The sequence below is a fragment of the Macrotis lagotis genome, chromosome 4 (genome assembly GCF_037893015.1).
Source record: "Macrotis lagotis isolate mMagLag1 chromosome 4, bilby.v1.9.chrom.fasta, whole genome shotgun sequence".
NCBI lineage: Eukaryota > Metazoa > Chordata > Mammalia > Peramelemorphia > Peramelidae > Macrotis > Macrotis lagotis.
In genome coordinates this window covers 23661016-23718153 of record NC_133661.1, presented here as the reverse complement: position 1 = coordinate 23718153, position 57138 = coordinate 23661016, and the positions used below count along the sequence as shown (strand labels likewise).

Genomic DNA, 57138 nt, shown 5'->3' with positions numbered 1-57138 from the left:
GTGTGGTTAATTCTACCTCTCTTCATTGATGTCCTCACTGTGAGGCAGATGATGAACTCTGTCTCTTTCTGATACCTTTACTCTTGAGGAGGGTTGATTTCTGGGTCCACTTCACCATATGATCCCCAGGAGACTTTCAGATATAAGGGGTTCCTTGCTCCATCCCTCCTTGGATTCACACAAAATGTGTCAAAGAAATCAGGTCATCATCATCATCATCATCATCATCATCATCATCATCACAACAACAACACTAATAATAATAGCTAGCATGAATACAATACTTTATAGTTGCCGAGGTCTTTACAAATATCTTAGCTCATCTTCATAACAATCCTGGGAAGCAAATGCTATTATTACCAATATTTTACAGACGAGAAAACTGAAGTAGACAGAGATTAGGTGACTTGCTCAGGATCACAAAGCTAGTAAATGTGGGATCAGGTTTAAACTCAGGTCTTGGTTCTCTTCAAATTCAACACTTTATTGATGATGCCACCTAGCTGCCTTATCTAAGAGGAGACCAAAGAGAAGAGGGAAGAACATTCAGAGAGAGAAATGACTATTTTTCTCCTATACATCAATCCATGATCCTTACTATGCTGCCCAGGTATAAGTGAGATCCTTGATGATCAGAGATGGCTGAATTGTAAAGGGGAAAGCAGAACTTGGGGTCCTATTCAGTGATTCATAAGATGGTAGGCTCCCCAAGATGGAAATGAAAGTGACTTGCCTAAAGTCACACAGCTAGTAAGCATCTGAAACTATTTTTGAACTTGTTTAGGCCTTTCCACTGCATCCCCCAGTTGCCATGAAATAGCATGACTAAGAGGCAGAGGTTAGGGCTAGGAACCAGGAACCAGGAACCATCTGCAAAGAGATAATAGATGAACTCTTGTAGTTAGTGAATGCAAATCTGAACATTGTAGTGATATTGTCTAACTTTGGTCTGGAAGATGAGTTAGGAGGATGTTCCTTTCTCTCCTCCTTTCAAAAGTGGGAGACTGGATATGCAATACTATATTTCCTGGCAGACATGATTGATGAAGTTTTAAAAATTTTGTGGCAGTCCTTTTTTTTTCTTTCCTTTTTATTCTCTATATAATAAAGAATCACTGGGGGGGGTAGTGGAAGGGAAAGTGTGTATTTAGATATTTAGGTGTAAAAATAGTCATCAATATGCTTTTTTTTAGGTCTTTGCAAGGCAAATGGGGTTAAGTGGCTTGCCCAAGGCCACGCCGCTAGGTAATTATTAAGTGTCTGAGGTTGGATTTGAACTCAGGTCCTTCTGACTCCAGGGCTGGTTCTCTATCCACTGCGCCACCTAGCTGCCTCATCAATATACATTTTTAAGAGTTAAGGGTTTCTGACATGATTGTGATGACCTCACCCCTGCCTTCTTCCTTGATCAAGGATGAGCAGCTATAGATAGCCCTTGAGAAACCACAGTCAGTGGGCCAGTAACTGTTCTAGACAGGCTGATCTCCAGTTGTTTGTTTAAACTCTAAAAAGTTCACTCTGTTTCTTAGGCAGATGTTTTTCAGGAAATGAAGATGTCCATTTACATGGAGATTCATCCTCTCTCCACCCTGACCCCAGTGCACTGCTAATAACCACAGAAGTTGACCATGTCCTGGTTCCAGTCAGAGCCTCAGGAATCTTTCAGAGCAACAACTTTTCTGGGACTTCAAAAGTTATTTTAGCATGTTTGCTTTTTTCCCTTTTTAAAGAAAATTTCACTCAGAATGCAGATCATATTCCAGTCTTGGTCACATCCTGGATGTGACATGAGGTTGGTCTCTCCGGAAGCATCACTATGGACATGGGACCACGGCCAGTTTCCTGGCTTTCCTAGGATCCCGTGAGTGAACAAAGGCAGCATTAGCAGGACGAGCTTTAGGGCTGATGACCGTTATTCCAGTTTATTATAGAAGTTCATGGGAGAACTTCCTGCTTTACATTAGGGGTTTAAAGGAAGAGACAAATATTGGAGGAGGAAACATTAATATCAAAATATCTTTGTCCCTGGTGCCAGTTGGGAGTGAGGAGGATGCTTCATTACATCTTCTGGTATTTCAGGTAGGGACCACTCCCCTCAAACTGAGATAACCTGTTCTGCCACCCCTAGTTTTCTATAATGGTGGCATCCCTTCATGTCCATTCTTCCTATTGCCTTACTTCATCATTATGTCCAGGGTAAATTCATATGAGGAGGATGGATACCTAGGGACTAGCCTACCCTGTTAGATATGTATAAGTATTTTCCTTTCCTGCTTCTCCTCTCCCAGCCCCGTCCTCACTTCCTTTCACCTCCTCTTCTCCCCTTCTCTTTTCTCCTTCTCCTCCCCTCTTCACCCTTTCCCTTCCCTTCCCTTCTCTTCCCTTCCCTTCTCTTCTCTTCTCTTCTCTTCTCTTCTCTTCTCTTCTCTTCTCTTCTCTTCTCTTCTCTTCTCTTCTCTTCTCTTCTCTTCTCTGTTTAGATTCATATTTTGGTGCCATTTGCCAGAGAATGATCAAAACTGACAGACATTTTATTTCTAAGATGAGTCCTCATTCCCATGATTGGGCAGGTCATGTAAACCAAACTAGGCTGGGGCTGTATTCCCTTTCCATTCTATGCTATTCTCCTTCCTTTTGTTCTCACCCTAGCTTTATTCAGGCAGATAGTACCAATCTGGTGCCTAGGGCTTCCTTTAGTCCCAGTATCTTCTTCCCTTTGCCTTTATCCAACAAAATTTACCTCATCTTGGCCTCTCTAACCCTGTTGTCTACTTATGAATTGATAAATTATTCCTATCAAAGATGATGGCAAAATTTAATTGTGAAATCAGGATTAATAACTAATAGTGGGGGTGGCTAGGTGGCGCAGTGAATAGAGCACTGGTCTTGGAGTCAGGAATACCTGGGTTCAAATCTGACCTCAGACACTTAATAATTACCTAGCCGTGTGGTCTTGGGCAATTGCCTTGAAAAATCTAAAAAAAAATAACTAATAGTGGGTTTTGTGACACCATGAGACCCAAGTAGGGGAGGTCTACACAGGTAATTTCCCCAATTACACCTTATGGGAGCTCTCTAATCATCCTTTCAAACAATTTTATACAAAAACATATTTCAAAGTTCTCAAAGAGACAGATATTTAGAGAAACTTCATCCGCGCCCCCCAATGAGAGCTGTCCAGAAATGGATAGAAAACCTTGGAGGGGTAATAGGTTCTCCCTAATTAGGGTATGTTAACTACAATAATTACTGACATTTATGTGGTTGTAGCCCTTCAGGTTTTCAGAGCACTGCGTTTATTTCATTGCAACCTCATCTCTTACAGGAATTTTGGTTTCTTTCCCTTTATTATTTGGGACTGGGGACCAATTGATGTTATTCAACTATTTCATTTGTGTCTGACTCTTCATAACTCCATTGGGTTGGGTTTTCGTTTGATTTATTTTTTTTGGCAAAGATCCTAGAATAGTTTGCCATTTCCTTCTCCAGCTCATTTTTACAAATGAGGAAACTGAGACAAACAGGGTTAAGGGACTTGCCTAAGATCTGTGTCTGAAGTGAAATTCAAGTGAAATAGATGATCTCTTATGGCACTCTGCTAAGGAGACTGGGCTCAGAAAGATTTCAGAAACACTTGCCCATAGTCTTCGTTAATCCATGTGACAAGATTCAAACCCAGGTTTCTCTTCCTTCCAAGTCCAGCCACTCTCTCTAAGGCTTCCCAGGTTGTAATAATAATAATAATAAATAATAATAGCAAATTATCATATGTTGACAAACATATCAAGTTGATAAAGCACTTGAGTAACTTCTCATTTCATTCTCACAATTTTGGGGAGTGAGGTGCTGTCTTTATCTCCTTTTTACAAATGAAGAAACTGAGGTAGACAAAGGTTCAGTAACTTGTAATAATTGTGAAGCTTGATCTTCTCTTGCTCTGACTCCAAGCCCAGCATTCTATCCACTGTTGTACCTGGGTTTTTGGTTTGATGTGTGTTTGACTAGATAGTCTTGCTAGGCACTATTGGACTTTTGTCTTTTTGTTCTCAGTGTCTGACATTAGTACAGTGCTGAATAAATCCTCTGAGAAGGATGGATTGAATGAATGGCCTCTGAGATCCTGACTCTGTCACTCATTACTTGTGGGGCTATGGTAAGTCCCTTAATCTATCTGAACCTCAATTTCCTCATCTGTTACATGAATAGATTGAACTTGGGGAGCTCCAAGGTCTTATCCAGCAACCTGCCTTCTATGATCCTACTGTTCAGTCCTGAGATCTTACAGTTCCATGAGCATGAGCTTTCCATGGCCATTTAGGAAACAATATCTTCCCAATCTGTGACTACCATGTTTCTTGAATGGACAAGACGCTCAGGGCTGAGAAATGAAGAGTGGAGGGGTGCTGCTTGTCTACCAAGTCACCATCCTCCCCAGATCCCCAGCTTCCTCCCCCGCCACCTCCCAGCCATCCCTCAATACTAGGCCAATCTATTGTGCTACAAGAAGCTTCACCATTATGGTAAACAATGCCCAGGACTTGCTGGGTTGCTTGGTGAAAGTAGCTGTCTACTCCATTTTAGAGCACTATTTAAAACAGTCAAGCTAATAGAGATGGAGAAGCAGAGAGAGAGAGAAGTCTGTAGGAGAAGCAGCTTTGAATGAAGTCGTCTTCCAGCTCAGAGCGTCCGCTTAGACCAACAAGGTCTTGCCATTCCCTGTCTCCATCTTCCATCTTCATCTTCCCTTATCCCAGAAATCTAATCAGGTCTAGTCCAATCCCTCTCTTTGACCGAGGAGTAAAGTGGATAGAATGGAAGCTTCGTGAGAGGCGGGATGACTTTGATCCCCAGCATCTAGGATCGTGTTTGACAGGACAAAGGATTTTAGACTGGACCTATGGTTTCACTGATAGAGAATTCCCAAGTAAGAAAATTCAGATCAGCATCTTCTCTGAAACTTAGAGTTTGAGTATTCCCTAAAGTATTGAGAAATTAAATAACTTGTCCAGGGTCACACAGCTAAGTAAGTGACTGAAGTTGGATTTGAACCCAGATCCTCCCAACTCCAGGGCCAGTTTTATTTGCACTATGACATTCCTTAGCTGCCCCTGCTGTATCTCTTACAGACTAACTCTCAAATCTTGGAAGAGTTACCATTCTTTGACTCTGTCAATTTTTGTCTCCTCTTGGATTCTCTCTTCTCTCTAGGTTTTTGTAACCCATCCTCTCTTCCTTCCTGTGTGACTGAGCTTTCTCAGAAGGATCTCCAACCAAATCACACTCAATAAATATGGGTGTCCCCAAAAATCATTGTCCTGACCCTCTTCTTCCTTGAGACTTTTTTTGCTTGGTGATCCCATGGTGTTTTTGCCTTTCTTTGGAACCCAGCATTTAGCTCAGTAGTAAACACTTGAGGGCTCTACAGTGATGGAGGAGATGTTATCCAAAAGATAAAATCTCAGCTCTCTGAAGGTACAATGAGAGACCCTATTATCTTCTAAATATTATCTTAATGTCTTAGACAAACTTTGGCCAAGTAACAGCTCCAAAGTCTCTGAGAAGTTTGAAAAGGTTAAAGGCAATGGTCAAAAAAGGAAATGATGGAAAGAGAATATTCCTTAGTTCCTATTGAATCCCCATCTTATAAATGTGACTTCATTTTCATAGCTTCATAGATGTAGAATTGAATAGGATCTCAGAGATCTAGCCCACAGCCTTTCATATTTCAGAGACAGAAACTGAGTCCCAGAGAAAGGATGTGGCTCCCCATTGTTGTGTAAAAGGAGTTGTTTTTTCCTCAGGATTTATTGCCTTTATTTCTGTTTATTCTTTACTCAGGACATATTAAGACCCTCTGTCCCCATATCCTAGGGTTTCCTTTGTTGTAATCAGAAGAATCCTAGACTTAGAATCAGAATGTCTGGGTCCAGGCAGGGCTCTGCCCCTTCTAGCTATGGGACTTTGTCTTAGCTCCAATCTAACCCTCCATTTTTTTCATCTGTAAATTGTGGGCAATGTCTTACCCTATGTACTTCATAGGGTTTTTGTGGCAGCCAAAAGGTATGATGTTTAAAAAACCCTTTGAAAACTATAAAATGCTACAGAAAGTACAGTTAGGTAGTACTCATGGAGTCAGGAGGATCTGAGTTCAAATTCAATCTCAGATACTTAACAGTTACCTAGCTGTGTAACCATGGGCAAGTCACTTAATCCTATTGCCTTGCAAAGGCCAATAAAATAAAACACAACAGAAACATAAGTTGGTATTGAAATGATGCTATCAGATCATAGTAATATTAACCCCTGCACCCCTGTAAATTGGTAGTGCCAGGAGGGACCTTGACTATTATCTTACCCAACCTTTTGATTTGATCAAGAATAAAACAGAGCAGAAGAGAAGAGACCAGCAGGAGCTACAGTGGAGAAAATGACTCTGAGCAAATGACATCATCAACCCAGCCGAGCACAGAGATGGTAGCATCCATGACAGAGATGTCCTAGCCCTCTGAAGATGAGCTGCCCTCCCTATACAAGCGCCAACTTTTCATGATCCTTATATTGTGCCCTTTCCCAGTTAGGTGCCCTTCTTGAGATATTTTCTTAGTTTTGGTGTCCCATTAGATTTTCATTGCTCTAAAGGCTAGGAAGCAAACTCTCAGCCAGCAGGTGTTGTGGCTCTGATTCATCCAACTTGCTCTTTGCTAACCAAGAATTCTTTTATTTTTGCTGTTGTGAGCCCAGTAATGGTTTCCAGTCATCCTCTTCACTTACCTTTCAATATCACCTTTCCCTGCCCCAAATTATCTTGGACTTCTCTATGAATATCAGAAATAAGGAAATATTGCCTTTTGTAATTGGCTGAACAGTATAAGATTTGTAAAATGGGATAGTTAATGTGACCCTTGAAAATGTTCAGTGAAACAAATCTCTTGGCAAAAGTCATGAGCTGGTTTAACTTTTGATTAGAAAGACAAGGAAATCACACTTATGAAAAGAACCCCAAAGTCTAAGGAGTTCTCCAAAAGTTAATGGTGATGAAATGGACTTTTGCCGACAGACTCCATATCCTCGATCATATTTCTCTTTCCTTTGGCATCAGATAGAAGGAGACCTAATCAATGGCACTTTTGTCTAACTCAGGTCAGTCCCCATTGTCCAGGCAGCAGTAATAATTTGTGATTAGCAAAATCAATGACTATGGGGAGAATCATCAAAAATATCCATTATTCTGCCAATGATACATAGATCTAAAAATACTGCCAATTACCTCTCCTAGAACACTCACAATGAACATGAAATGAGCAGATCCAACTTGACTGAAATGGGGTTAATAGGGTTTACTTGGACAAAAAAAAAAAGAATTGGAAGGCCATGGGACCTGAGAGAGAAACATTTTCAAGTCATTGGCCCCAAAAAAGTTGACAATGATTAAAAATGAGCTTGGCAGCTTGCCATATGCAATGCGGTAACTCTTTCAGGCAGCCTAATGAATGATCATTCACTGGGACAAAAAGGAAAAATTAAGATCAAAGAAGGAGTAATCAGTTCTGTAATTTTAACAAATGAGGCTTCTGGGTTACCAAAAGTGTTTCTGTCCAAATGGGCCTTGTAGAAACTAAACTGAAGTGTAGACCAGTCTCTCAATATCTCTCTGTTTAACAAGGACTTGGCAATAACCAACAGGGTCATGAACAGTCTTGGAGTCTATGAGCTATATAGGGAGAGCAAGTGATAAACCATCTGACAAACATTGCGTTAACATCTACTGTGTACAAGGGGTGGCATTAAGTTTCATGGAACTGAAGAAAAATCCAACTTGGTGCCTTCCCTGAGGGAGCTTCCCTTTGAGATAACCAATAATGGTGTTGAGATACAAACAATAAACAAGTTGTATGTATCAGGTAGATTATTGGGTCTGGGGAAAGTGTAGAAAGGTCTAAAGGGATGAATTAGGAATCGGGGGTCAAGGTCATCCAAGGTGCAAACTATCTACCTGAACCAGGAAGCACTAAAGCAATAGGTAATAGTAATAATAATAGCAAGCCTATGTGTGTTTTATATAACTATTTATCGGATAGCCACACTTGGGAATTAGGAAGAACTGAGTTCACATCCAGTCTCAGATAATTATTAGGTGTGTGATCCTGGGCAAATCACTTAAGCCTGCTTACCTCAATTACCTCATCTGTAAAATGAGCTGGAGAAGGAAATGGCCAACCATTCTAGTGTCTTTGCCAAGAAAAACCTGACGGAATCATGGAGACTGAAATGAGTGAGTAACAACAGCAACAACCATCAAAAATAATATGTTTATACACACACACACACACACACACACACACACACACACACACACAAATAGAAGTATATATACTTACTGTGGGCCAAACACTATCTCTTTATAATTACACTTTATCATTACTATCTTATTTGCTTCTCACAATAACCTTGGGGGGTGCTATTATCATCCTCATTTTACAGATGAGGAAATTGAGACAAAGAAAGGTCAAGTGACTTGTCCAGGATTACACTAGTAAGTGCCTGAGACTGGATGTGAACTCAGGTCTTTTTGACTCTAGACTTGGCATTCTATCCATTGAGGCACCTACCAGTATCCCTTCATCTTTAAGGCTTTTGTCGCCAACTTTCCTTCCCTACCATGGAATTCATTGGTAACCAACAAACCAAAATGAATGAAATCCTCTTCTCTTTTGAAACTTTCCCTGGTCGCTTGACTCATGGTGATGCGTCCCATCATGATCATGCTTCGATGATAAACTACTGGCTGTAGCAGAATGATAGACAGATGCAAGACTTTCTTTTCCTTCAGGAGATAATAAGACCAAAGAGCAGGAAGGGATTTCAGAGATCTCTGAGCCCAAGTCCTTCACTTTCCAGGTGAGAAAGCTCAAACCTGGACAGATGGAGTGACCTGCCCAGAGTCGTTGAGGTAGAGTCTATCTTGGCACAGCTGGGAACTTAGCTGTCACTGACTCTAAACTCATTGTTTCCAGTGAGCCACATGTCTCTTGCTGAATGAGTTGAGGGTAGTTCTAATACCTGATAAAACCAGGAAATGAAACTGATGATTCAAAACATCATGCCATGGACCGGCGAGCACCCACGGTGGGTGAATTCAGCTAATTTTACTTTTCTTAAAATTCGTTTCTTCCTTTTGGTTGGAAAGTCACTCAATGAACATAACAAGCACCTATTAATTACCAGACACTGTGGTAAGCGTGGGGATGGGGGCGGGTAGTGGTAGTGGTGAAATACAAGAAATAAAAAAAAGGCAAAAATCCAGTCCCTACCCTCAAGGAACTTAACAATCTAATTGAGAAAAAAAAACACATACAAAGAAACTGAGGAAGCAGGGGGAGGAGGAGGGGAGGAAGTAAATGCATTAATAATAAGAGTGTTTATGTAGCAATTTAAAGTTTTTGAAGCACTTTACAAATACTATCTCATTTTATCCACTCAACCCTGAGAGGTAAGTACTGGTATGGTTCCTTTTTAACAAAAAAGGAAACTGAGATACAGAGGATTTAAATGTCTTCATTGCACTCCATCAAGCTAATTCCAAAATAGAAAATCATGAACTATAGTTTTTAGAGATAGAAGGAAACATAAGAACTGCTTGGTCTCTCTTTCTATTAGTTTCTGTCTCTGTCTCTCTCTGTCTCTGTCTATCTGGATCTTTCTCTCTCTCTCTCTCTCTCTCTCTCTCTCTCTCTCTCTCTCTCTCTCTCTCTCTCCCTTCTCTCTGATAAACTCTCTCTCTCTCTCTCTCTATATATATATATATATATATATATGTGTGTGTGTGTGTGTGTGTGTGTGTGTGTGTGTGTGTGTGTGTGTGTATGTATATTTCTGAGTCTCTATATCTCTGTGTCTGTGTCTCCCTGTTTCTCCTGACTCTGTCTCTCTGTTTGTGTATCTGTTTCTGTCTGTCTTTCTCTCTGTCTTTCCTCTCTGTCCCACAGCAAATCACAGACTATCTCTTAAGAAATAAAGGGATTTTAACATCTTGATGGAAGTAGAACCTACACTGTTGACATCATGGGTCTACTTAAAGTTTCAAAGTTTCAGTTTCTGTCTGTCTCTTTCTGTCTGTCTCAGGGGGCTTCAAGCAGGGAGGCACTGCTGTGCTTTGGGGCCACTTGCACACCAAGATGAACAAGAGGCAGGGCATCATTTAGGGCTTGAAAGATGGGTATGGATTGTGTAAACAGAGAGGAGGCATAAGGTATAGGGAAAGGCTAATGGGGTTGGGGAGGGGCACAGTTTGGTGGAGGGCTCAGAGATATTCTGGGCCTGCTATGATCTGAAGACAGTGAGCAGACTCTCCCAGCATTTTAGTACCATCTCCTGCCAATGCCACCATTTCTGTGGTTCCCAACCTGTGAGTAGCAGACTACCAGAAGAGCACGGTGTGATTCTGTGGGCTCCCCACATCCATCTGCACCCCACAGCAGGACTTCTGATCTGAATTTAGCTTGAAAAATATATGCAGTGTGAGTCTATCAAAAATAAGCAAACATACTGTGAGTGCTGTACTCAGAGTAAATAATTTGTCTCATATACTCCTCTGTGACTTTTTAATAATGTATGTAGAGAATGCAGTGATGGATTAAAGGTGTTTGTTGACCAATGGTATTGAATGGACTTGAGCTCTTTGCCAATTATGTTTTTTGTTTTTGCAAGGCAATGGGGTTAAGTGGCTTGCCCAAGGCCACACAGCTAGAGAATTATTAAGTCTCTGAGGCCAAATTTGAACTCAGGTCCTCCTGACTCTAGGGCCAGTGCTCTATCCACTGCGCCACCTAGCCATCCCCAGTCATCACTTTCTTAAGTCTAAATAAGAGGTATTAAACTCTGATAGAAATGGGAAGGTCACTAAATCATATAGATAAATCCTTTCAGGTTATATATAGACTTTAAAAAAGCACAAATTAATATCTGTTATGCTGTATTCTTATACAATTACGTTTTGAGCTAGCCTGGTCCTCACTGAGGAGTGTTGTGGATTGCAGGCTGAGTGCTGGCCATTTCTAGACAATTAACAAACAATAAATCAAGTCCAGATTTATGACATTTGCCAATTTCTGAGGTATAAATGCTTTTGTTAAAAATATAACAATCTGTTTGAGTCAATAGGTGCTGTCTTCAGCATCTCCTCTTTTCCTTAAGGAGGAAATGAATTAATTATAAATTTTTAAATATTTTATATGTTTTTATATTTTTATATATATATGTATATATACATATATAATATATATATTATATAAATATATATATACATATATATATATATATATATATATATATATATATATATATATATATAATAGGGACACCATTAATCAATGAGATGTTGACGTTCACAATGGAATTGACAAAGTAATGGTTCCTGGAAAAGGCTAGAATGTTATATCAGGATTTGTGTTGACGGGATCTCCAATCAATCAGTCAATATTAAGCCCCTACTGCAATCATTGTTCTAGTTCCTGGAGGAAAATAGGAACAATTAATCTGTCTTCAAAATCAAAGGAAAGTTCTAAAGGGGATACAGACAAGGTAATTTTGTTATATATGTTAAACTGAATATATATTTAAAGTTATAATATGCAACAAAAATTCACAGCTACTTATACAATCTTTTTTGTTCTTTTTACATTGGAATGTTTGTTTTAGCATCTGTTAAATTCATAATATATTGTTTGAGAACTATAGGAAAGCTGCAAAGCAATCTGGCAGAAATTAGAGTGACACCTTGCTCCACATTCTACAATATACTCTAAATGAATATAAGATCTGAAAATTAAAGATCATATCATAAGAAAATTAAAGAGAATTTATAGCCATATGGAGGGAGACATAATCCTAACCAAAGAAAAGATAAAGGCAATTACAAATGATAAAAGAGTTCATTTTAATTGCATGAAATTGAAAAACTTCAGCACAAAATGAGATATATTCCTCTAGTAAGAAGAAAAGCAGTTGAAAGAAGAAAAAATCTTTATACACTATTTCTCAGATTAGGGTTTAGTATTCAAGGTATATAGAAATCTAACACATATTTGTAGTTAAATACGTGAGTATATATCTAGATAGATGTGTAAATGTGCATTGTGTAGATATGTATATGTGCAAATAGATTCATACATATGTGTATATATGTCTATTGTTCAGTCACATCCAATTCTTTGTGACTGGATGAAAGCAAAACTATATTGTCCATGACTTTTTTGGGGGAAAAGATACCAAAGTGATTTCCCATTTCCTTGTCCAGTGGATAAAGGCACACAGGGGTTAGATTTGAATTCAGGTTTTGCTGACTCTAGGTTCACTGTTCTCTCCTCAGCCTCCTAGCTGCTTCCACATATTTACAACTATGAGACTACCATTATGGTAGACAGCAAGGATAAAAGAAAACAAGACACTGGCAAAGATGACAAGAAATGGAAATAATGAATCAATGTTGAAAGAGTCATGAGAAGATAGGCCCACTAATGAATTACTGGTGGAATTATGAAAATCAGTTACAACCATTTGGAAAGCAACTTGGAATCATACAAAAAAGGTTGCTAAAATGTCTGTACCTTTGACCTAGAGATTCCACTGTTAGGCATTTAAGTTAAGGCATTATTTAAAAATATGTATTTATGTTTATGTTTGTTTATACACACATATATATGTATATGTAAACACATACACACTTGCATTTTTGTGGTACCAAAGAACTGGAAACAAAGTAGGTCACCATCCTTTAAAGAAATGGATAAACAAATGGTGGAATACAAATATAATGGAATATTATTATTCCATAAAAAATAACAAATATGACTAATAGAGAAAAACATGAAAAGAGTTTCATGAACTGATGCAAAGTAAAATAAACAGAGCCAAAAAAATAATATACAAAATGACTTCAATAATGTAAATGGGGGTGGGGAGGAAGAAGAAATATGAAAAGATATCTTCCTTCCCTTCTGGATTGGGATATGGGAGAGTGGGGGAAGAAGAAGGCAGGGCAGGACTTTTGTAGGGGGCTGTAGTAGGAGGTGGGAGGGTGGGAGAAGAAAATGAGGTGACAGGGAGAGTGTTAAAAGAGAGTCTGAGAGAAAATAGAGAGTAAAAGTAAGATGAAGGGAAACTCACAAATAGTAATTATAACTTTGAATATGAAAAGGATGTTTATTGCAGCTCTCTTTGGGGTGGCAAAACCGGGATCCCCTAAACTAGGGGAATAACTGAATAAGTTTTGGTGTATGGTTGTGATGTAATATCATTGTGCCATAAGAAAGGATAAGCACAATGATTTTAGGCATGGAAAAATGCCTGAAATGATGAAGAGCAAAGTAGGCAGAAACAGTAGGACACTGTATATAGTAACAGTACTATTATGTTAAGAAAGACTTTGAGTGACCATCATTTTGACTATTATTAAATACAAATTAAAAATAATAGACATATGAAGAGAGATATTATCTGCATCCAAAAAAAGAACTAATAAATAGAAGTATGTATGGAATAATTTTACATATATACTTATTTGTGTTTAATGGTGGCTATCTCAATGGCAGGGGAAAGAAGGAAGGAAGAAAAAATAAATTTACATAATAATTTTATTTTATATTTGGAGGGAATAGCAACTAGATTTGCTGTTTCTTGTACGATAATTCTTTTTTATTGTATCATGTCATGGAAATGCTTGTTTTGTTTCCTAAATTGAAAATATTTTTTAAATGGAGGGAGTGGGAAATGAATGTAAAACGTTGAAGATATTGTCTGATTTTTTTGATGAATTTCATAATTTTTCAAATTTTTTTCTCTTCTTTTTTCTTCTTAAAAAGATTCTTTCTTAATCGGTGTAGCTTTGGGGAAGGAAAAGAAGAGGTCTAAAAGAAGAAATTTGGGTCTTGTAAAAACAAGAGATCAATGAAATTTTATTTAAAAATAACTACTAACATAAAGCAATATATGTGAGGGGATCAAGTGGGAAATGGAGGTGTCTGAAAGGGTGATAATGCTTTATGAACTGGAGTGGTCAGTGAAAGCTTCTCAGAGGAACGGAGCCTTAAAGTAAAGGAAAATTCAGATGGATTCAAATGAAATCATATATGAAAAGGGTTCAAAAACCTTCATAGTGCTCTATAAACCTTACCTATTATTAGGTAGTATAGATGGGCATAGGGAAGGCATACCAAGCTGGAGCAAAAGCCCAGAGGTTAGAAAGTCTCATGTATTAATGACTATATTTAGAATATTAGTATGGTTTGAGTTGAGGACTAAGAAAGAGGAAATATAAAAGACCAGAAAGGAAATTGTTGGGCGAGTGGGTGGGAGGGATTGAGTTCCAAGCTTAGGATTTTTATTTCTCCTGTAGATGATGTGGGAGCCATTAAATGTATTTGAGCAAAGACTTCATAAAAATGGTGCTGTGGGAAGAGTAATCCATGGGAATAAAGACATTTTTTTGATGGACTGGCGGGTGAAGCCTTGGCAGGTTTGTTTGGTAAGTATCCAGAGAAGTCCTTAGCAAAAGCAACCAATGACACCTCCCTGTCGGATGTCTTCCCTTTGGCTCATCATGCCCTTCTATCTATTCTGGGTTCTCTCATTTACCTCCATGTAAATGGACCATGCATAAGAGATGGAGGAAAGGATGTAGGCATCAAAACCATGTGACCTGGCCTGATTCATATTCGGCTGCTCAATTTGCATCTGTGAAACTTGACAAAAAGATACTTTTTTTAAAGGAGCCTATTAGTCACCCAGGCTAAATTGGGACAGTTTATTTAAAAACACACTTCCCCACCCTAAACTTATACCACCTATCTGTTTTGTGTGAAAGGGCTGATTTGGAAAATCCCCTCTTTGTTTTGCATAATAAATGAAAACATAATGTGCTTGTCTTCAAGGCTACATCTTCTGAATTTCTCAGTGGTGATATTTCACTTTCATGGTTTTGTGTGTGTGTGTGTGTGTGTGTGTGTGTGTGTGTGTGTGTGTGTGTGTGGTGTGTGTGGTGTGTGTGGTGTGTGTGGTTTACTTTACTACTCAAACTCTCAGCTGTTTTCTCTCCCTCGGAATTCCTTCTCTGGAAGGGCTCCTGGGTGGGTTTTGCTATTAGAGTGATTTAGACTGATTAGTGGTCTGGAGTCACTAGGTTCAAAGTCCAGTCTCTTGCTTGTGAGCACAGTGGATTCTTTACTGTTCTGGGCCACAGTCTCTCATCTGCCACTGACTGCTCTTCTCTTGCTTTGTCTTTGAAATGATTTTGGCTTTATTTTGTATCTTTACATATTATATATAAATATATATACATAGGTATATTTATATATGTACTGCATAATGTTTCCATTTTTTTCCTTTTCTTTTTTTCTTAAAAATGACTCTTTGTTATGTGGATTAGCTTCTGGGGAAGAGAAAGAAGAGGCCTAAAAGATTTAGGTCATATATCAACAAGAGCTATCAATGACATTTTATTTTAAAAACAACTACTAACACAATGTATATGTGTGTGTGTGTGTGTGTGTGTGTGTGTGTATATATACATATATATATATATATATATATATATATATATATATATATGTATATCCCTTCCCCCAATAGAGTATAAGATCTTTGAGAACAGGAATGGCTTCATTTTTGTGTCTCTTCAAAGTCAAGTACATGGAAGGCCCTTAAATAAACATTCCAGGAAATTATACCTGAACCAGGATTCCCTAAATGTGGTTCCTGCTGAATGGTCCATTCATATCTTTGGTTCACAAGTACAGTTGTGTGTAGAACAGGAAAGGAAAGTTCAGCCCAAAGTGGGCATGGTTCCAACACTTGGATGAGATTACTGAAGTTCATTCATTATTGATGTCTAGTCCACACACGTCAGGTGGGCAGGTGGGCTTTCAGAAGACTTCCTCTGGAGATGCAAGCCCTCTGGTCTTCCAGGTCTCACAGGTGGGGTTGGTTCTTGGAGGCCTCCCCTGTACCTCTCTACACCTTGCTGGATTCTGCTAGTGCTAGTGCCTCAGAGGGTCATAGGATCAGAAATTTGGACATCTTAGAGATCAGAATCCAATTCTCCTCATTTTATAAATGAAGAAACAGAGGCCTAAGGAAATGAAATCTCATCTCCATAGATTATATCAAAGTAGCATTTGAACCTATGTCTCCTTACTCAGGATGGAGTGCTCTTTCCACTGATCTACCAGACTGCTGATGTCTCACTAGATCCCAGCCCTGCTATTGGCAGCCAGATGGGTCAGTATATCAAGAGATTTCAGTTCAAGTGTGATCCTGGTCAAGTTATTTTACTTCTGTTTGCCTTAATTTCCTCTACTATAAAATAGGGATAATCATAGCACCTCCTCCCAGGGTAGTTGAGAGGATCAATTGAGACAGCATTTGTAAGGTTCTTAGGATTGTTGGCACACAACAGGTGCTTAATAAATGATTATTCTCTTGTACTCTTTCCCCCAGATGATCTTAAATATCCCTTTGGGGTCCAAATTCTCTGGTCCTCTGATACTAAAGAGTGATACAGTACCAGTAGGGCCCAGCAGATGGTAACCACCTATTAAATCCAGAAAAGCTAATTGACTGACAAATGGACCAGGACATGTTGCACATTTGTCTCTTCTCCCTTTCAGATGCAAGAGCTTTGCAAATGGCCATCATCTCATGGTTTGTACTTTTATCAGCAGAGCCCACTTAGTAGATACTTAACACACCTGGGCTGAGTAATTGCGTTGGGAATACAAATACGAAAGCAAAGACAGCCTCTGTCCTCAAGGAACTTACACCTCAATCAAGAAAATACCATAAAGTGATGACCAAAGGAGGGCTAGTGAGTAGAGTCATAATCAGTCAACTAGTCGACTAATTACTGTACAGTAGACATTACGCAAAGAAATGGTAAAAACAGCCCACGTCCTTCAGTTATATTCAATCTAATGGGGGAGATCTCATGTAAATAACTACGAGCAATCTTCACCATTTATGTGATTTTATTAGATACCTTGTTTTCACTTTCGTGTTGGCAACCACAACATTCATAGCTTTGTGGTAGAAAGAAAAATGGAAGTTGCTGCATGTGAGCAAGTTTGTGGAATAGTTGGCATCAATACCAGTGCTTCACGGATCTTGTTCACTGACCATTGGAAAAAGATCTCTGGTCATTCGTTGTATATTTTTATTGCATGTCTTTAAAACTCAAGTTTGTGTTTCAGTTATGCTGCCAAAGCACAGAGCAAGTCCTGATGATGCTGACACCTCACCTGCCTCTGTGTGTTCCCACAGCAACAACTGAAGTCCCAGAAACCCCCTCCCTCAATTTTTAGAAGGCAACCAATATAGAAATATTTATAACATTAGAATATAACACATTCCATCTGACACAGTGGAAGGTTAAAAAATGGTTTTGAGAATTTCATTTGTGCAGCATTTATGATACTGTGGATATCAGGTGTTCTGAAAAGTGAATATTGCCTGAAATCAATTTTTTGTTTGTCTTTTAATTGAGGTAACAGCAAAAAAAGATGACAAAATTATAGGGAATTACTAGTAAGAAAAAATGTTTCACATGTTACTAGTTTTATTTTGTGTCCCACATTTTATGGGTTATTTTATGGTTACTGTGTTAAGACAAGTGCATCTTATTAGAATTAATGTTTTATTATAAAGAATTGTATGTAAAAAAGTATAATTTTCATTAATCTAGTGAAAGATTATAGCTTTTGATGGTCATGAGAACATCCTATTATCTCATAAGTTCAATGTATAAGTTTCTACATTTAAAAAAAATTTTTTTTTTACTTATTTAAGACAACAGGGTTAAGCAACTTGCCCAAGGTCACACAGCTAGGCAATTACTAAGTGTCTGAGGTCAGATTTGAACTCAGGTACTCCTGACTCCAGGGCCAGTGCTCTGTCCACTGCACCACCTAGCTGCCCCCATTTTCACCTTTTTTCTAGGAACATAACCCCCTTGAAAGTTGAGAATTGACTATATATATTCAAGATATGTATACACCCCCACACACACAAGATAAATTGGAGATAAACACAGAGGGAACAGTAAAAAGGGGAAAGACTTGTTATGAGAGTTGGGGTTTCAACTGGACTTAAATGAAACCACAAAACCTAGTAGGCAGAGATGAGGAGCAGAGAGAATTTCAAGCATTAGAATATGATGAATAAAACCCCTTAGAAACAGGTTCCAGATAATCAATAATCAATTAGACTAGCTAATAATCAATAAATTGATGCTCAGTGTGAAGGTGAGTGAACAATTCACAGACTCAAGAAACTCAGTTATGTGGACATTCTTCTCACCCTGAAGCTAAATTCTATTACCAAAGACCCCAAAGAACACTCTGAAAAGTCTTAAATCACCTGTGAACCTTTGGAAATTCCACCCTGATTGGTGAACATTTAAAAGGAAGAAAGTTAAAAATCTTTCGCTCCTGATGAGAATGTGGCTTGATCATGTGCCTCAAAGTATCTGGGCAGTGGGTGCCAATTCCCTCTGGACCTCCTGACTAGTTTTCTCTTTCATGAGTTGGGTTGCCCTTAAACTCAAATAGAGTAAGGACAGAGGACTCCTCTCCCAGGCAAAGGCTCATCCAGACTGAATTCTATTTACTCTCTAAACAAAAATGAGGCTTCCCATTGGGTGGGGTCCAGCCCAACCTAGATAACAAACATGTGCCTTAGAGACTAGAAGTAATCTCAATCACATGCTTCAGAGACTGATTGACCTTTTCAGGAGTTGGATCATAACAGAAATATGAGAAAAGGGTGGATCTCAAATTAATAATTAGTTATTAATATAATTGTATCATATTAATTTTTCCTCAGGGGACAGCCAGTAAAAATGCTTGAAGTCAGAAGATAGAGCTTTGTTCAAAGAGCAGCTAAGAGGTCAGGGTCATAATGCTCACAGGGTTGCAGATTTATCTTTCCCTTCTAAAAGTAGTGACAGAGATGAGGGGATTGATGAGGAGATGGCCTGGGAGTGAAGTGAAACCAGACCTGGTCCTAGCTGGTGAGTATGGCCCACACCGATCAGGACAGAAGGATTATAGACACTGAGCCAAGTCATGAAGATGTATCTGCTATACCTTGGGAGCACAAATCAATGAACACAATCATCAGAACTCATCTATTGCATATGGTGCCTGGCTATGTCTCGAAATAACAAGAAACAGTTCCCAGAATGTATGAAGTTCAAACATGCATTGCCCATAGCTAGAGGAAGATACATAGGTTTTATATCTTCTGGGAAATGATTAACCAAGATCTTACTTGGATATCAGGGCCACATCTCAACATGTTGAGGACTGATTCATCCCTCTCCCCATCTTCCTTTATGGAAAATCTATTTCTGTCCTGATCATCCTTAGGACGAATTGTTCTCAAAACAGGACTCCCTTTCTCTTAGGAGAGTTCCATGACTCCTGATGATGAGATCAAAGGGGTGTCCGTGCCTTTTATACCTGCCCTTGTGGTCATTTTTCTCCTAGTCTCTGATGAAGATAATTTTCCAGAGGTTTTCTGATGTAGGTCGAGAGTGTTTCTCTGGAAACGAGATTAGAATTTAGAAGCAAAGCAAGGGAGATGGAAGAAACAACCAATCTCCAATCATTTATTAGAAGTGCTAATTATGAGCCTGTTATTTCAGCAGATTCTGGAGTTACAAAGATGAGAGAGAGACAGAGTCAGAGAGACAGAGAGAGACAGAAACAGAGACAGACAGAGAGATAGAAACAGAAAGACAGAGAGAGAGAGACAGGCAGAGACAGAGAGAGAGAGAGAGAGAGAGAGAGAGAGAGAGAGAGAGAGAGAGAGAATGCCTTAAGAGCTGTCCCCCTCCTTCATCACCACCACCACCACCATCATGAATTTTTAAGCACCTACTGTGTGTCTTTTACTGAGTTCATTGCTGGGGATACTAACGAAAGAGTAAAGAATAAAACAGTTCCTGTCTTTAGGGTGCTAGCAGTATAATGGAAGAATAACGATGTACACATAAGATATACAGAAGGTTCATGAGAAGGGGGAGAGGGTAGAGAGAGACCTTCGGGCAAAGCTCTGGTCCACCAGTTCCGACTTTTTAAAATTAAAAACAACAGAACAGCTCATGAATCCCACCTCTTTCATGATAAAAGTCATGTTATTAGGCTACAATGATTAAGAAAATAATTTTGCCACCACAAAATGTTCTTAGAGATGTCACTTGGGGTTGGAGTTTAGCACTGAATTTGGAAACAGAAAGGCCTGAGTTCAATTTCTGCCTCAAACACTAGCTCTTTATCACTGAGCAAGGAACAACTTTTTTCTGTCTCACTTTACTCTCCTGTAAAATAGATCTAACAGGGGTGGCTAGGTGGTGTAGTGGATAAAGCACTGGCCTTGGAGTCAGGAGTACCTGGGTTCAAATCCCGTCTCAGACACTTAATAATGACCTAGCTGTGTGGCCTTGGGCAAGCCACTTAACCCCATTTGCCTTGCAAAAACCTAAAAAAAAAAAAAGATCTAACAATAATACCAACCTCAAAGGGCTCTTGTGAGGTCCAAATGACACATTACATGTGCAAACCTTAAAGCACCTAAAACTAAATATAAAAATTTCATATTTATTAAGGAAATGTTAGCTATGACAGTGACAAATAGTAGAAGAGGCTCTCATTTCTGTATACTAAAAAAGTACTGGATTTGAATACATCTGGATTAGGAGACAGTAGCAGAAATGGAAAAGACCTGGAGGCTTGAATGAACCACAAGCTCAATATAACTGCAACCCGGAAAACTAATCAAATCTAAGGTTGCATGAAGGAAGGCAGAGCTCCCAAAACTGAGAAAGTGAGAGTCGTCTGCTGAATTTTGCCCTAATGAAATTGCATCTAGACAAAATTCAGTTCTGAGCATCACATTTTACAAAGACCAGTTATGAAATGTCCAGAATAGGGTTATCATGAAGAATGATCAATCTACAAACAGTTATTGGGTGCCTTCCTATCAAATGAGGCAAAGGATGCAAAACATTTTATAGAAATGTTATTTACAAAGGTGAAAATCCTAGGGTGTGGATGGGTTACATTCTTCATTGATGGAGTCATTATTCCACATGAATGAGATCCACCTGTGCGATGAATGTGATTTCTATAGGACAGAACTTTTTCACAAAGCCTAACCAATAAAAAAAAAAAAAGCTCTTAATTCATGCTCCTGCTCCTGGATCATGTTATCTGTCAGGGCAGAGAGCTTGAGCTAAGCTAAGTTACCCTAAAATGGAAAGGTCAGAGTGGAGTGTTCTGATAAAAGTGATTCAGTGGAGAAGGAAATGGCAAACCACTTGTCTCCTGCAGAACCTGTAAGTGAGTCAAAAAGCAACAGAACCAAAATGAAATAACTGGTTGGTTTAAGATTGGAAAAAGAGTACAACCTGAATATATATTGTCACCTTATTTACTGAATTTATATGGAAAATGCCAGGCAGGATGAAACAATATTCAGATAGCAGTCTGTTGGCAGAAAGTGAAGAAGAATGAAGAAACCTCTTGATAAGGACAAAAAGAGGAAAGTCTGGAAGCTGGCTTGAAGCTTAATATCCAAAAACCTAAGATTCCATCACTTCCTGGCAAATAGAGGAAGGAAAAAGGGAAGTAGTGTCAAATTTCATTTTTTTTAGAAAGATTTTATTTATTTTGAGTTTTACAATTTTCCCCCATTCTTGCTTCCCACCCCCCATCCCCACAGAAGACATTCTATTAGTCTTTACATTGTTTCATTGGTATACATTGATTTCAATTGAATGTGATGACAGAGAAATCATATCCTTAAGGAAGAAAAATAAAGTATGAGATAGCAAAATTATATAATAAGATAATGGGCTTTTTTTCTTAATTTGAAGGTAATAGTCTTTGGTCTTTATTCAAAGTCCAAATTCTTTCTTTCTCTGGATACAGAGGATATTCTCCATTGCAGACAGCCCAAAATTGTCCCTGGTTGTTGCACTGATGGAATGAATGAGTCCATCAAGGTTGATCATCACCCCCATGTTTCTGTTAGGGTGTACAATGTTTTCTGGTTCTGCTCATCTCATTCAGCATCAGTTCATGCAAATCCTTCCAGGCTTCCCTGAATTCCCATCCCTCCTGGTTTCTAATAGAACAATAGTGTGTTCCATGACAAACATATACCACAGTTTGTTAAACCATTCCCCAATTGAAGGACATTCACTTAATTTCCAATTCTTTGCACCAAAAAAAGGGTTTGAGGCATCCCAAATAAGATCGGGGTGAAACAAGGATGCCCATTATTGCCCTTACTATTCAATATTGTATTAGAAATGTCAGCCTCAGCAATAAGAGAAGAAAAAGAAATTGAAGGAATTAGAATAGGGAAGGAAGAGACGAAACTCCCACTCTTTGCAGATGACATGATGGTATACCTAGAGAATCCAAAAAAAATCATCTGAATAATTACTTGAAATAATTAGCAACTTTAGCAAAGTAACAGGATATAAAATAATCCCTCATAAATCCTCAACATTTCTATATATGACTAGCAAGATACAGCAGAAAGAGAAAGAGAAATTCCATTCAAAGTAACCTCAGACAAAATAAAATACCTGGGAGTCTAACTGCCAAGGCAGACTCACAAACTTTTTTGAAAACAATTACAAAACACTTCTCACACAAATAAAATCAGATTTAAATAGCTGGGCAAATCAACTGTTCATGGATAGGTCAAGCTAATATAATAAAAAAGACAAATCTACCAAAACTAAACTACTTATTTAGTGCCCTACCAGTCAAAATTACAAAGAATTACTTTAATGAGTTAGAAAAAGTTGTAAGTAAATTTATATGGAGAAATAAAAAGTCAAGAATTTCCAGGGATTCGATGAAAAAAAGTGCAAAAGAAGGTGGCTTAGCCTTACGTTTTAAAATTATAAAACATCAGTCATCAAAACTGTCTGGTATTGGATAAGAAAGAAGAGTGGTAGATCAGTGGAGTAGACTAGGTGCAATAGCATGAAACAATTATAGTAATCTGCTGTTTGATAAACCCAAAGAGTCCAGTTACTGGGATAAAAACTCTCTCTGACAAAAACTGTTCAGAAAATTGGAAGTTAGAAAATTAGATTAGACCAACACCTCACACTCTATGCCAAGATGAGATTCAAATGGATACAGGATTAAGACATAAAAACAATATTATAAGCAAACTAGAAGATCAAGGAGTAGTTTACCTGTCAGCTCTATGGAAAGGGGAGCAGTTTATGACCAAGGAAGAGATGGAGAACATCATTAAAAACAAACTAGAAAATTTTGATTTCATTAAATTAAAAAAAGCTTTTGCACAGACAAAAACCACTGTAACCAAGATCAAAAGAAATGTAGTTAATTCGGAAACAATTTTTGCAACTAGTATTTCTAACAAAGGACTCATCTCTAAAATATACAGAGAACTGAGTCAAATTTTCAAAAAAACAAGCCATTTCCCAATTGACAAATTGCCAAAGGATATGCAAAGGTAATTTACAGATGAGGAAATCAAAGCAATCCATAGGCATATGAAAAATTTCTCCAGATTATTAGAGAAATGCAAATTAAAGCATCTCTGAGATAACACCTCACACATCTCAGACTGGACAATATGACCAGAAAGGACAATGATCAATGTTGGAAGGGATGTAGGAAATCTGGGACACTAATACATTGCTAGTGGAGCTGAGAACTCATCCAACCTTTCTGGAGATCAATTTGGAATTACACCCAAAGGGCAAAAGAAATGTGCATACCCTTTGATCCAACAATACTACTACTGGGTGTATACCCTGAAGAGATTATGAAAAAAAGGGTAAAAACCTCACTTATACAGATTTCATATTCTTGAGCTCAAAGATTACTATAGGTGGGATTGTAACCATAAAATTAAAAGATAATTTGCCTCTTGGAAGGAAAGCTATAGCAAAATCTGAACAGTATGCTAAAAAAAAACAGATATCATTTTGCTGATAAAAGGTCCTTATAGTCAAAGGTGTGTTTTTTTTCAATAAGCAATATATGAGTGTGTGAATTGGACTATATGGAAGACTAATGCCTCATGATTGATACTTTCAAGCTGTCATTCTGGAGAAGACTTTTGAGAGTCCCTTAGACAGCAAGGAGATCAAATCAGTCAATACTTAAAGAAATTAATTCTGGCTACTCATTGGAAGGAGAATACAGAAACTTAAATACTTTGGCCACATGAGGAGATGGGACTCATTGGAAAAGACCCTGATGTTGGGAAAAGATGGAGGGTAAAATGAAAAGGGGAGAGCAGAGAATAAGATATATTGGCAGTGTTATGGAAATGATGTCTATGAATTTGGACAGATTTCAAGAAATAGTTAAAGAGAGAAGGACCTAGTGTATTATGATCCATGGGGTCATGAAGAATCAGACATGACTGAACAACACCAACCACATCAAACAAATGCTCAAAAATTAACTGATTAATTGACTCTAATATCACAAACTACTTTCTTCACAACCTCGACTAAAACCCTCCTCTGATGCCACCCATGGGCATTAATTAGCACAAGCTTTCTTGGCTGACACATTCCATTTTTGAGTAATATTGAACTGGCATTCCACTCATACCCTCAGATCCTCAAAGACATAGCACAATCTCTGGCAGTTTCTACCAAATTAGAAAGAATTTAGGTATGAACTATATGTCAGTCCTTCAAGAATCAGTCTAGTTAAACTGGGGGGAATTTTATTCTCCAGGTTGACATTGAGAGATTGATTTTTCAGCTGCTCTAATTCTTAATAATTTTACTGCATTGTACAGGGGCTGTAATGTTTGTGTTGGACAGGGAAAAAACTCCCACACTGCCAAATTCATGGATCATACAAGCATTGAATTCAATTTCCTCAAAACAGCTCTATAAGGTAGGTGTTGTGAGACTTATCATTCCCATTTTATAGATAAGGAAGCTAGACTTCAGAGAGGTCAAGGAATTTGCTCAGTCACACAGCTGCAACACTTATCAGAGTACACTAGACCTAGATTTAAGTCCAGTCCTCTTTGTGTTACTGTTTGATTTCTCTCAACCATTCTTGCTTCTGAGCTGGAGAGGTGTTCTCATACTTCCTATTGATGTCCTTGCCCCCCTCAATGCTTCCTTGGAATAAGTCTCTTCCCTATCTCCCATCTTGCTGCCAAATGCTCATAGATCTCTGAGGCCTCAGCCATAATTATAGATGTAGCATGAGGTTTTCAGCTCTTACCTCCTCACCTAGCATGGGAAAACTTATACAAGAAGATGACATGCTGAGGGGTGACTAGGTGGCACAGTGGATAAAGCACTGGCCTTGGAGTCAGGAGTACCTGGGTTCAAATCTGGTCTCAGACACTTAATAATTACCTAGCTGTGTGGCCTTGGGCAAGCCACTTAACCCATTTGCCTGGCAAAAATAAATAAATAAACAAACAAACAAAGAAAAAAGATGACAGGCTTTTTCCATTGCTTTGTTTACCTTCCCAAATAATTCCACAAAAATGAAACTATAATTTGTACTCTTCTCTCTCTCTCTCTCTCTCTCTCTCTCTCTCTGTACCTATACAGAGAAGATTATATATGAAACCTTGTCATTTGACTACATCCATCTTCGTTTTTTTAAAGCATATTGAATTTAATATGAAAGTGTCAACACTGATGTATTTGATTATACCCTTGGGAACTTCCTTTTATTGTCTTCTATGAATTTTTAACAATTCATAAATTCTTTCTTTGTTATAAATCCCTATGAACTCTTTCCCATGTAACAAATGAATGTAGCCAATAAAAACAAATGTACACTCTGGCTAAGGCAGAAGATATATATCTTATTCTGTACAGTTAGACTATTTTATTCATCAGGCTTCTGGAGTCTTAAGTGGTCATTACACGAATCAGAGTTCTGAAGTTTTGTAGACTTGACTTCCTTTACTGAATATTATTTTTCTGTTTTTTTTCTAACTTCATTCTGCATCAGTTCACATAAGTCTTTACAAGTTTCTCTAATTCTGTCCCTATCTGCATTTCTCACTATGCAGTTATATTGTATTCAGTCATTGTTTGAGTTATTTGCTATAATAGTGTGTTGTTAGAAAGTGTTTGATGCATATGAATCCTTGTTCTTTGACATCTTTGAAATATAAGACTAATAGGTCAAAGGATGAAAACGTACATGCACATTTAATAACTTTTACAGCATTGTTCCCAATTGTTTTCCAGAATGATTGGACCCGTTCACTGCTTCACCAACACTGCATTAATGTGACTGTCCTCCCAAAGCCCCTCCAGCATTTATCCTTTTTCATTTTTTTCATCTTTGCCAATGTGGTGGGTATAAGATAGAACTAATATAATTTGTATTTCTATTATCATTTGTGATTTAGATAAAATTTTTTCATATGGTATTGATAACTTGCTTTTCTTTTCTTGAGAATTATCTGTTCTTATCCTTTGATTATCTGTCTACCAGGAACTGGCTCCTGTTCTTCTGTATTTGTATTAATTCCTTATTAATATCAAATAATTTCCTCTATACTTCTATTTATTAAAATATACTTGTCAAAGACTTTCCCCAGATAGCTCTATCCTTTCTAACCTTACCTCTATTGATTTAGCTTGTGGAAAAACTTCTCAATTTACTTAATCAAAACTGTAAATCAAAGTAAAAATTATGCAAAAAAAATCCATTTATCTTTTGCAATAATCTCTACCCCTTGTTTGGTCCAGAACTCTACTTCCCTCCTCCTTTAATTGTTTAAGACACAATGACCTTTTCTCTCTTGAAATCACTTGTAATACTTTGTATATGCATACACCTCAAAGGCAGAGGATGTAGAATTCAAATCAAAAACTGTACCTATTGTTTATGAAACTGGACAGTGGTGGCCTCATTCTCGGTGTCCTGGACTGAAACTGGCCATCCTTCTTCTGAGTAAACCAATGGCCCAGCATTAGGGATGGGATTGAGTTCAGTTCTGTTCTGCCTTTGAGATGTGGTCTTTTGATAGAATTTTACACTGTGAACTATCCTTTCCTCAGGGTACTTTCTTGCCCCTGGATTTTTGTGAACTTTCTCTGAACCTTCCTCCTTTCTATCTGGTCAATCCTTCTCAGTCTCTTTTGTTGATTTATTCTCCTTATCTTATCCCCAACTATGGATTCATTACAAAATTTTTGTCCAGGATCCTTTTTTCCCTCTTTTTATTCATTCTCCTGGAGATTTTTATCAGCTCCCACAGATTCAATTATCATCTCTCTACACATTGGACTCCCAGCTCTTTTATTCAGCCCTAATCTTTCTCCTGAGTTCCAATCCCATATCATCATAGTCTAGTGGGCATTTCCAAACTCAACACATCCAAAACAGAATTAAAATATTGTCCTTTCCTAAGACAAAACTCTCATCCCAATTACACTGTTTCTGTCATGAGTATGATCAGCCTTCCAGTGAGAATAGATATTTATTAAGCACCTTCTATAGGCTGTCTCTTTTGTTTCCTACCATGATCTTAAAGATAGTTGCTATAATATTATCCAGCATTTATAGTTGGGGCATCTGAGGCAGGCAACTGAGGCAGATTCTGTGTGACCCAGACACAGCTAGTAAGTAACTGAAGCTGGATTTGAATTCAGGTCTTTCAGAATCCTGGTTCAGCAGTCTATCTATTACACTATCTAGCTGCCTTCAATACCTTCTGGTCACACAGGTTTGCTAGCTCAGAATCAGCCTCCAGTCTTTCTTCTCAATCCAGATTTCTAAACAGTTGCCCATTCTTATTATATCTGCTTCCATAACGTCTTCCTGGGAGTAGAGCGGGTAACCAAGATGGGCAGAGTAGAGTCAAATGGACTCTCCCAACATTCCCCTCCCAACAACTTAAAAAATCAGATTCTGGAATGGCAGAGCCAACAGAGGTCAGGGTGAGACATTCTTTCAATTCAAGACAATTGAGGAGATTGGCAGGAGAGGTCTGTATCATCAGGGTCGGGGACTCAAAGTGTTCATGCTTGGTCTTCAACACCAAGAGTGGGTCTTGGTGGCAGCCACAGAAGCTTCAGGAGATCTCAGTCCAGAGATGGTAAGGGGGTTAAACAACTAGTCAGAAAGATTCCAGGGGACCCCGAGCTGACTCTGGAACCAGGACTCTATTGCATTAACCAGACTCAGTTCTAGATTAAAGCCAAGAAAATCCCTACTGCTTGCTTGCAGTTGGAGGAGAGTACATCACCGTTCCAGGGTTCTAAGAACTAGCACTTCCAGCTGTAGAAGATTGGGGCGAGTAAAGACCAGAGCACAGACCAGGAGAGCAGTGACCTCATGGATTGCACCATTTTGGAAGTACCCTAAAATTTCAGAGGCCCAGAACTGGCTCTGAAAATAGCAGTGGGAAAAGGTCTGAAGCTTGGGGGTGATTCTCCTCATCCCAACAGAGCCCAACTTTGCTCCTAAAGTAGGAAAAGAATGGGAAAGCATCTTTCTGATGATACTTAGATGGTTACCTCCGAAAGTTCAAGGCAGCTATAGGGTCCCTTCTTGAACAGCAGCCTTTTTGGGGTGACACATCAAGGATGCCCTCATCTTTCTAAAGGCAATTGGGATTTTCTCTTCTTCCCTGCCCATCCTATTCATCTGTGCTGTTCTCTCTAATTACAGACTGACATAGACCAGGCAGAATCCTAGAGAGAATTTTTGGGGTGAGCTGAGAGGCTCGATGCAAAGGGAGAAATATGCTGATGATTCCTCCAGGGTTTGCACAATTATTGAAACAAGAAAGGGAGGGGGTTGGTGCAAAACATCTGGGAGGAGGAAGCAAGTAGACTCAAGAATTTTTTTTTAATTTAAACACTGTCATCCAACAAGGAGCAGAGCACTTCAAAACAGATGTTCCTGGCTGAAATTTTCCAGAGTGGAACAAATGAGAGGAGAGTTATCAAGAAAAGAAGGGAACTGAACTACTGAGGGGAAATTGTAAAAGAAACAATAGACCAGGCTAGCAGGGGGGACACAGGGCTGGGAATGGAAAGACCTAAATCCAGTCCTGAATCAATTGCTTTGAGGAAACTGAGTGGGGCAGTGGAAAGAACATTGACTCTGCAGCCAGAGAGCTTGTGTTCAAATCTTGCTTCTTGCAATTATTGTCAATGCAACTTTGGATGAGTTGCTTAATCTCTATGGGTCCCTGAAGACTCTCAATCCCTTCTAAACCTATGATATTATGAGTCTTCTCTCAAGGTAAGCATTAGGCTAGAAGTAATAGGATGGAGGAGAAAGAGTTCAGGGTGCTGGGTTCAAATCCCAACTCTGGCACTGTCCTTGGGGAACTCACTTTCCATCTCTAAGTTTCAATTTCATCATTTGTAAAATGATCTGGATGACCTCTAAGAACCCTCCCGAATCTAGTCTGACTGGTTCATTTTACCGATGAGAAGAATAAAGACTTGGCTGGAATGTTGCCTCAGTTCTGATGGGGAGTTGGAAGGCACAGGCTTACATTCCAACTCAGTTACTTACTCCCTGTGTGACCCAGGGCAAGACAGTTCACCCAGTCGCCTCTATGTCCTCTTCTGTAAAATGAAGCTGGACTAGGTGCTCCCCCATCTGAGGCCGTTCCATCTCTAGAGAGGTGAGTTCAAGTGAGATTCCCTCTAGATTTGGAATCAGAGTCCTAGAGTCCAAATTTTAATTCTGCCCCTGGGGGGGGGGGGGGACCTTGCCCAGTTACTTCATCTCTCTGGGCCTCAGCTTCCTCCTGTATAAAATAAAAAGATTGGCCTAAATAACTGATAGATAAATCCCTTCCAAACTTAAGTAACTCTGAGTAAAACTATGAATCACTCTCTTTTCTGGGACACTTTCATATGGACCATCCTTTTCTTACAACAGCCCTTGGAAGTGATAGGTAAAGGGTCAAAATCATAGGAAGAGGTCAAAATCTTGTTTTATAGTCTCCACTTCTCTTGTAATATGTTACCCCAAAAGTGACTTGTACGAGAGAAAATTCATGCAAGTGGCAAGATTTTATTCTGCCACCTAGGCCCTGTTCAATTCATCAATACCGGTGTTCTGTGGGAGTTTTGGTTCAGGCCAGTGATTTCACCAATGGAGGGAGTTCCCCCCAGGGAAGAAAGTTCCTTCACCAATCCAGATCAGTAACTGAGAGACAACTTTTAGATTTGGAGAATAGCCCAGGATGTTGAGAGGTTAAGTGATCTGAAGGAGAAAGAATCCAGGTGGTATGTGGTCCAGGCAGGTGAAAGCTGAAACCAGATGCCTGAGTCTGTACTCCGAGGAAGCCTCTCTAGCTACTGAGCCATCCTGCCTCTTTGAAAATTCAAATATTTCCTAATAATAGTAGCTGACCTTTATATGGCTCTGTCTGTACCTTATCTCATTTAAACCTCATAACAGCCCTAAGAGTTAAACCCAGGTACTCCAATTCCAAATCACAGTGCTAAGGGGATGAGGGATACAAAAAGAGGCAAAAGATAGTCCCTGCCTTCAAGGAACTTATGATCTAATGGGGGAATCAAGATGGTGGCAGCATTCAAAGCAAATCTTCCTATCTCCTATGCTACATACCTCAGAAGGGCTAAAGTGATGACAAGACAGGCTAGTCTTGGAGTCTAGCTCCCCCGAGTTCAAATTAAAAAAGCATCAAAACCATGTTGGATCAGCATAAAGTGCTCATCATGCCTCTTGTCCTATCTGCTACTGGTATGGTTCCCAAGACACTTTCAATGAGCTTACAGATGCACAAACTTTAGTTCAACCACAAAAAGCAATTATTTTAAAAAATAACAAAAATCATAAATAGGCAGGATTCAAAATTCAATAAATCTAGAAGCTTTTTAGTGGTGAATTAATTAAATGTCTGTTTAAATATAGCCAGAATGATGTTGTAAATATCCAAATGGTCCTCCTTGCCCTTGGCTTAAAACAATGGCTAACACGTAGATGTTCAATTTATGCATCTTGAAAAATTACTTTATTATTAAAAAGAAATGTACTTTTTTTTCCTCTTTCCTTGCTGAAAAAAATTTCACTTAAGTGAACACTAGATTAAACTATTTTTTTTGCAAGGCAATGGGGTTAAGTAGCTTGTCCAAGGCCACACAGCTAGGTCATTATTAAGTGTCTGTGGCTGGATCTGAACTCAGATCCTCCAGGGCTGGTGCTCTATCCACTGCGTCACCTAGCCGCCCCTTAGATTAAACTATTAAAGAGTTTGTTTTTCCATTTTCATTTCAAAACTCAGTTTTTGACTCTATACTACCAGACATCCAACCAAAGTTGTTTTCTGATGTTAAAACGTCATTTTAGAAGATGCTAGTTAATTAAATCAGTATTTATTTTTTGACACATTTAAAGAAAATAAGGAAATGTGATTAATCTGGCATGCCTTGTTCTTAGTGATTTATTGGCATTCAACAATCAATGCTTCCTTTTTTAAACACCCCACAAATAATGAATGCAATACTGTTTACCTGCTTGTCATTTGGATAATCCATCATAATATTTGTCACTTTGAAAATCAGGATGACATATACCCATTAACCAGTTCTATGATGTTTCTATCATTCTCCATTCACTCAAGACCAGAATTCAAGAATCACACTTATAGGTTAATTCATTCAGTATTCTGAGACATGACCTACATGGCTAGTAATTCTACTTTCTCTGCCATCTAGTAACAATGCCTGATCTGCTCTCACATAGTGAATCTATTATCTTCCTTTGACATCTCTTGACCTCACCATAGGTGTTGATTTTTTTATTTTTTTAAGAGACATTATTGAAGTCTTTAGCATTTTTGGTAAGTTTTAGATCCATATAGACTTTCACTTTAATCTTACACATCTGAGTCATCCTTGGTTACAAAAACATGCTTTGTACAGTCCAAATCTGAGTTTAGAAGGGAGCTCCCTTTGTAGCCACATTGCTCTCTTTATATACATACATACATACATATATATATATATATATATATATATATATATATATAAATAATCTCCCTTTTCCTCTACATTATAATTATTCACATTGCGCCCAAGGAATTTTGTATTTAAGGATCAGCTCTTGGAGAGGGGAGTAATCTGCAGTGGAACATGCACATGCTTAGGATAGAGGCACTGGCAAAACAGAAGTGGGATATGTCAGGGAAGTCAATGGGCTGAGCACATCGAGTTTGTTGAACTACTGAGAGGAAGCCAAGTGAAGATGCCTGAGGCAGAACTAAGAAAACTGTACTCAGGAGAGCCAAGCCAGAATTCCACAAGAGTCAGAGAGACTGGAATGTGGGAGGGATTTGAGGGAAGGACCTGAGGATAAAACCAGAACAATATAGTCAGAAGACCCAAGCCAAAGTCTAATACAGAGTCAAGAGGGCATGGAAAAAAGGAAACAGGCAACTGACAGATAACCCATCCATGGATGGCATAATGGAAAGAATGCTTGAAGTCACAGGACTTGAGTTCTAATCCTGCCTAAGACACTTTGTGTCTGTGAAATCTAAGCAAGTCACTTAACCTCTCTTGGCCCCAGTTTCCTAGTCTGTAACATGAAAGGGTTGGATGAGATGCCTTCTAAGGTTCCTTCTAGTTCTAGAGCTAGGATACGGTGGTCCATTATTCGAGAGTCTTCTCCAAAGTTGCCTAATTCTCCAAGTGTAGTTAGTCCAGTGGGGCGTCTCCCATTTTCCTTGAACATCTTTCCCTTTAATAAGTGCTCAGTCCAAACCAAGTGCTAGTTACTTTTCTAAAGTCTAGGATATGTATGTTAGAATATGTCAAGAATTCCCTTTTCTGGGGTGACTAGGTGGCACAGTGGATAGAGCACCGGCCCTAGAGTCAGGAGGACCTGAGTTCAAATCCCACCTCAGACACTTAATAATTACCTGACTGTGTGGCTTTGGGCAAGTCACTGAACCCCATTTGCCTTGCAAAAACCTAAAAAAAAAAGAATTCCCTCTTCTGTCTAGCAGGAACTACTGTTGACTTTTTTCCTAGGTCCCCATTGCAGTTAACCAAAGCTTCCTTACTGGTTGAAGTTGCTCCACAGTAATAATCTCCCTTGTTTAACTGAAGTGGCAAAGCAAGATTTTGCCAGATGCAATATGATTAATGTATTAGCTATTTATTTAGTGGATAAACTCTACCAGCAGAAACTTGGAAATTTGGAATCTTTCATTTACTCTCTCTTCAGTCTGTACCAGTTTTGTGAGCACTATCAAAATGCTGGACTGGAATTTTGCATCATAACTTTAAAAAAAGATTTGACTTTAGTTTCTCCTACCTTTTGTCCTCATTTAGAGACCATCATGCTTTTACTCTTATGATCACAGATTCCCACATTTATATGTCTTTTGTCATGTACAGGTATTCTATGATTCCTTCCATTCAATTGAATTGAAGGCATCACATTCACTCTATTAAACAGGACTTCCCTTTCCATTGGAAAATTCCTTTCATGAGCTCCATTTAATCAAATTTGGGGATTTCTTATAAGATTTTGAATTTAAATCTTCCCTTCACTTTGTTATCTGGCTTATACATAGTTATTTTCTTGTTTTCTCTTTCTTTGGACTGATTTTCTGAAGGACAGGAACTGTCTTTTGCCTTTTTTTTTTAATTCCCAGAGCTTAGCACAGAGCTTGGTTGTGTGGTAAGACTTAAATGAATGTTTCTTGATCGTCTGACACTATGATGTATCTAGATCTTTGAGATGGTAAATATTATTTATGCCTTTCTGATTTCTTTCTTTCTCTGATTTACAAAGCACTTCCACTATTATTCTTTCAATGGTGTGACTGAGCAAGTCACTTAACCTTACTTGGCTCCCTAGGATTTATCTACTAAATCATAGACACATTAAAATTTGCATTGGAAGAAGGGGGTCCCACCCCAGGTGTTTTCCCACACTGGCAAAATCCCAGATCCTTCATCCTATTTACATGCTATCTCTTTGTTGTCTTATTGCCTGGATCTACATTTACAATTTTCCATCCTCTTCTTACATTTTCCATCCAAATCCCTTTTTCTCCGAGCAAATCTCTTGACCAATGCACATCTCCAAGTTTTCATTTAATGGTGATCAATGGGAGTCCCTAAATTCAGAACGCATGTTCTTGGATGCTAATTTTATAGTCAGCTGTTCATTCCAACGTACACTTTGCTCTTCCCAATTTTAATCTTCAAGTGAAAGTAGTAATGAAGAATATCATTTGTTGTCCCCCAATTCACCTCCCCAAGTTTCAGAGGTTCTAGCTATTCCTTCCAGGTTTCTTCTAATTCTATTTATATTGAAATTTCTCCCAAATTCTCAATGCAAGACAACATGCATGTGGGTGTCAGTGTGATGTAGTAAAGAAAAATGCTAAAAACAAGAAGGAAGCAAAGTGCGGCGCTGGGGGGTGGGAACTGGACCTGGAGTCAAGGTGATCTGGGTTAAAATCTCTTTTCGGACACTTTCTTGTCTTTTCCTAATTCTCTAAAATGAAGGGACTGGATAAAATGACCTCCCCTGGGCCCCTTTATTTCTAAGCCAGTGATCTTACGACAAGCCAGGAGAGGTAGGGAGTTCCCTACCAGTTCCCCAGTCTCCCACTAGCCTGCTGTGTGACCACCAACAACTCGGGTTCCTCTTTAAAAATGAAGAAATTGGACTGGAATGCCCTATCTGTCCATTTCTCTCCTAGGACTATAGTCTTTTCTACCTCTATATTTGCATAATACTTTGATGGATAAAGATGTCAACCTTAAGGATAAATGACAACCAAACATGTCTTCTCATAGCGTATAAATCTTGCGGATGACTTTCCACTGAGGATTCAATCAATCAGCAAGCATTTATTAAATCTCTACTGTGTGCTAAACACTCTGCTAAGTGCTGAGGATACCGAGATAAAAAAGAAACTCTTTTTACTCCCAAGAAATCCATAGTTTGGGTGGGGGAAAGGGGAGTGGACAACAACAGACATGGGTATAAATCGACAAAAATGTATATACAATAGCCTATATCTGATTGGGGAAGGGCAAGGGAGGGAGAAGATTTTATAAAAATGAATTTTGAAATAAATGCCGGCTGGATATGAAAAAAAATAAATAACTTGGGGGGGGGGGAGAAAAAATGTATATTCAAAGCAAATGTACCATTTCTAGGGATGAACACAGTTAATGGGATCAGGAAAGATCTAGAGGTGTCTCCCTAGGTCTTTTAATTTTTTTTATGGATACTGTGCAACCAGCATTGTTCATCTCTTATCATTTGCACTTCTTTTTCTGGTCATTTATGGCCCTTCACGCACACTGAAGTATAAATTATCATTGGTAATATGCCTAGGACCTGTTTATAATGCTCATGTATTACTTTCTGGGTCACTGACAAATTTGATCCCTTTGAGACTTGGTGACTTGTTTTCTTTTGTTTTTCAAATATAGGTCAACTGGGCGGCTCCCTGAAAAGTTCACATGACAGGAGGCTGCCCCAAGAAAAACATGATCTCCCTGAATAAGGGAGTGACAGTGTTTAGTTTAATACTTCACACATGGTAGGCACTTTATAAATGCTCAATGATCGACTATTGACTGTAGACTGACTGAGAGGCCCTCAGTATTTTGCTTGAGTTGGACCAGGTAAATTCTTTAGATTTACAGTTAGAGAATGATATTCTGTTCTGGGTGCCACAATTGAATAAAGATAATGAATAATTGGAAGATGTCTAAAGGAGAATAACCAGTTTAGTGAAGGACCTTGAATCCATTTCATAAGATTTCTTGAGTGAACTAGGCATGTCTACCCTGGAAAAGAGAAGACCCAGGGAGGACACAGAAATTTTCTTCAAGGATCTTAAGAGATGTTATGTGATGAAGACCTTACATTTGTTCTGTGGGATTCTAGAGGACACAACCAGAACATGAAGAAGAAGCTAACAAAAATGGCTACTGGATGATATCAGGAAGCACTTCCAGTGCCCCAAAGTAAAATGGTCTAGATTCAGGATCTCCCTCCTTGAGGGGCCTTCCAACAAAGACCCTGAAGACCCTTTATCAGGGAGTTATTCCTGCCATTCTTTTTGTGATGAGTTGATGAGGAAAATGACTGTTGACATCCCTTCCAACTCCAAAATTCAATGATTTAAAAAAAAAGTGTTAGTAATATCTTTTTCAAAATACCACAATCTTTCAGGTATGTCTTCTTCCCCACCCTACCTCCATCCCAAAGGAATCTTCTTTTAGCCAAGAAAAGCATTGAGTAAAACAAGATGGCTGCCTTTGGGCCTGACTGTATAGAAACATTTAATACCCCATAAGTCTTCTGATTCTTCATTGAAGGGATAGATGTATTTCCTCATCTCTGGCCTGAGGCCAAGATTATGAGTCCTTTCCAAACAACAACAACAAAAGATGACTCCCACAATGTCCATGAAGAGGTCGATCCTTTCAGTCTCTATAGAACTAATATTGTGCACGCCCTGACCCCTATTCCCCCATCTTGCAACTCTTCTCATGGATGGTATAGACACCTTCGACCGGAGAACAAGAGGAGAAAGACAAGAAGTGAGTCTTAGCAGATGAAATGCTCAATGTGTCACATTAAAATGGAAAATAAAAACCTTGTCTGGGGAAAAAGGAGAGACCAGAAGACCTTCAACCCTTCCCAAACTCTCAGATACAGTGCCTTTCAAAGATTCTCCCAAAAAAACCACCAGTGACTCATTATTGATTTTGCTCATTGACAGGAAACAACACTGTCCGCCAGACAGAGTCAATTGGGAATCTCTCAATTGGTCTTCAAGCTTCTGCTTGACTTGGCTAAGGAGAGAGAGCAAACAGAGACAAATATTCTCAAAAGTCTACTAGGTTTATTGTCTAAGCCAAGTTGTCCCTATGGGAGGGGAACAAAGGAATCTGAACCTCAGCCCTGAAATCAGCTAGGCGGATTCTGTTGAGTACCGGGCACAGAACAAACCCAGGAAAACTGGCCTAAGAACTTAGTCTTCCATCTCCCACACTGTGTTTTTCTTCCTCCAAATACCCTCTGATATCTCCCACTCACTTCTCTGACATTCAGAATCTTTCATTTTCCTCAAGGTTCATTTTATGTTACCTGTTACACGACATTTTTCCTAATCCCCATGGTTCTTATTAACTTTTCTTCCTCTAACCAGCATAAACTTATGAATATTTAGGCACAGTGCACAAAGAGCTGACTTCAGAGTCAAGAAGACCTGGGTTCAAATCCTACTGTGACATACTGGTTGTATCATCCTGGGTAAAGTCACTTCAACTTTTAGTGCTCCAGGAAACCTTATGAGATGAAAAAATTACAGAACTGTTGCCAATTTACATTTGTAGAGTGTTCCCTGAACCAAGGAAATCTCATATCAGGTTTCAAACAAACCCTTGCCATTTGAACACTAAAGGGGCAAAAGAGAAGAATAAAAAAACACACTCCATGGTCCCACAATACTTCAGGTTAGAAGAGTTTCCCTCAGTGGAAGCTGCTTGATGGCAAGCATTGATTTTTTTTTGTCTTTATATTCTCAATATCTCAACACACAGTAGGTGTTGATTAGTAAATGTTTGTTGGATTGGATGGTAACAGGGAGTGCTAAGGCTCCCCAGTCCATCTTGGTTTAATTCCCATTAGATAACTTTTGAAAGACTGTGCTAGGTGGCTTCCACCAAGCATTGAAAGGCCTAAATTGGAATCAAGTTAAAACTCAGTTTCAATTTGGAGATATTTGTCATAAAGTCAACTGAGGGAATTTTGGAAAGTTTTGAGATAAACAAAATGAGAGGGTAGATGCCAATCATTTCATCATGTCACTAGCAACTTCATAAATGGTTCTAATGAAAATACAGTGGAGAAATTCAAAGTCAAGATTAATGAGCCACTATTATGTGTAAGGCAACTTGGAGGTTCATTTATCAGCGCCCACTAAATTGCATTAAATGTCTCTCCCGATTACAAATGGTTCTTATTAAGTCAACAGCATTTCAACTAGTCTGAGAAACTCTTTCCAAGATCATAGGATCATAAGATCAACAATTTAGAGCCAAAAGACTTTAGAGGTTATTTAGTCTAAATTCCCTCATTGTACAGATGAGTAGCTTGAGGCCCAGACAGGTGAAATGCCTGGTCCCAAATCAAGGGGATAGAGTTAGTTTTTGAGTCCAGATTCTCCTACTCAGTGAATACTGCCTTTTATCCACATCATAGATTCCCAAGCAGGAATGGGTCTAGTTCATCTTTCTTCTCATCTGGATCTTTATTGCATATAATGAGAGCACTGTGTTTCTCATCCAAAATTCCATTCCAGGGTTATTTCCCATTGTTTCACCATCACCCCAAATGTAGCTCTCAGTTTGGTGGCAAGATTTCACCATGAAGCAGAGACTCACCTCTCCATTAATTTTTTATCCATCAAAAATTGGATGGTTTTCATTAGGGAGGAGATTCCCTCCCCTGATGCAGCTCATAAGTCCACCATGTCTCCACATCCTATATCCCCTGCAATTCTTGTTGTCCTTCTGAGCATCCTCCACAGAAGGCAGAGACCTCCTAGTTTCTTTACTATTATGTATATTCACTGGCCCTCTGTTTCCCCAACTCTTGAAATATGGTCTGCTTACTTCCTTTTCCAGTCCTGCATATTTGTGCTACTTCTCACATGATAAGAACTATTAAGAACTTTTTTCATATGACTCTTAGTTATATTTTGTTTATTGTTTGCTTCACAAAGTATGTATTAGCCAGGGACAAGGGACTTTAATACCTGAACTCAATCACCATATTTTAGTTATAGCCTCTAAAGCTATTGCCTTAGAAATACTATCTTGCCATGTCCAATGGGACAAGTGGTGCCATGCTCTCTATGAAGATCTAACTGGAATGACTGAGCCTAGCGGGCACACTCCAAGTTAAGCATTGTTCTTTGTAGGTATCAGCTATGTCCCAGCAGGTCTGACAACCACAGCTCACTTTCTCTGGGCAAACATGGTCCCATTCATTCCAACAGCAGTGAATAATTCATACACCGATTTTTACCCTGGGCAAAATACATTGACATCAAAAGTCATTAAACCCAAGTCATTCAGAGAACAAAGTAGTCATTCATGCTCTCAACGTGCACCATGAAACCTTGCCAGTTACATTCAAGAATGAATCCGTTTGATTCACTGGCCATACTGCAAACATAGGAGAAGACAATTGTCGAGGCAAGATAAACTTTCCGATTTAGAGTGGTAGTACCTGAAAGCGGAAATGCCAGTTGGTCATTGTGATGGGCAAGTTAAAACCAGTTGGGAGGGAGACCTCTCAAAAGTAAATAGAGCTCATTCATTAATTTTGTTTCATCTTGTTCCTTTATTCACTTTCCCTTTTTCCCCCATCTCTAATACATGGAGTATCTCAAAGGGATAGCTCTCTTCTTTAACATTTCACCTGCCATTACAAAACAAGAAAGAAAAAGAGGAAGGAAGAAAGAAGGAAGGAAGGAAGGAAAGGACTAAAGCATGAGGAAGAAAAAGAGAATAATGAAAGAAGAAAGAAAAAGAAAGGAAAATGAAAAAGAAAAAAGAAGGAAGGAAGGAAGGATGGAAGGAAGGAAGGAAGGAAGGAAGGAAGGAAGGAAGGAAGGAAGGAAGGAAGGAAGGAAGGAAGGAAGGAAGGAAGGGAGGGAGGGAGGGAGGGAGAGAAGGAGGGAGAGAGAGTGTTGTTTTAATTGTATGGAGACTTAATCCATAGAATTTCTTTCACATGCTATCTGTCAATGGATGTTGGGCAGGCAAAAGGGCAAAAGAGAAGAATAAAAAATAGACTCCATGTTCCCATAATACTTCAGATCATAAGAGTTTCCCTCAGTGGAAAGGGAATTGAATATCAGCACCCTACAGAATGGTAATTAATTCATGCTAATTACTTGTGCCTTCGCTAATTAAGTGGCCAACCCAGAGAGGATCTGGTTGGCCATATCCTCAATGGCTCCTGAATTGGTCTTTCCTGTTGGCTTCTGATCTGAATCCTGGCTAAGGAAGAGAAGAGACTCCCACAGACACCTGCCCCGCTTACAGTCTTCTTTCCAAATGGCTCTCTTGGGACTGGCTGAACATTCCCCAAAGGATGAATAAAGAAAAAGTGAAGCTTCCAAGCTTCATCCATCAATATATTCCAATGTACTAGCTAACTGCAGCTGCTTTCAAATCTTCTTTAGGAGAAATGAGCTCCTTGGCCCAGGCTCAACAGAACCTGCTGGTTTATTGCCTAATGCAGATGATTAATTTATGGTTTTCAGATTTGGCTGTAAAGAAATCTGGGAAATAATGCAAAAAGAAGTTGGCAATTAATGTATACACGGGGAAAAAAAAAGGATCTTTAAAGTTTCCTTGTAAATCCCAGAAACATGGACATATTTTGTGTTGTTTTCATCATTACCCTCAGACAACCTCACTGGTTGTAATATATGCCTCTGGGTAATGTACAATTGTAGCTTCTGTACATCTCTCTCAGGAAGCCCTGGTTCCGTGACTTGAAAAATTCCAATTTCAGAGCTAGAAATGCTCTAAGAGATCATTACAGTAGAACTCCTTGAATATGCAGCTCAATCTGAAAGGATTAAGTGGTCTTCCAATTGCACATTTAGAACCGAAGGCACAAGGCCATTTGATACATCTCCCCCATTTCACAGATGGAGGAATTGAGGCCCAGGGAGAATGAAATGACTTGGCCAAGGTCACACAAGCAAAGAGAGTTGGGATTGAACTCTCCAGGTCTGATATAAGGTCTCACTGAACCACAGGATGCACCACTAGAAGCCAAGTTAGGACGAGACCACCAGGGTCTCTTAGCTGCCAGTCCTGCAATTGTTCCACTATACCAACCTGCTTCCAGAGAGAATGATGAGTTCTATCAACTCTTTCTCATTGCCTTCAAGAATCCTGGGTCACCTCAAACTCTGAGAGGATGTTTGAATAGAACCTTAGAGAAGAAAATTTACATGGTACCTCCAATGGTATTCCAGAGGAAGAGAAAATTCAGAGAGGATACCCAAGGTTTAACATAGTGACTAGCATGCCATAGATGCTTAATCAATTCTTGTAGGAAGAAAGGGAATAAATGCTAAAGTGAAAAGCAAAGTGGCTAAGAGGACTTATCCCAAAAGAGCAGAATGGACTAGCGGATAGAGCACCAAACCTGGACTAAGGAAAATATGGGTCTGAAGCCTGCCTTGAACATCCCTTAGCACTATTACCCTAGAAAAATCATTAAGTTTTGTGAGACTCATTTTTCTCAAGGGTAAAATGAAAAAGTGGGATTAAATAGACTCTAAGATCCCTACCAATTTTAAATCTATAATCTTTTTTTTTGTTTTTGCAAGGCAATGGGGTGAAGTGACTTGCTCAAGGTCAATACAGCTAGGTCATTATTAAGTATCTGAGGTTGGATTTGAACTCAGCTCCTCCTGAGTCCAGGGCCAGTGCTTCCCCATTCTATGAATCTTTTCAGCTAGGATTTAGGATTCTATGATAAGGCAAAAGGGGGAAGATTTTGATATCATATGGAAAGAAAATGCTTAAATTCCTTAGCCAATCAATCTCATCTCCACTGGTTCCCCACGTACACATTCTGCTCTAGCCAGACTGGTTTCTTTATTGCTTTCCCTGCATACTCAACTACACACTATTCTCCTATTTAAAAGTCCTATCTCCTTCACCTTGGTGCAGACAGCTTCAAAGCCAGGAAGGACTGGAAAGTCAACTTCCATCCAGTTCCATGATCTTTCTAAACAAACCTTCCCTCCCTTCTTCTACTGTCAGGCAGTTCAATTAACTAAGTATCTATGAAGTGAGGGGTACTATATTAAATACTGGGGGTACTAAAAAGAATGCCCCTGCCCTCAGGGAGCTTACACTCCAAGGGAGAATATATACAAACAAGCTAAATACAAAATAAATAGGAAATGAAGAGGGTTTGGCAAAGGCTTCCTATGACAGATGGGGTTTCAACTAAAACTTAATGGAATCTAGGGAAGGCAGAGAAGAGGAAAGCCAATGTTCTAGACATAGGAGACAAGCAGAGAAAATGCCTAGAGCTGAGAGACAGAGGGTCTTGTTCATGAAAGAGCCAGGAGACCACTGTCACTGGAAGTGACAAATATAAGGAGACTAGAAAGGTAGCAGGGGCTACAGAGAGTTTTGAATATCAAGTAATTTTGGCATCTTGTTTGAGAGTTTTGCATTTGATACTGGAAGTATCATCCGACCTTAATCATTCCTGTTACTGATGTATCTAAGCAAACTTTCCCTATCTTCTCCAGTACCTCTAAAACAAATGAAATAATTTGTATTGCTAATTTCTCTCAGGTGGCTGGTGGACATACTGTTTGTCCCTCCAGATGGGCCACAGGATAATGACCTTCTTAGCCACCACAACTCAAAAAAAAATCAAAAGGCAATATGCAGAGGTGAATAGAATTGGGAAAAGCAACAAAATTCAATTCAGTCCAACAAGCAATTATGAAATACCCTGTGACTGCCAGTCACTGAGTATGCAAGGACAGACACAAGGTCCTGCCTTCAAGGAAGCTTCTGAGAATTGAGATGTCCTATTCAGAGATGAAGAAACCTCAAGAAATATCAAATATGAATATAAACAAGTATGTAAAATACTTTTCAGAACAAATGGGAATGGTGGGGGACAAGGAAAGCTCTTCACTAGGAAGCAGCAAGTGAAGGGAGTGAGAGATTTTTCCATTCCAATGTAAGCTCTTTGAGGGATGGAATTATTTTTTCTTTAGGTACTTTCATCTCCAACACTCTGTATCTAGCACATTTTTAGAAATACTGATTGACTGATTGATTCTAGGACTGAAAGTCAGAGATTTAGATCCGGAAGAAAGCACACTATAGTGTGCTCTAGATGGGGGACCCACCTGTTCAAATCTGTCAAAGGTGAGAGATGAAAAACAATGTCTGAGGAAGTGCTAGCTGGATGTCAGATATCAGATGTCTTCCCTCTTCCCTGCGCCATCCTGGATCCTGAGCTTTTTCAAGGCTCAGTTCCCATGCTACCTCCTACATGCGGCCTTTCTTAATTTCCCCAGGTGTTATTATTCTTTCATGGACAACAAAATTATTTTTGAAACAAGATCGTCTGACTGGTAGGGACCAAATGCCTGCCTAGCTCCATGGGAAGCACTCCAGTCCACACCAAACATATTCTGTGAAGGATATAATTTCCTTGAAGGCTGGGGCTGTTTTCTTTTCTTCCCTGTATCTCTAGCTGCAGTGCCTAGTATATTGCAAATACTTCACAAATACTTGTTGAATTGAATGGAATTGAATTTCAAGGTTCAGTAATAGGAAGGTGGATCAAAAAAGACAAACTTCCTTCTTCTGTTATTTTCCCAGAGCAAAAAGACTTTAGAGTGAAAGGAAGCCAACTGAGTCCAAATCATTGCTCTGACAACCAATATCTGTTACTAGGAGCTGGTCATCTAGCCTCTCTGGGACTCAGTTTCTTCATCTGTAACATACACAGTTGGATTAGATAATCTCTAGGGTCACCCGTAGCCCCAGATCTATGGTTCTATGACTTGGGTCACCAGGGAAAACATATTATATCATGGACACTCCCTAACCAACTGCAAATGAATGAACTTCAACTTGGCTCCTGGAAACTCCCTAGTGTTCCTGTTGGAATCCAGTGAAGGGAGGCTCTTGGGTCCCTCCCGGCCTTGGAGATAAAAGAGGCCAGGCTTTCATTAACCACAGGATCCAGTCAAACTCAGGAGCCCACAGCCTCTGTAAGGAAGTGGTGGAAGCAATTAAGGGGGCTAGTTTAGAGAATAGGGCTGCAACTGCTCCTTTGACCACATCCGATATTGGCCTTGGATTGTTATTTGGGAGGGATAGTAATCGCCTCCTGGGAGGGGAAGAGGCGAGCTGGCTTGGGCCAGACTCTAATAGGTTTCAAAAGTGAAGCTCCCTCATAAATAGTGTAGATTGTGAAACCAGAACAATCACTCTGTTTCCAATAGATCACTCCCAGTCCTCCCTTTTTAAATTAAATAAATATGGTTCACCAAGTAAGTAACAAATATACCATTCTTGGTAAAATACCGTAGAGATCAAAGTGAGAAGTCTACATTTGGAGAAATGAATCTTGCATATTCAGGCCATATAAAATCTATTTGGGGGTATAAACCTGTGATTTCACCTCTATAGAGAATTCTAGAGGTAAAACCTCTCTCGACTGATACACAGGTCAATAAGTCTTTGGTAATTTAAATTCCATTGCATGAGGCTTAGCCTGAACTGATGATCATGTAAGATCTCAGAAGATTCTTTCTGATTCTTGATCCCTGAATAAATGGAGTCTGAGTCCAGAAAGGGACAATCCCATGCCCCCTTCTCTAAAGTGACAGAAATTGTAATTGAAAGGAGTGAGACTAAACTCAGGATGAACAGGGAACTTTGCTCATCATTAGGCCCAGTGTTTTGTCCTCTCTGAATTTTCACCTCTATGGGCAGATCCAAAATTGTTTTAGAATGGGTAAGACATTTTCTTGTGCCATCTACTGGATCTGAAGGCAACCTACAAGAGAATCCCAACTAATGTCTGTCCCATAGACTTTAAGGATGATGGGATCAAAGAAACCCAGGACTAGAAGGGACTTCAGAACACAGAACAGAAAATGGCAGAACTCAAAAGGGCCACAGAGATAGAAGAGATTGTAAATCCAGAATCCAGACTGTCAGCTCTAAGGGACCTTAGAATCCAGAGGGAACCAAGAACACAGAACATGGAATGTCAGAGCAATAAGGACTCTTGAAAAGAATCTAATCCAACCCATCATTTGAGAATGGAAGAACGTGACTTGGCTCACCTTTAGATGTCATGAAAAATCCTTGGAAACACTAGGAAATATTTCTCAGTATTTACATGTATATACATACATTTTTATATATGCATATATTCATATATACACATATATTTTCAGGTTATTTAAATTCCCATGCCTTAAATGGTGATGATGCTGATGCTGATGATGTTTGTCTCTTATCCTCAAAGAAGACCATGATATCATATAAGTTGGATTTGAGCAAAGGGGTGTCCCGTTTTCTTCTCTGGAGCGATCTGGGTCCAGTGGCCAGATATGAATCAGGATGACTGGAGATGGTCCTGGATGCGAGGCAATCAGTGTTAAGTGACTTACCCAAAGTCATACTTGTCCAAAGTCATACTTGCCTTATATGATGCCATTTATGTTGAAATCTTTAAAAGCTTGCTTTGGCATTTTTTTAGAGCTGATATAAAGATATGCATTTCCTCTTAGCAATGAATAAAAGTGTAGACTCAAATGCACATCTGGATGCATATTTCAAGGACTGAATTATAACTAGTTTATCCAGAGCTAAATTATGTATCAAGCAAATCAAACTGATCAATAAAGTTTCATTAAGTTTCTACTATGTACCAAGCATAAGGTGTTGTAAAATTCAAAGGCAAAAATGAAATAGGTCCTGCCCTCAAAGAACTTACCTTCTATTGGGAAAGAGGAGCAGCAGCATGCACACAGATAATGGAATACAAAACATACAAAATGAGGGAAGAGCAATATGATGGGAGGGAATCAACAACCATGCACATCAGGAAAGGTCTTTTAGGGAGCAGCTGGGTGGCGGGCCCTGGAGTTAGGAGTACCTGAGTTCAAATCTGGCCTCAAACACTTAATAGTTACCTAGCTGTGTGGCCTTGGGCAAGCCACTTAACCCCATTGCCTTGCAAAAAACCTTAAAAAAAAGAAAGGCCTTTTGGATGAGGTGGTCCTATATGCGAGACTCAGAGTAAATTGGAGATTATAGGAGGCAGAGATTAAAAAATATGGGAGCATATTCCCAAAGTAGGAAACAGCTTGTACCAAGGTGTGGAGGTAGGAGATGGTTTATTACATAGGAGGAACAGCAGTTAAGTCCATTTGAATCCAGATTGCAATTTAGATCTTTAATTTAGATTGTATGAAAGGGAATTATGTATAATCAGCCAAGAAAAGCATTCTAGATCCAGATTTTGAAGACTTTAAACAAGGAGAAATTTGTACTTGATTCTAAAGATAATAGGAAATTACTGAAATTTTTTGAGGGAAGTGACATGATTAGAATTGTGCTTTAAGACTATTCATTTGTTAGCTATGTAAGTGATATATTGAAAAGAAAAGAAACTGGAGTCAGGGAAATCAGGTTGGAGATTTTTGCAATATTCAGAAAAGTGATAAAAATCTACACTGAAGTGATAGTTATATGAGCATAAAGAAAGGGACATGGAGTTTGAATTGATAGATGTTGGCAACTGATTCAATGTGTCTGATGAGAGAAAGTAAGGAGTTGAGGACAACTCATACATTGTGTCTCAAGACTGGAAGGATGATGGTGTCCTCAGCAGAAATGGAGAAGATGGAAAGAGCATCTGGGTTGGTATTTGTGGAGGAGCCAAGTGTAAAGAAAGATGTATAGCTTATATGTGTTGTGTTTGAGATGACTATGGGACATAGATGGAGATAATCAGAAGGCAAATTGTGATATGAGACTGGAGCTTGGGAATCTTCACCTTCACCATTGGAATCCTAGGTACTCATGAGGACATAGAGAGAAACGAGAAGAAGGCCTGGCCAATTAATCAATCAATCAGCAAGTGTTTATGATGTGTAGCTAGATGGTTCATGAACTGAGTGCAGGTTCTGGAGTAAAAAAAAACCAACTTGATTTTGAATCTGGATTCAAATACTTAACTAGCTGTGTGATCTTGGGAAAATCATTTAACCTCTGTTTGCCCCAGGTTCCTCAATTGGAAACCAGTGATAATCAGAATCACTATCTCTTAGGGTTACTGTAATGTTGTGGCTTATTCCCTTCCCTCTCTTATGTTGCAAATACTCTAATTGATGAGAGTCCCTTCCCCCATTGGAACTTACCCTTCAAGAGAGAAGATAACAAGTCCACATAGGAAGACATAAGTAATATCTCCAAAATTAACTTTGGGAGAAGATGAGGTATACCTCCAGTTAGTAACCATAATATGAATAATTATTCAACAAAATAGAAAGACTGAGAAGGAACAGTTAGAAAGTGGGAAAAGGGAGAGAGCAGTGTCAAGAATATATATTTCTTGAGTACCTCCCATAGACCAAACACTCAGAAAGGTAACAGGATACAGAGGGGAAAAATGATAATAGTGTCAAATGGAGCAGATAGGCCAAGAAAAAGGAGAACTGAAATTAGGTTGTTGGATCCAACAAGAGATCATTGAGAGGACAGAGCCAAAATGTCAGAGAAGGAGAAGAAATGCAGATGAGCTCTTCTTTGAATTTCCTCCACAAAGATCTAGAAAATGTACCACACCAAAGTCCTGATTGAGAAATCGAAGGAAAAAAATCACAGTGAGTCATTTTTCCAGCTTAGGTCACTATAACAGAGAGATTGGTAGACACTGGAATGGGATCAAGGCAGAAGCACACTCTTTCATCATAGAAACTAAAAAAGGATGGAACTAGGTACCAGAATCCGAAGCCCTAAATCCACACAAAAAGAGGTCTAACCTTGTGCAAGATGTAGGAATAGGTGTCAATTGGCAGCTTTCTTGCACACTACCCAGTTTCAGGTCATGGAACCAAGGCAGAGTGAGGAAGGAACCTGGTACCTAGGAATGACATTCCAGGGTGATGAGTAGTCATGGGCTCTAGGAATCCTACTGATCAAGGAACAAATTCAGAAACACCGAGTAGTTGTACAGGTCCAACTTTAGGATTGGAGGTAAAGGCTCTTGTCTAGCCTCAACCTAATCCAAAGCCTATGACAAAATAATCAGGGCAGGAATCCCAGACCAGGGGAGCTATCTATCACTCTGAACCAGCAGAGCTTTCCTCCTACATGATAGTGATTGAGTCCAACAGCAGTCTACTGGAAATCCACCTGGGAGTAAGCTCACAGATGTGTTGGTCAGACTCAAACCCAGGTCATGAACCTCTAGAATGAAGACCTGGGAGAGCAGTAATGAGATCATGTTAGATGAGATCGCTTTAGGAGCATTGAAAGATTGCAAGTCCCTGGTCTTAGCTGTTTGTGAGCTCCTGACATAACACAATGTTTTTGAAATTTTTATTTATTTAATTTATTTTGAATTTTACAAAATTTCCCCTAATCTCACTTCCCTCCCCCCTCACCCCCAAAGAAGGCAGTCTGTTGGTCTTTTATTTTTTGTTAGGCAATGGGGTTAAATGGCTTGGCCAAGGTCACACAGCTAGGTAATTATTAAATGTCTGAGACCGGATTTGAACTCAGGTACTCCTGACTCCAGGGTCCGTGCTCTATCCACTGCGCCACCTAGTTGCCCCCCCCCCCCCACCCCATTAGTCTTTACATTGTTTCCATGGTATATTTTGATCTAACTTGAATGTGATGAGAGAGAAACCATATCCTTAAGGAAGAAAAATAAAGTATAAAAGATAGCAAACTTACATAACGAGATAACTTTTTTATCTAAATTAAATGTCTTTAGTCTTTGTTCAAACTCCACAATTCTTTCTCTGGAGACAGTTGGTATTCTCCATCACAGATATCCCAAAATTGTGCCTGATTGTTGCACTGATGGAACGAGCAAGTCCATTAAGGCATAACACAAATTTCAATAATCAAAAGAAACTGGCAACAGGATCTGAGGCACAAGCCCAGCCCAGATATTCCCTTCAGAAGTGTTTAGAACTTGGCCCTAAAATAAAGTGAAAAGTTATGGAAAAGCCTGGAAGAATAAATCAACAAAGAACTCCACCATAAAAAACTATTATGAAGACAAGGATGCTCAAGACATACCCCAAGGGTTGTGTCTTGGGTGGTGCAGTGGATAGAACACTGGCTCTTAGAGACAGGAGGACCTGAGTTCAAATCTACACTGAGAATAATTGCTTGGCTGTGTGACCTTGGGCATGTCACTTAACCCCATTGCTTCAAATAAATAAAAAATTAATAAAAAAGACACAATCCCAGAGGAAGTAAATTGCTCTAAAACAACTATGAGCAAAGCTTACCCACACTGTTTGGGCACAAATTCAACTAGAATTCTAGGAAGAGATTTAGGGAATGAGTTAATTTTTTAAAAATTAAAAGGGAAAAAAAGAATGGAAGTAAGAACTATAGAAGAAAAAACTAAAAGAACTAAAGGCTTGGCACAAAAGGTACAAAACCAATTATCCAAACAACAAACTCCCTGAAAATTTGAATGTACCAAATAAAACATGACTTCCATTAGACAATAAGAAATATTCAAAGTCAAAAGACTAAAAAAAGGATGCAAAATTTCTCATAGTAAAGAAACAAAACAAAACAAAACAACTGAACTGTAAAACAGATCAAAGAGAGATAATTTAAGAATCATGAGACTACCCAAAAGTCAGGAACAAAAAAGAGGCTATATTTTATAAAAATCTTAACTAAATCTGTCCAGAACCAAAGAACAAAGTGAAAATAAAATGAATCATCAGTCATTTCTGAAATTCCCAAATTAAAAATTCGAAGACCATAATAATCAAAATCCAGCCCTTCCAGGTAAAAGAAAAGATATTGCAGTTAGCCAAAAAATAAACAAAAAAAGAATTCAAGTGCCAAGGAGCCGCAATCAGAATTAAACATGGTTCAGCAGCCAACACGGTAAAGAAAAATAAATTATTTCAATACTCTATAAAGTAAAAATATGATGGAATGCTACTTTGCCTTAAGAAATGAAGAGGAGGGGGCAGCTAGGTGGTGCAGTGGATAGAGTACCAACCCTGGAGTCAGGAGTACCTGAGTTCAAATCTGGCCTCTGACACTTAATAATTACCTAGCTATGTGGCCTTGGGCAAGCCATTTAACCCTTGCAAAAAAAAAAAACCTAAAAAAAAAAGAAATGAAGAGGAAGATTTTGGAGAATCCTAAGAAGAAATGTATGAAATAACTCAGAGCTATGTGAGCAGATCCAGGAAAGCAATTTATAAGATAACAATATTGTGAAGATAAATATTTTTGGAAAGCTCAAAAATTTTGATTAACAAAACGACCAAGCTTCATCCCAGAGAATTCATGATGAAATATGTTGTCTACCTCCTGATAGAGAGATGATGGACTCAGATCAAAGATTGAAGAGATATGTGCCTAGGTGTGTAAATTAATATATTCACATATATGTATGCATATGGGTATATTCATTCATTTATTTATATATACATATTTGTGCATCTATCTATTTATTTATTTGTTTGTTTGTTTGTTTGTTTGTTTATTTGTTTGTTTATTAGGCATGGCCATTGCAGAAATTTGTTTTGCTTGATTATAAAGATTCAGAACAGGTTTCTTTCTCAAGGGGGAGAGGGGGGAAGAAAGAGAAGGAAGATTTTCATTGACTGAAAAAATTAATTAAAAAACAGGTCATTGGTAACCAAGCCATATTTGAATGATGTCAGAATTTAGATTTCAAAGGTTTAACAAATGTGTAAGAGGAGTAATTATGAAAGCAATGAGTATAGATGGTGTTTTTTTTTCTTCTAGGAATTTCTCCATGAAAAGCAACTTTGGCTAAATCAATCTCCACCTTGACTACCTGAAATGCTGCCATGAACCTGAAATTACAGAAGAAATTTCCCTTAGTAGTCAAAATAGAGAATACCAATTCCTTACACTAATGCAGTGCTTCCTAATTTGTGAATTACCCATCTGTGCATGGGCTAGGGAGTTAGCACAAGGGGTTTTTCTGGCTATACATGGACATAAGTTTTCACTTTGATCTTTATTTAACATCACCAAAATGTGCAAAGTGACTCCAAGCTTAATACATATCTTCTTCTTTTGAAAATAAGTCACATACCTAGGCATATTATTTTTTCAATGTTTTATTCATATTGTGATCAATAAGGGGGCATCGATGGAAGTATGACCAGAAGTAGAATACTATAGATGGTAGAGACTAGTACAAAATGGCAAGTTAATGGACAGGAGGAGATACTGAGGGCATGAGAAAAGATCCCACTCTTAAGGGGAGAAAGAATACGCTGGTCAGGAGAATGGGTCACCTGTGTTGTGTTGTGACTTAGGGGCACAGTTTTGGCTCCATTTTACCCGATATGACTTTTAGTAGCCTGTATTGCAACGGATGTCAGGTGCATAGTTGACTGACTGAACAGTTGTCCTGAAAATGAGGTGCCCTTTTCCAAAGAGGCCAAAACTGAGGGAGCAAAAATCAGGACTCTGGCAGAGGGTCAAAGAGAAATGGGAGTATCAGTTATAGTGTATGTTGTAAAATATTCTAGCATACTCCCTAGACATGCTTCTGCAGATAGCTAAGGACTATGAGGTGTGGTCCCCTGTGGGGGTGTGGGATAGCATAGAGGATGCTCATTCTCTCTTGTCCCACACCCAGGGACAAAGCTCCAATCACCCCACCCTAGTTATATCTCTGATTGAGTTTAGAGTAAGGAGGATCTAGGTTTGTTTGCAAACTGTGACACTTGCCAACTGTGTGACCGTGGACAAGTCTTGTAATTTCTCTGAGCCTGAAGTTCCTCATTCATTGAGGATAATCATATCCATAGGAGGAGACTCAAATGAGATTCTGGGTAGAAAGCACTATACAAATGAAAATTATTATTATTCTTTTAATTCTTATCATTATAAAATACAAATTCTCTTTAAAAAGCATGACTGAACTTGTAAGAGATTGTTGTCCTCATGTATTTTTTTTCAGATACCTAATACTAATAGTACAACTCATCATCTGGACAGTCCCATAAAACCACTTTTTATAGCAAAAAGAAAATTCATCCTTATGGGAACGAGCAGAAAAAATCAGCCCTAAAGCTAAGGCAGCACGATTCATTTTCCCAGCATCATTAGAGAAATTCCATAGAAGCAGATTTTCAGATAACTTGAACCTTAAAAAACAGAATAATAGCTTAAGTATTTTTTATGAACATTCTTATAGAATGGATCATGAGTGTTGTTGCAATCTTAAGCAGAGAATATAATTTGAAATTTTCTTGATTTCTTGGGGTTTTCATTGTGGGGCACCAAGAATTGCCTTGGATTTGGGTTTTAATCTAGTAAGATCCTTGATCCCTACTGAGACTTAGGTGTGGCTCAGTTCAGTGCACTAGACTATAGAAGTCATACTGCAATATACATCCTAGTAATATTAGGAATATTACATTTATTATTATAAATCTGTCTTAGTAATATTAGAAAGAATAAGAGACGAGCCAAATTACTCAAGAACAGATCTTTGCTCTCTATTTATTTTACCTAGATCTGCAATTATTAAGCCTTCAGGAGTGGGGGTGCATCTACCTCAAGAAAGAGAATTTTGCTGCCCCACTTTGGTGTGACCAGCCCTACCCTCATACAACTTAAAAAATTATGTGATTTTGGCCAAGACTCCAGACCCTCTCTTATGTCCCCATAGTCAGGGAGGTAGAGAAATGAAGTTACATGGCAGACAGGCAGCAGTTCTTACCAATAACTCTCCAGAGGGAGAATGGTAGCCTATCTCTCATTCTGACTCTGAGTAAGGGAGAACCTAAATCCTAAATCCCTCAGTTGGGGTTTCTTAATGTGAGGTTGTAGGGATAGCTAGATCCATATCCAGCTATGAAACTTTGATGTTCCTTTATTTCACTCCAGAACAAAAGAGGGGCCAAGTCTGAACGGATGAATCTTGGGGAGGAAAAAAAATTAGCCTTGATGGGAAAAACCCACCAACTGAGGGTCAGAAATTGGGTTTACTCAAGAAAAGCAAGATAGCAGCCTAGGCTTTGAATCAGAAAAACTGGGTTCCAGGCTCAGCTCCAACACCAGCAATGTGATTCTGGCAGGAGAAGAGGGCAAGATCTCTGACACTCAGTGTCTTCTTCTGTAAAATGGGGGCAGTAACACCCAATTCAGTTAAGAGAGGCCGTATGACCCCATGTGGGGAAGGAACAATTCACAGAGTCTAGCCTATCTCTGTCGTATTCTGACTATGTCCTCCTGGACAAATGCTTTGCCATCTCCCAGACAAATGCAAAATGATGCTATCTTTATCAGTAGAGATTTCCCCACCAGGAGTTCTAATGAAGTTATGGGTTGGGGGGGGGAGAGGTATGCAATAAAATTATTTCTGCTACTTACCTCACATGATAACTATGAAAAAAAATCCCTTTGCCAATCTCAAAGCTTAAGACATCCATGACTTTTTCATTGACTTTCCAATTCTCCATCCACCATGTTGATAGGCAATGAGGAGCAAATGGAACACTGAAGGTCACAGATCATGGGACCATGCCATTATAGACCTAGTGCTTTGAGAGACCGCAGCAACTTTCAATCCTGTCTCCTCAGTTTAGACATGGAGAAATGAAGGGTCTTAGAAGTGCCTTACTCAGGCTTCTAAAATGGTACAACTGTTATCTGAATGCAGGTCCTCAGAATAGAAATCTAATATTCTTTGCATTGCACCTCAAATGCCATCAAAAACTTCAATCTCCTTTTCTATAAAATGTTTTCCCAGACTTGATAATTCTTGCCATTCCCTACAACTTAAAATGCTAGCATGCATTTGACATGCCCTGGGTCATATAGACAGGGCAGCTAAGTGGTGCTATAGTACAATGCCCAACCTGGAGTTAGGGGGACTACAGGTTCAAGTCCAGCCTCAGTCACCTACTAGCCATATGATCCTGAGTGAGTCACTGAACCATATTTGCCTCAGTTTCCTCATCTGTAAAATGAGTTGGAGGGGAAAAAATGGCAAACTACTCTAGTATCTCTGCTAAGAGACTCATGAAGAATCAAAAACAACTGAAAATGACTGAGCCACAACAAGAATCAGCCAGCCAGCATATGTCAAGAGGCTGGTTTTGAAAACAGATCTTCCTGATTAGGAGGTCAGGTCACTACTTTCTGAACCCTGCTGCCTCCTTCATAGTAGGCATGCTGGATGAAGGAAAGGATTTACTCATCAACAAAGACTAGTAGGGTGTGGAAATGGAAGAGTTAATAAACTATGATCCTTTGTCTGTTCCATCCATCTTGCTGAATCTCAATAAATGCTTACAACTCATTACTACTAAAAATCTAATTAGACATTTATTGCTTATGTAATTTTGAGTTAATGACACGGCAACAAGATTTATCTTTCAACATATTTGTCACACCTCGATTCCCTCCCCTTTAGTAATCAATTGATAGTTAGTTAACATACATTAACTATCCTATTAAGTCTAAATTAAATGCTATTCTGATTTGATTTTATTAAATAAATGTTGGTAACGTTAATGACGAGCAGATCATTTGAATCCTGACAAAATATTCAAATTTGGGGTCCTCCCCATTAAAAGAGGCAATTTCAGAATAAAAAATGAATGGCTATATTCCTCGCTTGGCAATTTTCATAAATCAGCCCTCTCAGCCTCAACTGAACCCTGATTCATATATTGAGAGGATCAAAGAAACTTTCAAATGAGGTCTTTATCCTGACAAATTTGTGTTCAGTTTATTAGACAGGATCATCCTCTATATAGGCCTTCGGATGGCCACTGAATTATTGCATGATCATTTATTTATGCAGCAAGCATTCATGAGGTGCCTGCCATATGTAAACACAAAACCAAAACATTTCTAGCCCTAGAAATACGTGTCTGGAAGCAACATATTATAAATAGATAAAAATATATTCAAAATAAATACAGAATATGCTGGTAGTGATTGAGGGGAGGAAGAGGGTGATAATAATAATAATAGTAATCATTGATAATTACATATTGATTTAAAGTTTGCAATGTGCATTACAATTTGGATCTCATTTTGTAAGCCTCCACTAGGAGATAATGCTTAAACTAAGGCTTACACAAAACTAAGGATGCTAAGATATGGTGATAAGGAAGGGGGCAATTCTGGGCATGGGAGATCAAGCTTGTTCAAAGAGATAGAAAATGGCATTTCTTGGGTGGAGAAGAGCAATTACAACAGTTTGGATGAAAATGAATGAATGTAGGGGCAAACTTTGTCATAAGTTGGGTAGGTAGGTTAGGATCAGACTGAGCAGGAGTTTAGCTGCCAAATGGAAGAGTTTGCATCCTTTCCGAGATTTCTTGAGCAGGGAAGTGACAGAGGGAAAAGCTAGGCGTTGTGAGTCCTTGAGAAAACCCTGGTGGTGGACCAGCTCTCTGTGAATGGTTTCTTAAAGTAGAATCAGTGGAGTTTGTTGTCTGATATTATCAACCCTGTGCTTTAGGAATAATGCATTGTCAACTGTTTGGAACATGGTTTGGTGTGAGGAGAGGGTTGATGGAGAAAAACCCAATAGGAGCCTTATTTCTAATAGTCAAAGTGAAAAGGGCTGGAAATAGGGGGTTTCTCTATGAATGAAGAGGAAGGAAGTTGTGGCAATAGAGATTGACAAGATTGGACAATTAATTTGACATTAAAAGATAAGGGCTAGGGGCAGCTAGGTGGCACAGTGGATAAAGCACCGGCCCTGGAGTCAGGAGTACCTGAGTTCAAATCCGGTCTCAGACACTTAATAATTCCCTAGCTGTGTGGCTTTAGGCAAGCCACTTAACCCCATTTGCCTTGCAAAAGAAAAAAAAACCTTAAAAAAAAAGATAAGAGCTTGGGCAGCTAGGTGGTACCATGGATAGAGCAGAGGTCCTGGAGTCTGGAGGATCTGAGTTCAAATGCAGTATCAGATACTTTATAATTACCTAGCTGTGTGAACTTGGGCAAGGCACTTAACCCCATTATTTTTGCAAAAACAAACAAAAAAAACAAAGATGAGAACTTCTTATGTAAGGCAATGATATTTATGACACATCGAGTTAGATGATTCCTTGAAGAGATATCTAAAACACTTTTAATCTGGCTACTATTGACTCACTGCTACCTTCTTAGAAATGCTTGTTTGACCATGGTGAATCTAGACAGGAGCTGGAGTCCTGGTCTTAGGGCTATAGAAGAGAAAAGATAGATTTTCTTAAATGAGAGGTCCAGAGAAAACTGAGAGGACTTGAGTACCTTGGAGAGAAAGGAAACTGGCTTCTGTGAAGAGTTAAACCACAGAATCCTGCTTGGCACCAGATAGAACAATGACCAGAGGCAGTGATGGATCAGCCTCTGGGCTTAGAGGCTGCCCTGGGGAGGGTTATATAGATAAGCAGACTTTTCTTTTCCTCACCATGCTCAGTTCACTGCCTCTGTTTGGCTGTCTTCAGTTCTCCATTCTTATCTATGATTCCCCTTTTATACATTAAATCCATAGTGTGGCTCAGATCCCCACAGTCATGACTGCATTAGTCATGCTCCCCCCTCCCACTCCATCAGGGAAATAGTAAAATGTCATCAATCACCTCAGCGTCTCAGCAAAGTCTTCATTTTTTCCCTTGTTAACTGCCCAGGCTATTCCTGACCAAGGCCCTTTGGGGCTTTGGGGCCTGAGAGCAGCCTCTACTACTACCACATGATTTTGCCTTCTACAGCACTTGCTCTCCTGTGGCTTAATTCAACACCTTACTCTCTGATTCATGGCTCCTGTATAGTCTATTGGTAGAACAGAAAATGGATGGGGCCTTGAGCCATATTTATATACTCACTGAAACTGCGTGGGAATGTAATTACAGAGAAAAGTAGGAATAACTAATAAAATGATAAAACTGCTGCTGCTTAGAAACTTTGATTGTGGAAAAGGCACATTATCTCTGAGCCTCATTTCCTCATCTAGGAAGTGAGGATTGGAATATTTGAAGGATACATTTTACAGGGTTTGAAAGCAAGCTCTCTGCCTCAGTTTTTTCAACTGTAAAATGGATATAATAATAGCACCTACCTCCCAGGATGATTATAAGACTCATAGGAAGGGGCGGCTAGGTGGCGTAGTGGATAAAACACCGGCCTTGGAGTCAGTCAGGAGTACCTGGGTTCAAATCCGGTCTCAGACACTTAATAATTACCTAGCTGTGTGGCCTTGGGCAAGCCACTTAACCCCATTTGCCTTGCAAAAAAAAAAAAGACTCATA

The 57138-nt window shown here is 39.0% G+C and overlaps 1 long non-coding RNA gene across 3 annotated transcripts; it reads left to right on the top strand.

Annotated features, from left to right (window-relative positions):
- Nucleotides 1-13332: 13332 nt before the first annotated feature.
- LOC141522993 (uncharacterized) lies at nucleotides 13333-51721 on the top strand. 3 transcript variants are annotated; one of them, XR_012478289.1, is made up of 5 exons: nucleotides 13333-13525; nucleotides 14393-14521; nucleotides 16662-16858; nucleotides 24862-24962; nucleotides 50648-51721. It is a non-coding gene; the product is annotated as an uncharacterized LOC141522993 (long non-coding RNA). The 3 variants fall into 3 exon arrangements; XR_012478290.1 differs by lacking the exon at nucleotides 50648-51721 and adding an exon at nucleotides 26291-26388; XR_012478291.1 differs by lacking the exon at nucleotides 24862-24962.
- The last annotated feature ends 5417 nt before the right edge of the window (nucleotides 51722-57138 follow it).